This window comes from Schistocerca gregaria, chromosome 8 (assembly GCF_023897955.1).
Source record: "Schistocerca gregaria isolate iqSchGreg1 chromosome 8, iqSchGreg1.2, whole genome shotgun sequence".
NCBI classification, from domain to species: Eukaryota; Metazoa; Arthropoda; class Insecta; order Orthoptera; family Acrididae; genus Schistocerca; species Schistocerca gregaria.
In genome coordinates, this window is record NC_064927.1 from 287081966 (window position 1) to 287154054 (window position 72089).

A 72089-nucleotide genomic window follows, 5' to 3' on the forward strand; every position below is an offset into this window, starting at 1 on the left:
AAAACATTAGAGGAAACCAGAGTTACGGGTTATAAGCTAGTTGCCAGACATTGTAAAATAAGCCGAGAAGGAAGTGATATGTGGTGTTCTGCCGACAGCAACTAAAACGGAGCCCGTTACTATGGGAATCCGTGTCAAGTCACATCGCTCTATGACGTGGAAACGGCGAAGCTCTGGAATAACCTCACGGAAAACGACGAGCATAAATGTTTTGGGAACTTGATGGAATGAATGCAGAAGTCTGTCGACTGAAATGGTCCCTACTTAGCAGGTGACCGCTGTCATCGGCGTCCATTTGGTAACTATTCCGTTTAAGGTATTAACCTCTTTCTTTCCGTGTTGACCTATGTCATGGCATTATGCAGTGGAGTTAATCAACTGCCACTAATTTTCTCATACTCACTTCCAAATAGACATTCCCTTTACAAAGATCCGAATGGGAGACTAATCCCAAATCTTTTGCCGTGGATTCAGATTATGTCTTTAATGTAGTGGTTTCCATTGCCTTCGGCATCCTCAGGCATTTGATTATTGCTGAGTCATCCGCCTTTTAGGGGCTGTTTCCCACCCAAAGACAATAAAGAGTGCCATGAACCTCTGCCTACTTGTCCTCCCTCTTTGACAAGAATGAGGGTGACTACTTCCGCCGTAAGTCTTCGGCACCATCGTTGATGCTTTTATACAAAATTTGAGCAATGGATAAAGTTCGAACCCGAAACCTAGGACTTTTTGATTACTAGTCAAAGACATTGTAAGAGGCCCATGATTAAGGAATTTATTGCTAGTACAATCGAGCAAATGTAACATCGACTAATTGCTCAGGCCCTGTCTACGATATGTGAGCTACAATAAAATCGCAGACCAGAGAGCAGTGTCGGCTGCAATAGTAGTAGTAGCTCACAGTCAGGCGGATGGGTCAGGTCGCTCTTAGCAGTTGTATAGCTCACAGAGATCACTTGTGTCCTTGTGTAATTACTAAGGCCGGTCGTGGAGAACGGTGGCAGTGCCTGAACGATGTAGTATAAAGTAAAAGCAAAAATTATTATTATTTATTGCCGCGCATATGTAATTTACAAAAACTCATTTTCTACTACTGTTATATCAAAGTGACATGTAAATAATTTTCAATAATTCTTCAATAACAATCTTTTTCATAAAGATAGCTTTTGACAGTCATTCACCTGTATTTAAAGTTTTTCTCCTCTCCATAGTCATGCCAGTTGTTGTTTGTTATTGTTGTTGTTATGGTCTTCAGTCCTGAGACTGGTTTGATGCACCTCTCCATGCTACTCTACCTTGTGCAAGCTTCTTCACCTCCCAGTACTTACTGCAACGTACATCCTTCTGAATCTGCTTAGTGTATTCATCTCTTGGTCTCCCTCTACGATTTTTACCCTCCACGCTGCCCTCCAATGCTAATTTGTGATCCCCTGATGCCTCAGAACAGGTCCTACCAACCAGACCCTTCTTCTTGTCAAGGTGGTACTGAAACAGAGGCTGACAGACTAACGGCCGAAATACTAAATGTCTTATTCCAAAGCTGTTTCACACAGGAAGACTGCACTGTAGTTCCTTCTCTAGATTGCCGTACAGATGACAAAATGGTAGATATCGAAATAGACGGCAGAGGGATAGACATACAATTAAAATCGCTCAAAAGAGGAAGGGCAGCTGGACCTGATAGGATACCAGTTCGATTTTACACAGAGTGCGCGAAGGAACTTGCCCCCTTCTTGCAGCGGTGTACCGAAGATCTCTAGAAAAGTGTAGCGTTCCAAAGGATTGGAAAAGGGCACAGGTCATCCCCGTTTTCAAGAAGGGACGTCGAACAGATGTGCAGAACTATAGACCTACATCTCTAACGTCGATCAGTTGTGGAATTTTGGAACACGTGTTATGTTCGAATATAATGAGTTTTCTGGAGACTAGAAATCTACTCTGTAGGAATCAGCATGGGTTTCGAAAAAGAAAGTCGCGTGAAACCCAGCTCGCGCTCTTCGTCCACGAGACTCAGAGGCCCATGGACACGTGTTCACAGGTAGATGCCGTGTTTCTTGACTTCCGCAAGGCGTTCGATACAGTTCCCCACAGTCGTTTAATGAACAAAGTAAGAGCATATGGACTATAAGACCAATTATGTGATTGGATTGAAGAGTTCCTAGATAACAGAACGCAGCATGTCGTTCTCAATTCAGAGAAGTTATCCGAAATAAGAGTGATTTCAGGTGTGCCGCAGGGGAGTGTCGTAGGACCGTTGCTATTCACAATATACATAAATGACCTTGTGGATGACATCGGGAGTTCACTGAGGCTTTTTGCAGTTGATGCTGTGGTGTATCGTGAGGTTGTAACAATGGAAAATAGTACTGAAATACTGGAGGATCTGTAGCGAATTGACGCATGGTGCAGGGATTGGCAATTCAATCTCAATGTAGACAAGTGTAATGTTCTACGAATACATAGAAAGATAGATCCCATACCATTTAGCTACAAAATAGCATGTCAGCAAACTGGAAATAGTTAATTCCATAAATTATCTGGGAGTACGCATTAGGGGTGATTTAAAATGGAATTATCATATAAAGTTGATCGTCGGTAAAGCAGATGCCAGGCTGAGATTCATTGGAAGAATCCTAAGGAAATGCAATCCCAAATCAAAGGAAGTAGGTTACAGTACGCCTGTTCGCCCACTGCTTGAATACTGCTCAGCAGTGTGGGATCAGTACCAGATAGAGTTGATAGAAGAGATAGAGAAGATCCAACGGAGAGCAGCGCCCTTCGTTACAGGATCATTTAGTAATCGCGAAAGCGTTATGGAGATGATAGATAAACTTCAGTGGAAGACTCTGCAGGAGAGACGCTCAATAGCTTCGATTAAGTTCTACGTCTCGAGGCGTGAAATGTTAGTTCGAACGTATTAGGGAAGCTAGAAAATCTGAAAAGAGAAATGATAAAGTTCTATCTAGATATAGTGGATGGCAGTGAAGTGAAATGGAAATGCCGGCCTCTGTGGCCGAGTGGTTCTAGGCGCTTCAGTCCGGAACCGCGGTGCTGCTACGGTCGTAGGTTCGAATCCTGCCTCTGGCATGGCTCTGTGTCATGTCCATAGGTTAGTTACGTTTAAGTAGTTCAAAGACTAGGGGACTGATGACCTCAGATGTTAAGTCCCATAGTGCTTAGAGCCATTTGAGCAATTTTTGAACAGAGCGAGTTTCTGCGAAAGTTTCAGTGATACTGTTTTTCTCGTAAGAATCGAGAGAAGACGAAGATATAGAGAAAGTATATGAGCATAATGAATGTAGAATAAAGTACGTATAGGAAAATGATAATTTTATAGTTCTGGGGGATTGGAATGGTGTTGCAGGGAAAGCGGTAGGAGAAAGTCTTACGGGAGAATATAGGAATGGTAGTAGGAATGAGAGAGGAGAAAGACTAATTGCTTTCCGCAATAAATCTTAGCTAATAATGACGAATGATCAAGAATCGCAAGAGAAGGAGACATACTTTGAAAACGGTGTGAGATATGAGAAGCTTCCAATTAGACCACATTATTCTCAGACAGAGGTTACGAAATCAAATATTCGATTGTAAGGCCCATGCAGGAGCAGATATAGACTCAGATCATAGTTTAGTAATGATGAAGAGTAGGAGGAAATTTAAGAGACTAGTCAGAAAGAATCAATGGGCAAAGAAGTGGGATACGGCAATACTACGGAATTATAACATACGCTTGAAGTTCTTTGAGGCTACAGATACTACAATAATGTACATCTAGTAGGCCATTCGGTTGAAAACGAATGCACATCTCTGAAAAGAGCAATCACTGCCATCTCTTTTTTGTCCTTGTTGTTTGTTTCTGTATGGCTGCTAGCTGATTTGATATTAAAGTTGTTTTGCCCTTAAGGCGTAAGATTGTTTGGGCCTTCAGCCTGGTTTAAAGAAATATTTTAAGATAAGGCTTTCTGCCGTTTAAATTCAAATTCCTGTTTTGAGCCTTAAGTTATTGGCTTTCAGCATAATTTTAGTTAAAGTTGTTTTGCCCCTAGGGCGTGGGATTGTTTATGCTTTCAGCCTAATTTAGAGAAATGTTTTATGATAAGGCTTTCTGATTTTTAAATTCAAATTCTTGTTTTTGAATCTTAAGTTATTGGTCTTAAGCCGATTTTATATTAGAGTTGTTTTGTCTTTGAGGTGTGAGATAGCCGGGAATTAAATTCAAAAATTAATCTTTGGCTTTCTCTGTTTTTAATGTTTTCTTTACTCTTGTAATGTTTGTTAAATGAATAAAGTAGTATGTTCGACTGTAACTTATAACCACACATTTTGGCCGCTTTCCACAAATTGAACTATCTGTCCTGTCCTGCGGGTATAGCAGGGGATTTCACCGATGAAGTACTGCAGCCACATTCGTTGTTGCACTCGAATATGCGAATCTGCAAGCCACCCTTCATGCGAGAGGAGAAAATCCATATTATAAAAGCAGAAAACACTGTTTCACTGACAGCTTAGGTCACACGACGGCCACCTACGCCACCTCATGACATTAGCTTCCTGCACCTATAGCTTCACTACTTCACATTCTCAGCCTCCATTCCCGCTAAAGGCCATGACTCGAGGGGTGAACATTATAATTGGAGTCAGATGGGGCTGATCACCGACACAACTAGTGGTCAGAAGTGGACCTGACGTCACTGCTACCACTGATGGTGCTGCTGCCGGTGTCAGCTTCTGATGTCACCGTTATCACTACGTTATATTTATTCATTTACAGTGAGCACGTCGCACAATGCAGAGTGGTGAGTGAGAATCATTTTGTTTACCTTGTAAGAAGCCATTTTCAGTGTTTATTCATTGGTGATGGTGGTTCGTGGGGACGTTCATTTTCATATAAAGGTAGCTTTGGTACAACTGTGTGAGTTCCCAGCCTTGAATGGTTTAAAGTGTAACTGTCAGGTGGGCAGTCGAATTACGAGTTGATGTACACGAATGTTGCGCAAGCCATATGTTTCACTTGTCTACGTTGGGGTCATTTGACACGGGATGGTAATGAATGTGGATGGACTACTAGATACCGCAAGAACTAGAGTAACTTCTTATGTATTGTGTGCTTTGCAGTGTGAACGTGGCAACATCACCTTTTGTATAATCTTTTCTTGTTTGTGCAGTATTAGAATACCCAAAGCGGTGGCGGAAACATATACACTAATAATTCTGTGGCCGCTATGAAGGTGCAGATCGTTACATTATGATGCAGCGCTTGAATAGAAAGTTGCGAAATTTGAACATTACTAGAACGAGGCTGAGGTTTGCAAGAAGCAGCAAGTACTGGGACAACTCAGGGTAGTTAAGACTGCGCCAAGTGTGTATACCCCTTTCTTCGCCGGCCGCAGTGGCCGAGCGCTTATAGGCGCTTCAGTCTGGAACCGCGCGATCGCTACGGCCGCGCAGGTTCGAATCCTGCCTCGGGCATGGATGTGTGTGTTGTCCTTAGGCTAGTTAAATTTAAGTAGTTCTCTAAGTTCTAGGGGACTGCCGACCTCAGATGTTAAGTCCCATAGTGCTTAGAGTTATTTTTGAACCCCCTTCTTCTGTTGCTCGTGCAGCAGCAAGTTTGATTCGCCTTTTTCTGGCAAGTCAGCAGAGGACATAATCGAATTCTTATTGACTTCTTGGCTACAGCCAAGTTGGGCAGACGGTCTGACGAAATATATCTTCTTATGACCAGTTGCGGTTGATTGGAGAGACTAAAGCTTACAATACTTAGCATGAGTCCTTGTGGGATGCGCAGACATTAAAACATTTAGCAGAGTGATTACAACACGGGGTATCATAAGCAGGACAGCACTCGCTTTAGGAAGACATTAATACATTAACACAGAAGCATAACGAGTTCGTTGAATCATACTCGGATAGTGCGGTGTCTACAAGATCAACTGCCAAAACTGTGGACAGTTTTCTATTGGTCAGATGGGGACACATTTTCAGGTTCGTTCTAAAGTACATACTTATGGCCAAAAGAGGAGCGCATTCCGTACACATTTGAGTAAGGGGAAACATGTAGGAAGAAATATGCACGATAATATTGAAAATTATTGAATCTACTACAGGACACGGAAGTTTACGTACATAGACAACGGCAGCCGGTTTACCGCTGAACAAACAGAGTGACTTTAACCTGAATGCTCATTTTGATGAATTCAGGAACCTACCACGCTGACGGAAAGAAGCACAACACCAGGTAGGAGTTGTGCGACGTAAACGAAAGTTTGTATGCATTTATGTGCGTCTGAAATACGACGTCTATTCAGACTGCTCGCAGCTCGTATAAAAGTGGTGCTAGTAGCACCACTACAACGATGCAGATCATGTTTTCTTTGAATACACGCATTAACGGTCATGAGTGTTACTTACCTCTGAGATTGGGACATGGTGAGTTTATATTAGTAAATAATGCATTTAAGGTGATAAAGACGCCATTATCGACACATGACTACATTTAACTAGGTCTTGTAGTAGGGGTTTGAGAAAGTTGGTGTTCCTTCTGCGATAATACAGAAAGTCTTCGCAGGAATGTAAGCACTACACAAGGTTGCAGACAGCATTGATCACGAGAACGTATGGCTGCAAGAAGACCGGCCTCCTGACGGCCAAGTGGTTCTACTGAGAGGAACGACAATTGTGTTCAGCGTATGGCTCTGGTGCATCGTGTTGCATCTGCAGCAGCAATCTGAGCAGAATTAGGCAGCACAGTGATACAACGAACTGTTACAAATCGATTACTTCAAGGACGGCTCCAAACCAGAGATTCTGTAGCGTGGATTTCACTAACCCCGAACAACCGCCAATTGCGACTTCAGTGGTGTCAAACTAGAGCTCATTGGAGGACATGGAGGAGACGTGTTATGTCGTATGGCGAAAGATGGTTCAGCCTTGGTACTCGTCATGTCCATGTGTTCATTAGGAAGATGACTGTTGAGGGGCTGCAACCAGTCAGTTTACGTGCTAGACAAAATTGACCTGCACGTGAAACTATGGTTATGGGTGCGTTTTCACATGACAGCACTCTTGTTGTTTATCCCGCAGTAGTCGTCATGTCCATGTGTTCATTAGGAAGAGGACTGTTGAGGGGCTGCAACCAGTCTGCCTACGTGCTAGACAAAATTGACCTGCACGTGAAACTATGGTTATGGGTGCGTTTTCACATGACAGCACTCTTGTTGTTTATCCCACGGTAGTCGTCATGTCCATGTGTTCATTAGGAAGAGGACTGTTGAGGGGCTGCAACCAGTCTGCCTACGTGCTAGACAAAATTGACCTGCACGTGAAACTATGGTTATGGGTGCGTTTTCACATGACAGCGCTCTTGTTGTTTATCCCACGGTAGTCGTCATGTCCATGTGTTCTTTAGGAAGATGACTGTTGAGGGCCTGCAACCAGTCTGCCTACGTGCTAGACAAAATTGACCTGCACGTGAAACTATGGTTATGGGTGCGTTTTCACATGACAGCACTCTTGTTGTTTATCCCGCAGTAGTCGTCATGTCCATGTGTTCATTAGGAAGAGGACTGTTGAGGGGCTGCAACCAGTCTGCCTACGTGCTAGACAAAATTGACCTGCACGTGAAACTATGGTTATGGGTGCGTTTTCACATGACAGCACTCTTGTTGTTTATCCCACGGTAGTCGTCATGTCCATGTGTTCATTAGGAAGAGGACTGTTGAGGGGCTGCAACCAGTCTGCCTACGTGCTAGACAAAATTGACCTGCACGTGAAACTATGGTTATGGGTGCGTTTTCACATGACAGCACTCTTGTTGTTTATCCCACGGTAGTCGTCATGTCCATGTGTTCTTTAGGAAGATGACTGTTGAGGGCCTGCAACCAGTCTGCCTACGTGCTAGACAAAATTGACCTGCACGTGAAACTATGGTTATGGGTGCGTTTTCACATGACAGCACTCTTGTTGTTTATCCCGCAGTAGTCGTCATGTCCATGTGTTCATTAGGAAGAGGACTGTTGAGGGGCTGCAACCAGTCTGCCTACGTGCTAGACAAAATTGACCTGCACGTGAAACTATGGTTATGGGTGCGTTTTCACATGACAGCACTCTTGTTGTTTATCCCACGGTAGTCGTCATGTCCATGTGTTCATTAGGAAGAGGACTGTTGAGGGGCTGCTACCAGTCTGCCTACGTGCTAGACAAAATTGACCTGCACGTGAAACTATGGTTATGGGTGCGTTTTCACATGACAGCACTCTTGTTGTTTATCCCACGGTAGTCGTCATGTCCATGTGTTCTTTAGGAAGATAACTGTTGAGGGCCTGCAACCAGTCTGCCTACGTGCTAGACAAAATTGACCTGCACGTGAAACTATGGTTATGGGTGCGTTTTCACATGACAGCACTCTTGTTGTTTATCCCACGGTAGTCGTCATGTCCATGTGTTCTTTAGGAAGATGACTGTTGAGGGCCTGCAACCAGTCTGCCTACGTGCTAGACAAAATTGACCTGCACGTGAAACTATGGTTATGGGTGCGTTTTCACATGACAGCACTCTTGTTGTTTATCCCGCAGTAGTCGTCATGTCCATGTGTTCATTAGGAAGAGGACTGTTGAGCGGCTGCAACCAGTCTGCCTACGTGCTAGACAAAATTGACCTGCACGTGAAACTATGGTTATGGGTGCGTTTTCACATGACAGCACTCTTGTTGTTTATCCCACGGTAGTCGTCATATCCATGTGTTCATTAGGAAGAGGACTGTTGAGGGGCTGCTACCAGTCTGCCTACGTGCTAGACAAAATTGACATGCACGTGAAACTATGGTTATGGGTGCGTTTTCACATGACAGCACTCTTGTTGTTTATCCCACGGTAGTCGTCATGTCCATGTGTTCTTTAGGAAGATGACTGTTGAGGGCCTGCAACCAGTCTGCCTACGTGCTAGACAAAATTGACCTGCACGTGAAACTATGGTTATGGGTGCGTTTTCACATGACAGCACTCTTGTTGTTTATCCCACGGTAGTCGTCATGTCCATGTGTTCTTTAGGAAGATGACTGTTGAGGGCCTGCAACCAGTCTGCCTACGTGCTAGACAAAATTGAGCTGCACGTGAAACTATGGTTATGGGTGCGTTTTCACATGACAGCACTCTTGTTGTTTATCCCGCAGTAGTCGTCATGTCCATGTGTTCATTAGGAAGATGACTGTTGAGGGGCTGCAACCAGTCTGCCTACGTGCTAGACAAAATTGACCTGCACGTGAAACTATGGTTATGGGTGCGTTTTCACATGACAGCACTCTTGTTGTTTATCCCACGGTAGTCGTCATGTCCATGTGTTCATTAGGAAGAGGACTGTTGAGGGGCTGCAACCAGTCTGCCTACGTGCTAGACAAAATTGACCTGCACGTGAAACTATGGTTATGGGTGCGTTTTCACATGACAGCACTCTTGTTGTTTATCCCGCAGTAGTCGTCATGTCCATGTGTTCATTAGGAAGAGGACTGTTGAGGGGCTGCAACCAGTCTGCCTACGTGCTAGACAAAATTGACCTGCACGTGAAACTATGGTTATGGGTGCGTTTTCACATGACAGCACTCTTGTTGTTTATCCCACGGTAGTCGTCATGTCCTTGTGTTCATTAGGAAGAGGACTGTTGAGGGGCTGCAACCAGTCTGCCTACGTGCTAGACAAAATTGACCTGCACGTAAAACTATGGTTATGGGTGCGTTTTCACATGACAGCACTCTTGTTGTTTATCCCGCAGTAGTCGTCATGTCCATGTGTTCTTTAGGAAGATGACTGTTGAGGGCCTGCAACCAGTCTGCCTACGTGCTAGACAAAATTGACCTGCACGTGAAACTATGGTTATGGGTGCGTTTTCACATGACAGCACTCTTGTTGTTTATCCCACGGTAGTCGTCATGTCCATGTGTTCATTAGGAAGAGGACTGTTGAGGGGCTGCAACCAGTCTGCCTACGTGCTAGACAAAATTGACCTGCACGTGAAACTATGGTTATGGGTGCGTTTTCACATGACAGCACTCTTGTTGTTTATCCCACGGTAGTCGTCATGTCCATGTGTTCTTTAGGAAGATGACTGTTGAGGGCCTGCAACCAGTCTGCCTACGTGCTAGACAAAATTGACCTGCACGTGAAACTATGGTTATGGGTGCGTTTTCACATGACAGCACTCTTGTTGTTTATCCCACGGTAGTCGTCATGTCCATGTGTTCATTAGGAAGAGGACTGTTGAGGGGCTGCAACCAGTCTGCCTACGTGCTAGACAAAATTGACCTGCACGTGAAACTATGGTTATGGGTGCGTTTTCACATGACAGCACACTTGTTGTTTATCCCACGGTAGTCGTCATGTCCATGTGTTCTTTAGGAAGATGACTGTTGAGGGCCTGCAACCAGTCTGCCTACGTGCTAGACAAAATTGACCTGCACGTGAAACTATGGTTATGGGTGCGTTTTCACATGACAGCACTCTTGTTGTTTATCCCGCAGTAGTCGTCATGTCCATGTGTTCATTAGGAAGAGGACTGTTGAGGGGCTGCAACCAGTCTGCCTACGTGCTAGACAAAATTGACCTGCACGTGAAACTATGGTTATGGGTGCGTTTTCACATGACAGCACTCTTGTTGTTTATCCCACGGTAGTCGTCATGTCCATGTGTTCATTAGGAAGAGGACTGTTGAGGGGCTGCTACCAGTCTGCCTACGTGCTAGACAAAATTGACCTGCACGTGAAACTATGGTTATGGGTGCGTTTTCACATGACAGCACTCTTGTTGTTTATCCCACGGTAGTCGTCATGTCCATGTGTTCTTTAGGAAGATAACTGTTGAGGGCCTGCAACCAGTCTGCCTACGTGCTAGACAAAATTGACCTGCACGTGAAACTATGGTTATGGGTGCGTTTTCACATGACAGCACTCTTGTTGTTTATCCCACGGTAGTCGTCATGTCCATGTGTTCTTTAGGAAGATGACTGTTGAGGGCCTGCAACCAGTCTGCCTACGTGCTAGACAAAATTGACCTGCACGTGAAACTATGGTTATGGGTGCGTTTTCACATGACAGCACTCTTGTTGTTTATCCCGCAGTAGTCGTCATGTCCATGTGTTCATTAGGAAGAGGACTGTTGAGGGGCTGCAACCAGTCTGCCTACGTGCTAGACAAAATTGACCTGCACGTGAAACTATGGTTATGGGTGCGTTTTCACATGACAGCACTCTTGTTGTTTATCCCACGGTAGTCGTCATGTCCATGTGTTCATTAGGAAGAGGACTGTTGAGGGGCTGCTACCAGTCTGCCTACGTGCTAGACAAAATTGACCTGCACGTGAAACTATGGTTATGGGTGCGTTTTCACATGACAGCACTCTTGTTGTTTATCCCACGGTAGTCGTCATGTCCATGTGTTCTTTAAGAAGATGACTGTTGAGGGCCTGCAACCAGTCTGCCTACGTGCTAGACAAAATTGACCTGCACGTGAAACTATGGTTATGGGTGCGTTTTCACATGACAGCACTCTTGTTGTTTATCCCACGGTAGTCGTCATGTCCATGTGTTCTTTAGGAAGATGACTGTTGAGGGCCTGCAACCAGTCTGCCTACGTGTAGACAAAATTGACCTGCACGTGAAACTATGGTTATGGGTGCGTTTTCACATGACAGCACTCTTGTTGTTTATCCCGCAGTAGTCGTCATGTCCATGTGTTCATTAGGAAGATGACTGTTGAGGGGCTGCAACCAGTCTGCCTACGTGCTAGACAAAATTGACCTGCACGTGAAACTATGGTTATGGGTGCGTTTTCACATGACAGCACTCTTGTTGTTTATCCCACGGTAGTCGTCATGTCCATGTGTTCATTAGGAAGAGGACTGTTGAGGGGCTGCAACCAGTCTGCCTACGTGCTAGACAAAATTGACCTGCACGTGAAACTATGGTTATGGGTGCGTTTTCACATGACAGCACTCTTGTTGTTTATCCCGCAGTAGTCGTCATGTCCATGTGTTCATTAGGAAGAGGACTGTTGAGGGGCTGCAACCAGTCTGCCTACGTGCTAGACAAAATTGACCTGCACGTGAAACTATGGTTATGGGTGCGTTTTCACATGACAGCACTCTTGTTGTTTATCCCACGGTAGTCGTCATGTCCATGTGTTCATTAGGAAGAGGACTGTTGAGGGGCTGCAACCAGTCTGCCTACGTGCTAGACAAAATTGACCTGCACGTAAAACTATGGTTATGGGTGCGTTTTCACATGACAGCACTCTTGTTGTTTATCCCGCAGTAGTCGTCATGTCCATGTGTTCTTTAGGAAGATGACTGTTGAGGGCCTGCAACCAGTCTGCCTACGTGCTAGACAAAATTGACCTGCACGTGAAACTATGGTTATGGGTGCGTTTTCACATGACAGCACTCTTGTTGTTTATCCCACGGTAGTCGTCATGTCCATGTGTTCATTAGGAAGAGGACTGTTGAGGGGCTGCAACCAGTCTGCCTACGTGCTAGACAAAATTGACCTGCACGTGAAACTATGGTTATGGGTGCGTTTTCACATGACAGCACTCTTGTTGTTTATCCCACGGTAGTCGTCATGTCCATGTGTTCTTTAGGAAGATGACTGTTGAGGGCCTGCAACCAGTCTGCCTACGTGCTAGACAAAATTGACCTGCACGTGAAACTATGGTTATGGGTGCGTTTTCACATGACAGCACTCTTGTTGTTTATCCCACGGTAGTCGTCATGTCCATGTGTTCATTAGGAAGAGGACTGTTGAGGGGCTGCAACCAGTCTGCCTACGTGCTAGACAAAATTGACCTGCACGTGAAACTATGGTTATAGGTGCGTTTTCACATGACAGCACTCTTGTTGTTTATCCCACGGTAGTCGTCATGTCCATGTGTTCATTAGGAAGAGGACTGTTGAGGGGCTGCAACCAGTCTGCCTACGTGCTAGACAAAATTGACCTGCACGTAAAACTATGGTTATGGGTGCGTTTTCACATGACAGCACTCTTGTTGTTTATCCCACGGTAGTCGTCATGTCCATGTGTTCTTTAGGAAGATGACTGTTGAGGGCCTGCAACCAGTCTGCCTACGTGCTAGACAAAATTGACCTGCACGTGAAACTATGGTTATGGGTGCGTTTTCACATGACAGCACTCTTGTTGTTTATCCCGCAGTAGTCGTCATGTCCATGTGTTCATTAGGAAGAGGACTGTTGAGGGGGTGCAACCAGTCTGCCTACGTGCTAGACAAAATTGACCTGCACGTGAAACTATGGTTATGGGTGCGTTTTCACATGACAGCACTCTTGTTGTTTATCCCACGGTAGTCGTCATGTCCATGTGTTCATTAGGAAGAGGACTGTTGAGGGGCTGCAACCAGTCTGCCTACGTGCTAGACAAAATTGACCTGCACGTAAAACTATGGTTATGGGTGCGTTTTCACATGACAGCACTCTTGTTGTTTATCCCACGGTAGTCGTCATGTCCATGTGTTCTTTAGGAAGATGACTGTTGAGGGCCTGCAACCAGTCTGCCTACGTGCTAGACAAAATTGACCTGCACGTGAAACTATGGTTATGGGTGCGTTTTCACATGACAGCACTCTTGTTGTTTATCCCACGGTAGTCGTCATGTCCATGTGTTCATTAGGAAGAGGACTGTTGAGGGGCTGCAACCAGTCTGCCTACGTGCTAGACAAAATTGACCTGCACGTGAAACTATGGTTATGGGTGCGTTTTCACATGACAGCACTCTTGTTGTTTATCCCACGGTAGTCGTCATGTCCATGTGTTCATTAGGAAGAGGACTGTTGAGGGGCTGCAACCAGTCTGCCTACGTGCTAGACAAAATTGACCTGCACGTAAAACTATGGTTATGGGTGCGTTTTCACATGACAGCACTCTTGTTGTTTATCCCACGGTAGTCGTCATGTCCATGTGTTCTTTAGGAAGATGACTGTTGAGGGCCTGCAACCAGTCTGCCTACGTGCTAGACAAAATTGACCTGCACGTGAAACTATGGTTATGGGTGCGTTTTCACATGACAGCACTCTTGTTGTTTATCCCACGGTAGTCGTCATGTCCATGTGTTCATTAGGAAGAGGACTGTTGAGGGGCTGCAACCAGTCTGCCTACGTGCTAGACAAAATTGACCTGCACGTGAAACTATGGTTATGGGTGCGTTTTCACATGACAGCACTCTTGTTGTTTATCCCACGGTAGTCGTCATGTCCATGTGTTCATTAGGAAGAGGACTGTTGAGGGGGTGCAACCAGTCTGCCTACGTGCTAGACAAAATTGACCTGCACGTGAAACTATGGTTATAGGTGCGTTTTCACATGACAGCACTCTTGTTGTTTATCCCACGGTAGTCGTCATGTCCATGTGTTCTTTAGGAAGATGACTGTTGAGAGCCAGCAACCAGTCTGCCTACGTGCTAGACAAAATTGACCTGCACGTGAAACTATGGTTATGGGTGCGTTTTCACTTGACAGCACTCTTGTGGTTTATCCCACACACTGTGACTGCAAATTTTTACGTCAGTCTACCTGCTGAACTGCCATTCATGAACCGCGTTTCAGGGGATGCTGTTGTATCCCAACATGCTCTACATAGTGTCGACATGTTGCCTTGGCCAGCACGTCCACCAGATCTGTCTGCAGTAAAGCACATGTAGAACATCATGGAACGACAATTCCTATGTCATCCACAAACAGCATTAACCGTCCCTCCATCGCCGGACCAATGGCAAGAGAAGTGATTCTACATCCCGCAAACTGGCATCTAGGGAAAAAAAAGGGGTTCAAATGGCTCTGAGCACTATGGGACTTAACATCTGTGGTCATCACTCCCCTAAACTACTTAAACCTAACTAACCTAAGGACGTTACACAACACCCAGTCATCAAGAGGCAGAGAAAATCCCTGACCCCACCAGGAACCGAAAGGGAACACGGGCGCGGGAAGCGAGAACGCTACCGCACGATCACGATCTGCGGGCTACAAAATAAAACTACACGTTCTTTAGTTTTTTGGATCATTATTGTAGCGTATAAGACACAAACGATTAAACATGTGAATTTTATAATAGTGGACATAAACATACATATCTAGTATCTTAAGACTTAACTACACATACCCGAATTCTCAACATAGATAAGAAGTACCTTACGGGGAGACGAGGTTCGAGGTCACTCTTCCTTGGCTCCTCTCCCGCTTATGGCGCGGGCAAATAGAGGAAATAGTTGTAGCAGCACATAGTACTTTTAAACCTCATAGACATACCATGCAGAGTTAGTCTCACGAACAACTTACAGTAGTAACATAGTATAACAGAATATGAAGGTCAGAAATGTTTACTGCAGCCGCCCCACCTGAAATAGCCACTTAAAGCGACCTCTTCTATTATGTAAACCTTTCCTTTCTTCTATTATTTCGTCTTAAGCATACTGAAAAAAATACTTTATGTACCACATGTTTCTTTTTAAATTAACAGGGTAATTATATAGAAGAATAAAAAGAAACAGCACTGAGAGAAAATGTAGGAAAAGACGAGGAGTCTGTATCTGCAACTTGTTAGTAATTTTTGGTGTCAAACGATCCGCCACAGTTACAAAGGCGGTCTGTCATTCGGTAATGTTAATAAATAGATAAGTAAATATTATGGAGACCCTTCAGAAACTCAAGTGTATGTATTGCTGGCTCTGTTTGCACAACAAAATGCATGCACGTTCTCCATGACTGTATTCAACCGTCTGGCGGTTACACCGGCTATTAATGTACCAGAATTTCACATTTGCAATGTCCTACGTCGCGCTAACATTAAAATGTGGCGTTGCCACGTTAATTATTCAAATATACTTCCTAGACAAATGTATTTCCGAAATTACATTAATCTATTTTTATTATTTTGTTGTTGTTGTGGTTTTTGTTCTGTCGTTGTAGTTCGAGCACCGTCACGCATCACTCAACAGCTTGGTGTGAGCTCCTCTGCGTCGACTAACAGCGGTGAGGAGAATGGGCCTTAATCGGCAAGCTCCGCTACAAGGAAAAATATCTTGCAAAGAAACAACTAGGCCGCACCACGTAGATTCCGCTCGGTTTGTGTCATCGCCAATCGAGATCTTAATTAAATATTCATTGTCTCGTTAACGATCTTCCACTTAAAGTCTGTTAAATGCTTTGCTATTTTTACAACCTTTCCTCTGACTTTTACACAGTGATTTGTTTCTTACTTCGCTACACTGGGAGTTTTCCATTGTTCTACGAACAACTTTTATGTTGATTTTTAATCATGAATATTATTTCCATAAGTTATGTGCCTATTTACGTTTCATTGTAAGACACTTATTTTGCCTCACTGCATTTTAACTACTGATTACACATTTATCCCAGCTGATGTGCCTTGTGCTGCCTGCAGTTATTTGTATGAGTTCAGGACGCCCTCAGGCCATCACAAGCGCTAACTGTGTAGCTAGGTGTACATATACCGACGTTGAGACATCAGAAAATATTAATGGTATTAGTAGCTGTTTGGTATGGCTGTCAGTTTGTTATTTCTCATGTGTTCTTAAGTCTTTTGTAAATATAGCCTCAGCTAATCGAATTTAGTACCACCACTGCCTCACTATTCGTAACAGATTTGAAGATACAGTATCCGAAACAGGTAACTGCCAATTGTCCAACTCATCTCAACAAGCCGCTCCTTTAAGTCTCAACTTGTGTGAGACAATCCTGGCCCTCATTGTTATACCCGGCTTTTAATAACTATCTTTCTGCTTAGAGGAAAAAGACATAAAAACACACACACACACAAACAGATGAGGTGGCTCCACATTTGGGGAGCTACTATTGGTAATAGTAGTCGTATGCCATATTAATTCTTTTGAAACTCGCCTCATTTCAAATATTCTTTGACGGCTAATTACACAGGACTGCGACTAAAAAACTGCAAAGGATTTTTTTACATTTTCTTACACACTTTGACCTCCCAAAAACAGGAAAAATATTCTATAAATTCTATCACATAGGTTTTTATATATAATGTACATAAATAATATACAATATTATTGTAGTATTTATGTTCATTAGTATTGAACCTGTGTGTTTTCTTCATTTAATAAATATTAAATATTATATAAATTATAACAGATAAAATAAACTTGAATTTCAAAAAATTTACAATGTTGACTATTCTTTGTTATTACTTGCAGGTTTATCGTGGACTTCTGGGCGCCAGAAACAAATGCAAACAATCTTATTGTTCAATTTTAGCGTGTTACTACAAGTCAAATGACGATTTGTATCTCGCATGAAATGAAGAGAAACTCTCAGTAGACACATTGCTATTCAAGTGAACAGCACTGTTGTTTCTGTCTAGTCGTGGCTACAAGAGGTTGTGTTATTTCTCCAAATAGTTTTTGCTATATCTGTGGTGAATATACTATTAAAATCAATAGAGAAACATAAGTAATTTAGTGAGGAAAGTTTATTTTGCTTATTTTAAATTAAAACTTGGTGATCAAGATAAACCATGGGCTCTCAATAAGGTGTGTAGAAGATCTGAAGAAGATCTTGTGGTTTAAGGGTAAGAAAAATGCATTTCCATTTGGAATTCCTATGATATGGCTTGAGCAGAGAAACCATACCACTGATTGCTATTTCTGTTCAGTTGACGTAAAGAGATTCAATTCAAAAAACAAAAGAAGCATAAGTTATTCAAACCTTGAGTCAGCTGTATGACCAGTGCGCCATAGCTCAGAAATATCTACCCCACAGCCAACTTCCAGTTTGGATAAATACCCGAATGAACTGCAGGACGAAGTTACATGACCTCCTCAGGGTGAATCAAGCTCAGATTTTTTTCAGACGAAGACGAAAGGCCTCAACTCTTTTCTCAAAGTGAGCTCAATGATCTAGTAAGATGTTTAGATTATTCAAAAGATCAGCCAAACTGTTAGGTTCCAAATTAAAGAATAAAAACCTTTTATAATCTGGCACCTCATTTTCAAAGTATAGGCACCGAGAAAAAGAATTTACCCGGTTTTTACCAAAAGAAGGAAATTTAGTCTTTTGCAGTGATGCGGAAGGACTCATGCATTGCTTTGATATTCTAGTATGACTCATGTGAATGGCGTCTATTAAGTGATTCATCCAAAACTAGTCTTAAAGTAGTATTATAGCCCAATGGAAATAAATTTTCATCTCTTCCGATGGGACATTCTGTGCATATGGAGGAAAACTATAACGATTTAACCATTACCCTGGAAAAAATCAACTATCAGGACCATCAACGGAGTGTTTGTGGGGACTTCACAATACTCACGATGGTTTTGGATCAGCAGGCAAGCTATACTAAATACCCATGCTTCTTATGCTTGTGGGATAGTAGAGCCAGAGAATAGCACTGGGCTAAATGTGATTGGGCGCCCCGAGATACTTTAAAACCTGGATAGGAAAATGTTATCCATACTGCTCTGAATCCACCAGAAAAGCTTTTGTTGCCCCCTCTCCATATCAAATTAGGGTTGATGAAACAATTTGTAAAATCGCTGAAAAAGGATGGGGACTGTTTTAAATATCTATGTACAAAATTCTCGAAGCTGCCAGAAGCAAAGTTCAAAGAAGGAGTATTCACTGGCCCCGAGATAAGAAAACTTTTAACCGACACCCTCTTTGTGGGAAATACGAATGAGAAGGAAAAAAAAGCTTGGGTATAATTCAAGGGTATAGTGGGAAAGTTTTTCGGAAATACTAAGGATCCTGACTACAAAACCATTGTTCAACGGATGCTAGCAGCATACGGAGCTCAAGGCTGCAAGATGAGCTTGAACGTACCTTTTTTACACTGCCACATATAATGTTTTCCTGAAAACCTGGGGACTTATAGTGAAGAACAGGAGGAGAGGTTTCACCCGGATGTCACGTGATATCGAGAGACGGTACCAAGGAAGATCGGATGTCACTATGCTTGCTGACTACTGTTGGATGCTTAACTGGCACTCGGCGAAGTATCAAGGAAAACATGTTTCATAAAAAACATGAATAAGTATAATACTGTTACTATGTGTCTCAAAGTAATGTTTCATTGGTTTTTAAAAAAAATAGAATGTTCGGTAATTTTGAATAAACGAGTGCTCTTAGCAATTTTTTGTGTTTGAATTTGCAAAATAAAAAAAAAAAACATTACGTGGTAGAAAAAATGGACATCACTTCTGAAATCAGCACTCTAAGAGATATAATTCAGTAAAAATATTTCATGCAGCTGACAAAACATTTTTTTTTTTTTTGCAGACCTGTGTTCTCTAACGGTTATGCACACTAAACATAATTTATCGTCAACTACTTTAAAACGCAATTTGGAATTAAAAACTTTTCAAACCTATTATTCATGATTCGCTCGACGTGTAACGACATCGACTTAAGATTCGTGTCACTGCACTTTATATCCTAAGTGAAAGTCCAATGCAAGGGTGAATCTCTTTAGGTGGCAGTCGTGACAGTGTAACGACGTCGGCATAAAAACCCGCATTATTCCGGTGATGACACTGGTTTTCTCTGAGTGCCCTGCTGTGCCGTTACGCTGCCCAAGTGCTCATACTGGTTCATACTGTGTGTCGCAACCGCAGATGAAGTTTCTATTTCAAATTTGTAACGCTCCCTCTCTCTGAGAATTTCAAAAGCGGGCCATCTTCTAGTTAGAGGGACCTGCTTTTTCAGTGATTATACTTACAGGACCAAAGTGGATTTAAATACCTGCTGTTACTCCAGACAGTCTGACGTGTAAGACTCGTCTGAGAGGCTTGGACAAAGTACTCTCTTATGTTCTGGTCATGTCTGTCTCAAATCAACGAAAAACAATAGAAACAAATTTTTTCCTTTTCACAAAGAAAATGCAAGTGCCAGGTTGTCCAAATTCAGTATTTGTTGTGCCCTTTCTTCTCTTGGTCTTATGTTGTCCTGATCACTGTCAAAGATTTATTAGCAACCGTGTGAAGTACAGCTCTTACATAAGTCAATCATATGGAAATCATTTTGCTAAAGAAGATACCTCCTTCCCCATTGTGAACGCCTGTCATGCTTACTTCATGAACTGAAAGGCGTCTTAGGCTGTTTTCTCAAGTATCCTCGTAATGCTTAAAAATAATTTATAAGATAAAACAGTTGTACGTTGATAACGTGAAGACAGTACTCAGTTGTATCGAGTACTGTTGTACGGAGTACGATTTGCACTATTGTCAGCAGTCATGGACTGTGCGGCTGGTCCCGGCGGAGGTTCGAGTCCTCCCTCGGGCATGGGTGTGTGTGTTTGTCCTTGGGATAATTTAGGTTAAGTAGTTAAGTCCCATAAGATTTCACACACATTTGAACATATTGTCAGCATTTACGGCACAAAAACATCGCCTTTCGAATACCTGTAAAGAATCATGTCTTGAAGAAAAAGAAACGCGGTTTCCTTCCTTTTAGAACTGTTTTTTATTATTTGTTTCTGAACGTTCTATAAAATATTTTACAAATATCTGGCTTTTGGGGTGCTGTTAATATTTAAGTAGGTTTTTCGCTATATAACGAGTTGATATGCTATCATTCGATTTCTGGTATTCCTGGTCAATAAATCCCAAGATCATTTCCCGCAAGACTAGTATAACTGAGTTACTCTTTTTCTTTGCTTCAAAATCCTTTTTTTACATGTGGCATTGTCAGCTGTCCATTCCTAACAATATAACAAAGCCCGCCTCCATAGCTGATTGGTACGGTAGCTCAGTGTGTTCGGTTCGAGGACGGGCTGTCCAATGTAATTAAAAAATTAGTGAAAGGATCAACGACGAACATCAACGGAAATGCAACGAACAAAAAAGAGAAATATGGAAAAAAATGCTTAGCGTGGTAGGATATCATAAGAGCCGCCTGGGTTCGATTCCCGTCTGGGTTGGAGATTTTCCTTCGTTCGGGAACTGGGTGTCGTGTATTTTCTTCATAATTTCATCCTCATCGACACATTCATGCAGTTTGATATGCAGACATAGTTGTAGTATGACCAGAATCGTCACATACAAAACTGTAGTGGTATCAAGTGAAAAATAGTTGTCAAGAGCAAAGTATTTCACATTCGCTAACGTGAGTAGCACAGTTCTAAAACATAGTTGTTGTATACATTCAGAGAAGTGTGCAATCATAGTTTCTTAACGAAAGACACTTTCCATATGATTGCAAGAACATCTATGTGTTAATATAAAAAAAAAATAATACTATTATCTATACTACGTACCTCCGCAGAGTAAACACACACAAGGGAGCAATAGGAGCTCCAGTAACTACGGAAACAAATAGGACATGAGGAGAAAAAGGAAGGTTTGTATAGTGCACTAGGCCTATTGTACCTGTGGAAAGAAGTTATTTAAAGTCATTCATCTTGCATCAGTCAACACAGCAACAAGAAGAATATGGCCAAAAGTATCAATATATGACATCTTGACAAGATAAATATTATCACATAGCAGAAAAAGAGTAATCCCCAGGCAACAAGAATTTAAATAACTAATCACAAATCACCATAGAGGAAAGGAAATCAAGTCTAGAAAAGCAGTCTATACCAGGAAAAAATGTCAGTATGAAATCACAAGAAAACATCATCGTCATCTACACAGAGTCTCTCCGTAATATAATACCTTCAAAAGAAATACATCATAAAGATACCAGAAATACTAGAAATACGTACAGAATATCATAAACATCATAACATTTGCCGACAAAGGCAAATCATAACCTATTCTTAATCCAGTAAGACCTGTTAAAAAAATGGATTAGTACAAACGTTGAAAACTCATCAGGTGCAAAACCACGATACTTGGTCTGCCTAGGCGCCTGTCACACGACCATTATCTGAACGCTTACCATTTACTTCAGTATCTATCAAGCTGTCTGTTCTAAGCTGCTAAACTATATAGACCTGTCACTCCTTAACAAGTGGCATCAGCTAAAACGACTTGCACCACGCGATCGGTCTGCCCAACCGGAGACCCTCGACACACAACGTTTCATCTTCATTATAATAACGATAGAAATACTACAAAATTATATATTTTCAGAAGTATCGTTTCCATGTCGCTTTTTCATCTTAAGTACTGAATTTATCTTGGATTTTTCACATGGATCCTGTGACTGTATTAATGGCCGTCTGGATATGAGTGTGTCCCTCTCTAAGAAACATCCATTTTAACTGACAAGAATAACTTCAATTTTAGCCAGGACATTTAAAAGAAGTACTATGGTCTTTACAGCTCTGAAAAAGGAATATCTCTCAGGATTAAACGTATTGGTTAGATCCCTAATGAGTCACGGAGTTTCTATCTATATTTCAAATGAGAATGGCGAAATAGGAAATCTAGGATGTGTTACAAGTTTAATCTACCACTAGCGCAGTGTGTTTCAAAAAGATTACATCCTCTACATGAATTACAGTTGAAACTAAAATTTCATGTTCCCGTCAGTTGTAGGTTGACGGTTATACGATTGTCGGTAAGGTTTAGCTGTTGCGGCTCGGTCGTCCGCTTTATCATTACCCAGTGTGTATGGAGTCCAGATGTCTATAACACAGCAACAAAAGGGGTTCTGTGTTTTCCACTGAACAGATAAAGCTTAGTTACAACTCATATTTCCTTCCAGAACACAGCACTGTGCCTAAGTCTGAAAGAGGCTCACATACCTAGTGTTGGATCACTGGTTGCAAGATCGCCTCTTCTTTTGGCTTGTGATGTTCTGTAAGGTTTGTGAAAGGCCCAGTATACCTGCCTCCCTTCCCAGGAATCGCGGGTGGGCTGAGATGCCACATAGCAGCGTCTGCGCGTCCAGTAACTCTAGACATGCTCACGAAGTTACGTGAAGGACTTTACTGTCGAGTGGCGAGCAAGCTAAAGATTTTCTAAAGGTAAGTGAAAACTATGATCGTAAACATGATTGTAGAAAGAACCCCTTATTTGTGCGCGCATGCATGTGATAGGTATGCTCTTGCAAAATGGAGTAGTTCCTTTGTTTGTTGTTGTAGTCTTCAGTGCAAAGACTGGTTAGATGCAACTCTTCATGCTACTCCATCTTGTGCAAGCCTCTTCATCTCCGAGTAAACAACTACAACCTATAACCTTCCGAATCTGTTTAGTATATTCATCTCTTAGACTCTATCTACGATTTTTACCCTCCCCACTTCCCTCCAATACTAAATTGGTGATCCCATGATGCCTCAGAATGTGTCCTACCAAATGATCTCTTTTTCTAGTCAAGCTGTGCCAAAGATTCCTCTCCTCCACAGTTCTGTTCAGCATTCTCTCATTAGTTCCGTGATCTAACATTGTAACCTTGGGCATTCTTCTGTAGCACCAAATTTAAAAAGCCTCTTTTCGCATCTTGTCTAAACTGTTAACCGTCTATGTTTCACTTCCATAAATGGCTTCATTCCATGCAAATACTTTCAGAAACGACTTCTTGACACTTAAATCTAGACTGGATGTTAAGAAATTTGTCTTATTCAGAAACAGTCCTTGCCATCGCGTGTCTACATTTTATATCCTCTCTAGTTCGCCTATCATCGGTTATTTTGCTGCCTAAATTTCAAAACTCATCTCTTTAAGTGTCTCATTTCCTACTTCCCTCAGCACCATCTGATTCAATTAGACTACATTTCATCATCGCCGTTTTGCTTTTGTTGATGTTCTTCTTATATCCTTCTTATATCCCACCTGTCCATTCCGTTCAGCTGCTCTTCAAAGTCCTCTGCTACCTGTGACCAAATTACAATGTCATCTGAAAACCTAAAGGCTTTACTTTTTCTCCTTGGATTTTAATTTCTACTCCAAATTTTTATTTTGTTTCCTTGACTGCTCGCTCAACATACAAATTGAATGACATCGTTGTAGGCTACAACCTTGTCTCACTCCCTTCTTATCAACTGTTTGGCTTTCGAGCACCTTGACTCTTTAGCTGCCATGGGCTTCTGTAGAAATTGTAAATAGCCTTTCTCTCCTTGTATTTTACCCCTGATACCCTCAGAATTTGAAAAAGACTATTCGAGTCAACATTGTGTAATATTTCTCTAAGCCTACTAATGCTATGAGTGTTAGCCTTCCTTATCCTATTTTCTAAGGTAAGTTAGTATTGCTCGCACGATCCTACACTTCTACGAAATTCAATCTGCTCTTTCCAAAGGTAAGCTTCTACCAGTTTTCCGATTCATCTCTAAAGAATGTAAAGAAATCATGTTAGTAATTTGCCACTATAGCTTATTAAATTGATAGTTCGGTAATTTTCACACCTGTCAGGACCTGCTTTCTCTGCAATTGGAATTATAATATTCCTCTTGAAGTCTGTCTCATACATCTTGTTGACCACATGGAAATGTTTTGTCATGGCAGGCTCTCCCAAGCCTATCAGTAGTTCTAATGAAATGTTGTCTACTCGCGGGGCCTTGTTTCGAATTTAGGACTTTCAGTGCTCAGTCAAATTCTTCACGCAGCATCATATCTCTCATTTCATTTGCATCTACGTCCTCTTCCATTTCCATAATACTGCCTTCAAGTACTTCGCCCTAGCTGTCCCTTCTTTGCTTAGGACTGGTTTCCCATTTGAGCTCTTGATATTGATACAGGTGGGTTGTCTTTTCTCCAAAGGTCTCTTTAATTTTCATGTAGGCTGCATCTCTCTTACCTCTAATGATATAGGCTTATACATCCTTACATTTTTCCTCCAACCATTCCTGCTTTTGGCTGCTTCATTTACTGCATTTTTATATTTTCTACTTCCATCACTTAAATTCAATATCTCTTGTGTTACCTCAGGATTTCTACTACCACTCGTCTTTTTACCTACTTAATTCTCTCAAAGCTACCCATTCTTCTTCTGTTGTGTTTCTTTCCCCCAATTTGTTCAGTCGTTCCATAATGCTCTCTCTGAAACTTTCTACAACCTCTGGTTCTTTCAGTTTATCCAGGTCTCATCTCAAACTCAAACCTTTTTGCAGATTATATTATCTATCTGAGACCTGCCAATGCCTGCAGACCTCTTCCACGTATACAGCCTCCTTTCATGATTCTTGAACCAAGTGTTAGCTATTAATGTTATACTATGTGTAAAATTCGAATAGGCGGCTTCCTCTTTTATGCCTTACCCCCATTCCATATTCACCTATTACTTTTCCTGGTCTTTATTTTCCTATTATCGAATTTCCGTTCCCCATGACTGTTGAATTTTCGTCTTCCTTCACTATCTAAACAATCTCTTTTCTCTCATCGTACATTTCTTCAATTTTTTCGTCATCTGCAGAGCCAGTTGGCATGTAAACCGGTAATAGTTAGGTAGGCGTGGGCTTCGTCTACATCTTGGCAACAATAAAGCGTTCACTGTGCTGTTCGTAGTAGCTTACCCGCTCTCCTATTTACATTCATTATTAAACCTACTCCTGTATTACCCCCATTTGATTTTCTATTTATAATCCTGTACTCACCTGATCAGAAGTATTGTTCCTCCTGCCACCGAACTTCACTAATTCTGGCTATATCAAGTTTAACCTACCCATATCGCTTTTTAAATTTTCTAACCTACCTGTCCAATTATGGGAACTGACACTCCACCCTCCGATCCGTAGAACGCCAGTTTTGTTTCTCCTGTTTACGTTCCTTATAACAAAAACTTGGTTGTTCTGCCTGTAAGATAAAATTCATCTCAAGTCTTGCACAGATTAAAATAGTCTTGTGTAATGTGTTTCAAATATCCCGTAATTTACCGGCTAACCGCATCAGTCACTACTCGTTACGATAAACAGATGATAGGCTATTTATCGAGTGTTGAAACACTACCTAGTTTTTTTTTGTTTTTCAAATGTTTTAGAGTTTTCAATCAGTTGAGGTGAACTTTGTCTAACGTTCTCTCAGGAACTGCATGTTCTTTTTCCTTTCTCCCCACCGCTAGTGGGTCAGGTTTTGTCACAAGTGATGCCGCGAGAGTATAATGTTTTTTAGTATTTATTCTAAGTTCAGTTGCGCTAACTGCAGTTGACACTGCTACAATAAAAATTTAACAAGTATTTTTTAATTAATTCGTTAGACATGACTAACGTAATGCATCCGATTTGTACCTCATTCCAGAACATAGCATTTAAGTTTTCAGATTAAAATCAATGGGGATCGCTGCGGAATATTCGAGATCGTTCTTCAATGTTGCACTTCCAAGTAAGAACATTCGAGGAAATTAAATGTTTCACAGATTGTCTACAAAGCTTAAGAACATTCAAGAATATTTAAATTTCTAGAACGTACCAGAAAATTCCTCGCACGGTTTCCCAAGAAAAGAAGGTTATTTAAACGTATACGTTCTGTGTTATAAAATACACATCGTTCCATTTAAATGCCATCGGTTAACAAGTCCACAGTTACGAGTGGGTTGTGGTGACTGCGGTTGAACGATATGTTGTCAGAACCTCTTATATTTACTTACACAAACCGCGGATGGATAAACAGTCCTCGGAATCGATATAATATTCTGCTGCATGTACGGCAATAGTAGGTCGGCCAGTTCTTGCGGCGAAATGTTCACCTCATTTCTGTGGAGGTTACCGAGCAAAGAAGAGCAGCGTTTCACCGAACAGTATCGGTTTGCTGAAAAATAATATGCCCAACATTTTTCTCCTCATTTAATTCAATGCCGGTCATTAAAATGGAGCCCAAACGTAAAAATGGCAAATTAACAAATTTTAGACATAGTATAATGAATGTGCTGTTGGAATAACACGTGATTAAATACACTCCTCGAAATGGAAAAAAGAACACATTGACACCGGTGTGTGAGACCCACCATACTTGCTCCGGACACTGCGAGAGGGCTGTACAAGCAATGATCACACGCACGGCACAGCGGACACACCAGGAACCCCGGTGTTGGCCGTCGAAAGGCGCTAGCTGCGCAGCATTTGTGCACCGCCGCCGTCAGTGTCAGCAACTTTGCCGTGGCATACGGAGCTCCATCGCAGTCTTTAACACTGGTAGCATGCCGCGACAGCGTGGACGTGAACCGTGTGTGCAGTTGACGGACTTCGAGCGAGGGCGTATAGTTGGCATGCGGGAGGCCGGGTAGACGTACCGCCGAATTGCTCAACACGTGGGGCGTGAGGTCTCCACAGTACATCGATGTTGTTGCCAGTGGTCGGCGGAAGGTGCACGTGCCCGTCGACCTGGGACTGGACCGCAGCGACGCACGGATGCACGCCAAGACCGTAGGATCCTACGCAGTGCCGTAGGGGACCGCACCGCCACTTGCCTGCAAATTAGGGACACTGTTGCTCCTGGGGTATCAACGAGGACCATTCGCAACCGTCTCCATGAAGCTGGGCTACGGTCCCGCACACCGTTAGGCCGTCTTCCGCTCACGCCCCAACATCGTGCAGCCCGCCTCCAGTGGTGTCGCGACAGGCGTGAATGGAGGGGCGAATGGAGACGTGTCGTCTTCAGCGATGAGAGTCGCTTCTTCCTTGCTGCCAATGATGGTCGTATGCGTGTTTGGCGCCGTGCAGGTGAGCGCCACAATCAGGACAGCATACGACCGAGGCACACAGGGCCAACACCCGGCATCATGGTGTGGGGAGCGATCTCCTACACTGGCCGTACCCCTCTGGTGATCGTCGAGGGGACACTGGATAGTGCACGGTACATCCAAACCGTCATCGAACCCATCGTTCTAGCATTCCTAGACCGGCAAGGGAACTTGCTGTTCCAACAGGACAATGCACGTCTGCATGTATCCCGTGCCTCCCAACGTGCTCTAGAAGGTGTAAGTCAACTATCCTGGCCAGCAAGATCTCCGGATCTGTCCCCCATTGAACGTGTTTGGGACTGGATGAAGCGTCGTCTCACGCGGTCTGCACGTCCAGCACGAACGCTGGTCCAACTGAGTCGCTAGGTGGAAATGGCATGGCAAGCCGTTCCACAGGACTACATCCAGCATCTCCATGGGAGAATAGCAGCCTGCATTGCTGCGAAAGGTGGATGTACACTGTACTAGTGCCGACATTGTGCATGCTCTGTTGCCTTTGTCTATGTGCCTGTTGCTCTGTCAGTGTGATCATATGACGTATCTGACACCAGGAATGTATCAATAAAGTTTCCTCTTCCTGGGACAATGAATTCACGGTGTTCTTAAATGGTTCAAATGGCTCTGAGCACTATACGACTTAACATCTGTGGTCATCAGTCGCCTAGAACTTAGAACTAATTAATTTCAATTTCCAGGAGTGTATGTAGATCTGGAGGTGTAACTGTTGCGATATACGTTATGCAAAGCAGCTGTCTCTCACAGAAAAATTGGCTTTAACCCAGCTGGTCTTAGGTGATGAAGTGAGCTGTGGTGACAAATATCGTGAAGTGTTAAACAACATTCTCGATAGGCGCCATCGTGCCACCTTAGATTTTCGATATGTACTCTGAGACGCTCCTCCTTGTTAGACACGATCGAAGACGATCCTCTCAACTGGAATCAATATTGAATGTTCAATTTATGAATAACAAAAGGCTGTGTAATGTCTCTTCATAGACAGAATGTAGACGGAATTATTCTTACGGTTCAATGAAATTTTAAGTCATAGCATCATGTGTGTGCGTGGGGAACGGCAGCCAGGTGGCTGTGAGATTTAGAGAATGACACGCACTGAACGTGGCACCTACCGACCACAATAGTGGTCGTAACAGTATTCTGACAGGTTTCCTGGCGGTTGCTACAGTCACTTAGTGTTGTTCTGCTCGTGTAGCGCCTCTGCCGTGGTACTCCATTGGTCTCCGTTTAAGGGCAGTGAGGTTCTGCACGTTGTATCGCGCCTACTTAGATCGGACAATAGCAAGCAGACAGCTTCATACATGCGCTTGGCTCTATCATACTCTGATTCAGGAGCAGTTCTGATATGGGATACTCTCCACCGTAGCCCCTTCAGATTGAGTGGAAAAATAACTCAGTGTATAGCCTGTGAAAAAGATCAAGCATGAAAACAGGAAGAAGGTGTACTGTACTATGAAAAAAATAAGCAAAACTGAAAAGCAGTCCAAGCTCAAGAAATGCAGTATCGAGCAAATGTTAAGAATGGTTCAAATGGCTCTGAGCACTATGCGACTTTGTCTGAAGTCATCAGTCCCCTAAAACATTGAACTACTGAAACCTAAGGACATCACACGCATCCATGCCCAAGGCAGGATTCGAATCTGCTACCGTAGCAGCAGCGCGGTTCCGGACTAAAGCCCCTAGAACCGCTCGGCCAACACGGCCGGCCACTGTTAAGGACCACAGCGTCGTTGCTGAGTGGTCACGGTGTTTAACTGCGAAACGGGAGATCCCATTTTAAATCTCCCTTCTTCTCCATGTTTTTTCCACAAAATAAGAACGTTAGGTGTGTTCTCCTTCTGCAGTCATACTAGACATTGGTTATAGAATATGAGTCATGTGATAAGAATATATTACCGTAGCAAGTAAAGAATGGTGAGAGCAAGCGAAATGCTGCATAAACCTCTGACGGAAATGGAAGCAACAAATAAACGGGTGGGAGCTTCATTGCAACAAATAAATTCAAGAGTTAAAACTTCCGAAACGGAACGCAGGAGTCATAACATGTGGTACTTGTGTAGAGAAAACAGGAGATCCGTGCAGGTTCCTTCCTTTCTCCTTGCCGTTGCAAACGGACGTTCCACCACCGCAATGATTCGGTTTTGAATACAGCGAACGGACGAGTCAGTGAACGGACGGACAGTTCATAATTTTGTGAAAATAAATGGGGAACGAGTGAGAATTGAACAACGATATGACAACATGACCACGATGCCACCGCTATACAACTGTGCTCAGTGTTGAACATCTTGAACTTGAGACGCTCACTGTTTCCATTTTCCTTCTTTTTTCTCAGTTCAGCACTCAGTCTCTCTTGACATGCTTAATCTGTGTTCAGCTCATGACCTTCTAACGACTGGGCCATCTTACTACTAAGTCTGAGGTGGTTTCGATTGGGAGTTTCCCTTATAAGTAGTTACAGCTGTCGTCGAAATGTGTCAGCATCCTAAGACTGTGAAATCGTATGTAGTTAAAAAAATATGTTTTGGAAACAAAACTGTATCTCCCGTGAATATTACATCATCTATTCATTGTTTCTATGTATGTGTAGTTATTATTGTGAATGAAGGTCCAAATGCGAAGTAACACATTAAATGAACACGGTTTTCTGCATTAACTGAGTATAGGTTAGCATGAGAACGGTGGCTGCAATGGAAAGTGAATCATACAGGTACTCAGGGGAAACTGCAAAGTGCAACTAACCTTTTTATGGGGCAAGGGAAACAGGAATCATTTTTCGACAATTCATCTATTTCAAAAGGGAGGTATTTTGATGTTTGTGGACTCTAAACATTTGTTCTTTTAATAAATTGCACATAGATACTATTAGGTTGCGACTGACTGTAAAAGACGTCGGAATGGACCGCTGTATAGTAGTATCGTATTGACTACGATGCATATCTGCTAATCAGAGTTCGCACGTATTTTGTGGACTAGGAGAATTTTTTCTATATTTTGGAGCTCCATCATCTATATGCTCGAGCGGGGCGAGTAAAAGAGATGTAAATTCTGGACTTTTTAGCTTAAATTTTGACTTTTGAGCTAACTAAAACCCGCGCTGCCTGCACAAATCGCGATCGAGAACTGAATGTTCAAAGGGATAGAGTTGTGTAATATATCAGCGAGCATTCTGTCACACATTTGGTTCTTTTTTTTTTTTCAACTGGTTCGGTTAGATACCGTACGCTGTCAACTATGAATCACTCTAACTGCGTGTGTGTGTGTCTAAACTGTAACTTGATATTAGCACAGGCTTGGTGGTGTCTTTGTGTCAAACACGTAACAATACACTGAAGATTTCACTTACAAATCATATAACCGTTAATAATTCACTTACCCTGATATAAGAAACCATTTGATGCCACCTGTGCAGATGTGTGGTGCGGATAGATTTCACTACAGACTTTTGTAGCCGGTGAACATTAAGCATTTTTCTGACAGAAGAGGCGGGTGTTACAGCTGCGGAAAACAAGAAGAACCCCCGAAAATTAGTGGATAAACGTCTCTAAGGCGAACAACAATAACCTCGCCCTTGTAGTCAGTCAAGTGCATTTCATCATTATGTGGACACCGTTGCATAATTTGACAGCTGTGTGGTCTAGTGAAGATTGGATGATTCTGTAGGGATGTTAATTTCCATAATCAAACGTATCAGTTTGGAATTATACATCTTTAGAACAAAATTTAATTGGTTTGTTATCACATTTGTGCTACTAGAGCATCGTTTGCTTGCTGTGTGCACATTTACAAATATGCTGTGATTATGCAGCACATTCAAAGACCCTTCCCGCACGGCTGTTGCTGCTGAGACAGCTGGTGTCCATACGTCGCCGCAAACGGATCACGGCGCGCGTAACTTCAAAGCAGCTACCACGACGCCACGTAGTTGAAGAGCGGGCGAACGTGACAGCTTGTGTCGGGCGGTGGACGGATCGGAGGTTGAAGCAAGCGCTTGGGAAGAGAAAGGGGAGGCGATGGCGAACGACACAGTGATAGCGGCATCGTATGCCCCAGGGGTGCGCCAGCTAGTGCTGTTTTGACTCTCCGGTAGACTGTTGCTGTACCAGCGGGAAGGCCAGAGCATGGAGCTCGTGCTATGGGCCGCTGCTGACTAACAGAATACAGGCAGTGGTGCTGAGTGCACAGGAAAGAGCTGTTTGGTGTTTTTTGGTACTTATTGTGGAGCAGCGATGTCGCAGAGTGTGGAAACATGTCGGCGGAACTGAGCGGTAGTTGGCGGTTGTCGCAACGAGAGAACGGCGCCAAACACGCTAGGAGAGGCCCAGACGGTTTTTGTTTGCTTGCTCGGAAGATTGTGCCTGCAGTGCTAGGACAGTGCTGTGTGCCCTGTACACAAGAATGCTCATCACTAAGGCCTTGGAGTGTGCAATTAAGAGCTCCAGAAACTGTTATGGATAATCTGTCGTGCCACTGTGACATTGTTTAGCTGTGTGCTAGTTGCATTTTGAAAGTGTGCGCCTTACTGCTTATAAGTTTATTGAATGGTAATTGCCAGTACACAACTGTTAGACACAGTGATATCGCCCACTTTGTTCAGTCTCATAGACCTGTTTGGATACGGTTCTAGGCGCTTTAGTCCGGAACCGCGCTGTTGCTACGGCCGCAGCTTCGAAACCTGCCTCGGACGTAGATGTGTAATGTCCTTAGGTTAGTTAGGTTTAAGTAGTTCTAATTCTAGGGGACTGATGACCTCAGATGTTAAGTCCCATAGTGCTTGGAACCATTTGAATTTTGTCTGTGGATAAATATTAGGGCAGATTCATTCTGACGCTGAGATAAATCTGTTTCTTAAACTGCGAAGTTTGTTTGTGGTCTCACGCTACCTTTCCAGATTGGCTACCTATGTTGAATGCTTGGTACATAAACTTACTTTTGATGTTGCTCGTAATTTTAGATGATTTATGGGTTTGTCCGAGGAAGAACTTCTTAGGGTAACGGTTTGCGACGTGCCAGCATTATTACTGTATATTGCATTTATTCTGTGAAATTTAAGTTGCGATATTATATTGTGCCACATAGAGTAGGATTTCAGTGCTGACTCTTTAATCATCATCTGATTGAGCGTGATAGTGTGTCTAAATCAGAACATTATCATGAAATCTGTAAGATATTAGAATGAATTTTCACTCTGTAGTGCAGTGCGCACAGGTATGAAACCTCCTGGAAGATACAAGCTGCGTGCCAGACCGAGACACGAACTCAGGACCGATGCCTTTCGCGAGCAAGTGCTCTACTGACCAGTAGACGACTACCAGTAAACGACTCAGGACCCCGCCAGTACCTCATCTCCTACCTTCGAAACTTCACAGAAGCTCTCCTGTGAATACTGCAAGACATGGCTTAGTCACAGCCTAGGGGAAGTTACTAGAATGAAATTTGATTGTGCAGTGGAGTGTGCTCCGATGTAAAGCTTCACACGGTTTTAATCTGGCACGAAATTTCTCTAAGATACGTTGAAGAGTGATTTAGTTCCACTGTTTACAAGTGTCGGTAAGGCTATTTCTCTCACTTAAGTATCGATAATGCTATTTCTCTCACTTAACATTTTTGGTGCTATCGTTTTGGATGTTATCATTGTTATATTATTATTAATCCCGAACCAGTCACATTTTTATATTTATTTTATTCTCTTAAAATGTTCTGGAAGAATTTTACTGAATATTTCATTGACAGCACTCGATACTACAGTTGTCAGTAAATGTCACTGCTACGCTACAATTATACCTTCATAACCCGGGGATCACCTTGACTCCTCAGTGTAAGTTGCTGTTATACACTCCTGAAAATTGAAATAAGAACACCGTGAATTCATTGTCCCAGGAAGGGGAAACTTTATTGACACATTCCTGGGGTCAGATACATCACATGATCACACTGACAGAACCACAGGCACATAGACACAGGCAACAGAGCATGCACAATGTCGGCACTAGTACAGTGTATATCCACCTTTCGCAGCAATGCAGGCTGCTATTCTCCCATGGAGACGATCGTAGAGATGCTGGATGTAGTCCTGTGGAACGGCTTGCCATGCCATTTCCAGCTGGCGCCTCAGTTGGACCAGCGTTCGTGCTGGACGTGCAGACCGCGTGAGACGACGCTTCATCCAGTCCCAAACATGCTCAATGGGGGACAGATCCGGAGATCTTGCTGGCCAGGGTAGTCGATTTACACCTTCTAGAGCACGTTGGGTGGCACGGGATACATGCGGACGTGCATTGTCCTGTTGGAACAGCAAGTTCCCTTGCCGGTCTAGGAATGGTAGAACGATGGGTTCGATGACGCTTTTGGATGTACCGTGCACTATTCAGTGTCCCCTCGACGATCACCAGAGGTGTACGGCCAGTGTAGGAGATCGCTCCCCACACCATGATGCCGGGTGTTGGCCCTGTGTGCCTCGGTCGTATGCAGTCCTGATTGTGGCGCTCACCAGCACGGCGCCAAACACGCATACGACCATCATTGGCACCAAGGCAGAAGCGACTCTCATCGCTGAAGACGACACGTCTCCATTCGTCCCTCCATTCACGCCTGTCGCGACACCACTGGAGGCGGGCTGCACGATGTTGGGGCGTGAGCGGAAGACGGCCTAACGGTGGGCGGGACCGTAGCCCAGCTTCATGGAGACGGTTGCGAATGGTCCTCGCCGATACCCCAGGAGCAACAGTGTACATAATTTGCTGGGAAGTGGCGGTGCGGTCCCCTATGGCACTGCGTAGGATCCTACGGTCTTGGCGTGCATCTGTGCGTCACTGCGGTCCGGTACCAGGTCGACGGGCACGTGCACCTTCCGCCGACCACTGGCGGCAACATCGATGTACTGTGGAGACCTCACGCCCCACGTGTTGAGCAATTCGGCGGTACGTCCACCCGGCCTCCCGCATGCCCACTACACGCCCTCGCTCAAAGTCCGTGAACTGCACATACGGTTCATTTCCACGCTGTCGCGGCATGCTACCAGTGTTAAAGACTGCGATGGAGCTCCGTATGCCACGGCAAACTGGCTGACACTGACGGCGGCGGTGCACAAATGCTGCGCAGCTAGGGCCATTCGACGGCCAACACCGCGTTTCCTGGTGTGTCCGCTGTGGCGTGAGTGATCATTGCTTGTACAGCCCTCTTGCAGTGTATGGAGCAAGTGTCGTGGGTCTGACACACCGGTGTCAATGTGTTCTTTTTTCCATTTCCAGGAGTGCAATTCAATTCCATCACACTATAAGTTTGTAGGACTTCGGTAGCAAATCGTTAAAATTATTTTAACTGATTATTACTATAATTAAATAATTAAAATAGTAAAAGAAATGTTACTAACACAATAGATTTCATCTCGATCACTGTCATTTACTATTCTCGTGTAAATATGTGTCAGGTGCTAAAATAACGGTTCCTTAACTCCCAGCCCTACCATTCCACAGTTTGGCCCCGCTACAATGTTGTGGAATATTTTGACTGCGTTGTATTCTCAGCATCTCAGTACTGATGCAAAGAACTACGCAGGATAGGCATTTTACCACACAATTTTCTTTGCCATACGCGCAGAAGAACGAATATGTTTCCTGTTTATAACACGAAATTGTTAATATTCGACAAACAGATATTGAGATATATGTTTTCGTCATGCATACAGATTATCATTAGAGTATATTGTATTTGAGGTAATAACATGATTTCTGGTTGGTTATTAGGCGAGTGTGGGAAGACAGAAATTTGTTTCAGCTGTGGATTGTGTTTATTCTGTGGTTAAGTATTCAATAATCTTCAAGGTTCGGATAACTTCAGATAATTTCATCATATGAATCATTTTCGACTGACACACGAAACGTGGAAGGATGTCATAACACACACTAGGTTTGTTACTTGAAAATTATTTTAAAATGCTCAAGCTGAGTTACCTTGAAACGAAGAAGTGAAACGCATGTGTCTAATTAATTGTCGTCGTGTCAAAATACTTCAATAATAGAACGTAACATCCACTCCAAATTGCTTACAACTTTTATTGTTACGTCTAAGGTGCCTCACTCATTCAAATGTGATAGATGAGGCGGTGGTAAAACTGAAAAAAATGAAACGAACGAGTAAATGGCTTGATAAAGATAAGAGCCTATTACACGTTATTCGTCTGCGGTCACACCATCGAAAAAAATAAATTTGTCTCTGAAGACGAGAAATGCAATTAAGAAATATATCATGTAGTATAGAAAGTATGGAGCTATAACCAGAAACTCTTCCTGTTCGTGATGCTGCGCTGATATGCCTTTAAACTGAATAACCATAAGTGAGAACAAAGTGTGACAGATCACAATTAGCCATGCCGGCAAATGTCGTAACTACAATTGTCTGTGCTGGTAGTATCTATTTTCCTGTATGGGTACTTCTCTGGATGACATGGAATCGTTCCATGTTTGTTTGTTGTTTATATGACACTACAGTCGGAAACACTTGGTCACACTACGCGACACCACAAAGACCTTAACGCCTCAGCTTCTCGGAGTGTACTCTAACGCCGTATATTGCGACTGGTGGGCGACATGTCGAACAGCTGAACGAGATGGGACAGTGGATAATGTCAGACAGTGGACAACACACTGAACTAGCAGCCTGGGTGGACCAAAACAAAATCTCTGTTCGTCCATCCATATGTTTCTAAGTCATTTAAGGAGTATTAAAAGGTGGGTGTTGCTGAAAGAACGATGCTAATTCCTGCCCCATCGTTTCAATCGTTAATTGCCTTTTCTTAGACAGATCTTTGCTAACATTTCTGTAGTATTTAGAGTTCTAACTACTTTCGTAAACAACATAGTGTGCCATCTTACCCACGTCCACTGTCGCATCATTGGTTGGTGTTTTCTTGTTTATTTCTACAATGCAAGGCGTACTGACTGGATAAAATACATGTGATGCGAAAGAACTTGTCTTAGTAGTAGTGGTTTAATGCAGGACGCTGAAACAACGAAAGCAATTGCTGAAAGGTAAAAAACATTCCAATATTCAGGTAAGGTCGTAATTGATGCACAGAATTATACGCCTATTTCTCTGTCTAATTGTGAAACATGTTGTATTCTCACACATTATGACGTCCCGGGACTCGAAAAAGTCTTCGTCTAGAATATGATTTTATTTTTAAGAATGTGTATTCGTATAATGGAAAATTATCAGAATAAAGTACAGCAGGGATATGCAATTGTTTATTAATTAGTGAAAAGGATAATACAATACAGAAACACAGATTTCTATTAACATAAGAGTAAACAAACTTTCGAAAGTAAAGATACAAAATTTAGGGTGCAAAAGAAGTATTCGCCATACTTAAAATGACGCACTGCACATAATCTCTTGCATTCTCCTCGGCATGGATTTCGGCTAGGTTCACTCTGTACCCTAATTTTACGCCATTCCTCTAGTAGACCGCTCTTCATATCATTTGTGTTGACCACAGCTTTGCATCTAGAGCTGTATGTTTTGGGTAATTATCTTGTATGAAAATATAATCCACTGAAAGGCCGTACTATTCATATTATAGGGCAGTTATGCTTTTAGGATATTGTGGTCCATACTTCCGTCAATAAAACCCAAATCCACAACCCCATTGGCACTATGCTTTCCTCTAGACTGGTAGTGAACCTCCTCCATGTTTAACTGGGACTATTCTGTTTCTCCCTTCAAGTACACAATTCATTTTTGTCGAAGCCGTTAGCCGGCCGTTGTGGGCGAGCGGTTATGGGCACTTCAGTCCGGAACTGCGCTGCTGCTACGGTCTCAGGTTCGAATCCTGCCTCGGGCACGGATGTGTGAGATGTCCTTAGGTTAGTAAGGTTTAAGTAGTTCTAAGTCTATGGGACTGATGAACTCAGATGTTAAGTCCCTTAGTGCTCAGCGCCATTTGAACAATTTTAATCTCCAAGCCGTTAGACGCCCCTTTGTCTTACACAACTCAAATCGATTCTCTCAGACAGATTTGTGTTCTCTTGCAAATACAACTCCCATGCTTGTATTTATTTTACTCATGTATGGTTTTCTAGTAGCTATTCGACCTTCATACGCAGCTTTATAAAGCAAATCTCTTAGAGTCTGTGCTGAGACATACTGTCCTGCGTGTATCTGGACTGAAGTAGGAAGTTTTTGAGTGCTTAATTTTTTATTTTTGTTGACTCCTCTAAGTAGCTGTAGTGTCTTCGTGGGGGACAGATATGCAAGACGACTAATTCATGATTGGTTTCTATACATTTTGATCTCAGGAAACCTGCATGTAATGGTCTCCAAAGCAGTTGCGCATCTGCCAGTGGTTTCTCAGATTTCTTGAAAAGATTTTCCTCTTCAAAATAAAGTGATGCAGATTTCTCCCTTTTCTTTTATAGTTTTGGAACTTCTTCAACCATATTACTTAAACAGTACTCAACCTCTTCGAAAATAGAGAGGGAAATTTCCACTACAGTGGATGAAGCGCAGATACACACATAAAATTAGAATTGTGTGTGTGTGTGTGTGTGTGTGTGTGTGTGTGTGTGCGTGTGTTTATCTGTGCTGAACCATATTTTGGTTCCTTATTACTGCACCAGTACGTCATTCACTTCTAACGACGTATTTTTTTTTTTAATTTCTGTGAAAGGTTATTGTAAACGAAACCTGCTATTTAAATACTAGCCGTTAAGAATACAAGTGCAACTAGTTCTATCGTTTAGTTTCCATGGAATAATTGTTGCATGTGCTGATGAGTGGGTCAGTATTATCAACAATGAATTCCATGATGGAATATATGTACAGCAATGGCAGAGTTATTAAACCGTGATACCCGTATAAGAGCCTCCCTTGTCGCAGACCTTCTTAACCGCCCTTTTCAGTGCTTTGGCCGCGCATAGAGTCACTCCAAAATATGATACCCATACGAGACGGTAGGATGAAAGTGAGCGATGTAAAACAAACCTTCCTGTTTCAGTGTCAGAGTCAATGGAGATTGTACTGATAGTGAAGGTAGCAGCAGTCAGTTTCTCCTAAAGATCTCCATTCCTAGAAATTTACCGTGGTGCACTTTACTGAGTCCATCTTCGGGTAGCAAAATGTCGCATATACAAGAGTTCCATCTCAGAAACGGTATGCACCGTGTTTTGTTGCTGTTAAACATTCCTCTCTTCTCTGAAATCCAAGTGTCGATGTTGTCAACTGCCCTATTAGCTAAATCAATTTACGTTTCGGTCCACGTCCACTTGGCGCGTTAGATCGTCAAAACCCGTGGTGGTTGGATGGCGCCTGCACACAATGTTCCAAACGTTCTCATTTTGGAAGAGATACGACGACGTTCTGGCCCTGGTGGGGTTTGGCAATGCGAAGACCAGCAGTAGAAAATCTCGCTGTGCGCGGACGGTCGTTATGTTGCTGAAATGTAAGCTTGCCATGAAAGGCAACAAAATGCGGGATAGAATGTTGACGATGTACCGCCCTACTCTAAACGTGCCGCGGACAAACATATGGACCATGGTATGAAACGAAATAGCACACAAGACCACCACTACTGGTTGTTGGGTAGTATGGAGGGCGACAGCCAGGTTGATATCCCACCGCTGTCCAGGGCGTCTCGACACACGTCTTTGGCCTGAAATATCGTTGAATGGAGTAGAATGGTCTTCAGTGATAAGTCCGGTTTCAAACTGATATACAGGACATAGAATCCTGGCTGAGGCCTGCGATCAGTTTTGGGTTTATAATTGGCAACCAGTGCTGTATAATCGCAATAAAGTCATGAGATGTTCAATTGATACTTTTATTAGAACACGTTAGGCATTTCGGGATTACACCCATCTTCAGACATCACATACTTCTTCCTGACGCCTGGTTGGTCAGGAAGGACTTGAAGTTTGTGATGTCTGAAGATAGGCGTCATCCCAAATCGAATAACATGTTCTAATAAAAGAGTCAATTGAACATCTCATGACTTTATTGCGATTGTACAGCATTGGTTGCCAATTATTATCTTCATACTGAGTCCAGATGAGCCTAGATGACTAGCGAAGACGTGTTTGGCGACGCCCCAAACAGAGGTGGGACTTAACTTGACTGTCACCCGCTATACGGCCAGTCAATTGTCTGACGTGACATTTCTTTTCATAGCAGGATATCCTTGCTTGTCGTCCATGGCACCGTTACAGCAGAGCGGTACTTGACGATATATTACTTCCCGTTTTGTTGCACTTCATGACAAGCCATCCTGGTCTTACATTTCAGCAAGATATTGCCCGCCCGCCCACGGCGAGAGTTTCTACTGCTTGTCTTCGTGTTTTCCAAACTGTGCCTTGGGTAGCAAGGTCTTTCGATCTCTCCCCAGCTGAGAATGTGTGCAGCAGTATGGGCAGGGCCCTCCAATCATCTACGGATTTTAACGATCTAATGCACTTATTGAATTTGGTTCCCTATCCCTCAGAGCGCAATTTAAAAAAAAATCTTTGAGTCAATACTAAGGCGCATAACCGTTTGAAGAAGTGAAGGAGGTGGACCGACGCCTTATTTATTTACTCAGTTTTTGAAACTCTATATCTTCAATAAATCATCCAATTTTTCTGAGACTGCACAGAATTTATTTGTCCGAACATGATGTGACGTGACCCACTTTGCAGTAAAATCTTCTTTGCCGGAACATAGAGAGAGAAAAAGAGAGAAAGAGAGAACAACCTCTTCGAGACTTCCGCTCACACTGTGGTATTATGCGGCAAAGAAGCCTGTGAAAGCCTTACACTCCGTGAAATCTTTCATAGACACAATGTTAAGTTTTTCTGGTTTACCCCGTGATTTGTTAACTTATGGTAATGTACGCATAAATAAAGAAATACAAGAATGAAAATTATATCTTCTTTTATTTGTGAAACCTCTTCAGTGGCCTGCAATACAGGTTTCTTTTTACACATATAATGAACGTATCATGTAGTAGTTACCATATGTTGCTATGTTACACTTTGGCGTGTTTTGCACCTGTTTCGTAGGTTAGAATCATCTTCTGTACCAGAAATTTCGAGATGTGAAATAATCGTTCAGTGTTATTTACGATTTTCAGCGCTGTTAACTCATGCATGTGGCCCTGGAGATGTATTCGTTAGTTTCCACGCTTCAGGTTGGCTGATTTCCGGCTTTCTGTCACCCACATTCCATTCAAGATATCGCATATATCACTTGCAGTTTGCATTTTTTATATATGTGTGTTTGAGGTGTGTATTGTTTACAATTTTCGTTGTTTGGTTATCCGTCGTCTTTTGTTTGCTTCGAGCGTGTGTGGTTTTATATTTATCACTTGTTGTGTTTGTATGTGTGTGTGTGTGTGTGTGTGTGTGTGTGTGTGCGACTGTGTGTATTTGCTCTGTGTCTAATGTGTCAATCTTTCTTGAGAGCACGAGTTTATCTTATTTATTATTTTTATTTATTTATTTTTTAAATCGATATTTGTGTGTGTGTGTGCTATTTTTGGTTTTGTTCTATGGCAGTTACATAGTTAAATCAGCGCACATACAGCAGTAACAGTGCTATATTTCGAAAACAGTGACCACAAAGAATTCTGCAAACTTTCAACAAATTTGGCTCTTGACAGGGAGTGGTTTGGCTAACAAATAAACTGGACGTTCATGTATAATAATTTTTCCTTTTTATTATAAAACTTCGAAGAACTGTTTTAAATTTACAAGCTGTATGTCCGAACGCAACAAAATCATGTAATATTTGAGGACACCCGCGGAAGATGATTGGCAACAAGGGCGAAAAATGTCTGGGTGCAAGAGTTCGTTAAAAAAATTCATGTGAACTAAACTACTGGCCATTAAAGTCGCTACACCAAGAAGAAATGCATATGATACACGGGTATTCATTGGACAAATATATTATACTATAACTGACATGTGATTACATTTTCACACAATTTGAGTGCATAGATCCTGAGAAATCAGTACCCAGAACAACCACCTCTGGCCGTAGTACCAGCCTAGATACGCCTGGGCATTGAGTCAAACAGAGCTTGGATGGCGTGTACAGACACAGCTGCCCATGCAGCTTCAACACGATACCATAATTTATCAAGAGTAGTGACTGGCGTACTGTGACGAGCCAGTTGCTCGGCCCCCATTGACCAGACGTTTCCAATTGGTGAGAGATCTGGAGAATGTACTGGCCAGGGCAGGAGTCGAACATTTTCTGTATCCAGAAAGGCCCGTACTGGACCTGCAACAAGCTATCGTGCATTATCCTGCTGAAATGTAGGGTTTCGCAGGGATCTAATGACGGGTACAGCCACAAGTAGTAACACATCTGAAACGTAACGTCTACTGTTCAAAGTGCTGTAGGAACGGACAAGAGGTGACAGAGACGTGTAACCAATGGCACCCCATACCATCACGCCGGGTGATACGCTAGTATGGCGATGACGAATACACGCTTCCAATATGCGTTCACCGCGATGTCGCCAAACACGGATGCGACCATCATGATTCTGTACACAGTGCCTGGATTCATCCGAAAAAATGACGTTTCGCCATTCGTGCACCCACGTTCGTCGTTGAGTACACTATCGCAGGCGCTTCTATCAGTGATGCAGCGTCAAGGGTAACCGCAGCCATGGTCTCCGAGCTGATAGTCCATGCTGCTGTAAACGTCGTCGAACTGTTCGTGCAAATGATTGTTGTCTTGCAAACGCCCCCATCTGTTGACTCAGGGATCGAGACGTGGCTGTACGATCCGTTACAGCCATGCGGATAAGATGCCTGTTTTCTCGATTTTTAGTGATATGAAGATGTTGGGATGCAGCACGGCGTTCCGTATTACCCTCCTGAACCCAACGATTCCATATTTTGGTAACAGTCTTTGGATCTCGACCAACTGGAGCACCAATGCCGCGATACGATAAATCACAATCGTGTTAGGCTACAATCCAACCTTTATCAAAGCCGGAAAACGTAATGGTAGGCATTTCTCCTCCTTACACGAGGAATCACAACAACGTTTCACCAGGGAATGCCGGTCAATTTCTGTTTGTGTATGAGAAATCGGTTGGAAACTTTTCTCATGTCTGCACGTTGTAGGTGTAGCAAATTTAATGGCCAGTAGTGTATTTAATAAGCACTTGTCCTCAGGACGACTGTAATTTATTTAGAGATACATTTAACCTTCGTAAAAAAATCCGAGAAGTATTATCAAGTCGGACAGTAGCTACTGACTTCGACTAATGTTGGATTAAAGTAGTGGAAGAAGAAAGTGCCGTTCCCACCACATCTAGAGCGGCACACCCTGCTAAGGTAGTAAAAACCCATGTCATCACCAGGAGACCAAACACTTTGGGCGTCCAGTGGACAGGAATGTGCAGGCGTCACAGCCTCTCGCATCGGGCAGCGGCGGCTTTCGCAATGGGCGCCGCACCGGCGTCTAGCAGTTGCACCACTGACGCGGCCGCAGACGACGCTCCGACGAGTCCGCGCTTCGACCCAGATCTGCGGTTGCGCAACGGCGCTAGTCTGATGGACCGGGCAGCCAGCAGCGGCCTCCTCTCCCAGCCACGCGGAAGAGCGGCCGGCAGGCGCCAACCATTCTATTGTGTACGTGGGCCGTCTGAAAGCGACGCTACCCTTCCCTCTTTCTCCTGCAGACACCCTCTACTTTGCTATGCTAATCGCGGCATCAGCCTCTAGATATGCCCACGTTTATCCCCAGACTTCTCTGGGATTTCTCCCGACGCCTAGACAATTAGCACCTAGTACGTGTCACATCACTTGTGAAAAGTAATAACCATGTGGAAGTCGTCATTAGCGCCGCTAACAACAGTAACATTGCTCCCGAGATGGAAGTCCATTCAGTGGTAACTTGTGCATCTCTTGATTCGCTTACAAAGCAAAAATAGCAACAATTCCACTGTGGTGCCTTTATTGTAACATAGGGCAGAGAGTAAGGTTTAATTTTTGTGCAAGTTGTCATGTTGGTAGTCTTGTGTTTAACCTTTCCACAGTTACGTTTGTTATCATTTTTACCTACGTACTTTGGAAATGATTAAAGTTCATCTTCGATATGTAGAGCAAAAAAAAAATAGTGTAGAGCTATGTGAAGTAAATTTTTATCATAGTCTAATATTCCCTGTCTCATTCATATTCACGGAACGTTTCTTTCGTTTTCAGTATTACGGCCATAGTCGTACATTAGTGTATCAGACTGCATTATGAAAAATTAATAATGTTTTGAACTTTGAAATCCCAAACTTATATATAGCAGCCATATGGGGCACATTATAACAGTGTAATGTGGGGCGTAGTGTCACAGTGTGGAGAACTGTGCAACCCCTGGTCTAGGAGCCACTGACGATGATGAGGGTCCAAGTGAGTCATATGAAGGCACTTCCAGGTAATAATACAGCAACTGGAGACAATGAACCATGAAAAGGTTTGATTGATGCTGATATTTTTCGATGGTTCGCTAAAGCTGGTGAAAGAACGAACCACCAAAAAGTAAAAAGAGGGAAATAAGTAGCATTACAACAGGCAACCAAGCTAAAAAACGTTTTGGAAGTTCATTCAAGACAGTCGGTGAAGATACAGGAAAGGAAAACTAAAATCAATAAGAGAAATCTGTTTACTAATCAACCTGACTTGCCTGGAACAATACAAAGAAGTAAAAATTTGTGCTCCTTTAGATTTGCCAGATCATGGAGATTCTAAAGGCTAAGTTTAGGTTAAAGAGGAAAACATTATACCAACTGCTGGCGACGTTTGTGTTTTAACTCAGTTACTGGCAACATCTCAAACTACTGTAAGGGTAAAATGGTAAGGAATAACGATGATGTTAGCAACTCTGAAATGACACTTCTCTGTTGCGAAACCAAAAATCCAAACGTGTTTATACATCGATACACAGCTGACACAACATATGTATCCCAACAAAGTGTAACAGTGGTTTCCATTAAAACACTCTGAGCTACTATGCCGTGGCGGGATGAATTTCTTGTTGTTAGTTTTAAACGAGATATTCATCTGGCTACAGCACAATAACCGTGAATATTTTAATAAGTGTGGCGTTTCCAGACATATAAGTTTATGTTTCAGTAATGGTGCTACCAAAATCTGTTTTATGTCAGTCTAATATTTACATGTTCAGCGAATATTTTAAGAAATGAAATTGTTTAAGTATTTTAAATATTACTTTTATATAGCATTTATTTGTAGCTTGTATTCTAAAGTTGTTTACTAATACGAGTCACGCCAATATGAATGTAGTTTTTCATACTTGTTATGCAATATCTCAGTGCGCGTTCACTCTGCACTGAGGCACACTCATTCTTAACAGTTTCAACAACTACACCAGTTCCAAAGTTCTAAAATGATTGTTGATAGATTTTTAAGGAAAAGTGCATAAAAAGAGCAATGTCTTCCCAAACATATTTTTTAAAGTAGAGGAAAATAACTTTCCTGTTACAGTGTGCCCCACCTTCCTCTAAATACTAGAGTACCCACTAAATCCAGTAATGTTTTTTTAAAGTAGTGGAAGAAGGAGTAAATGTCTTCAGCACACTTCAAGTGGCACATTCTGCAATGATCTTAAAAACAATAGTAATATTACTATGGAGCAGTAAGCATAGCTCTTTATATTTGATGATTACAATGCCAGATAGTCACGACAGCCAGACAGTGATCAAATTCGCAATGCGCATTAACGAGCACTATATTTGTTCACCAGTTACACAAACCATGTGTTTAGCAGCGTTTCAGTACCTTTTCTTGCGATTCCCCATTTCGTTCCACCTATTGGAGACGTAGATGGTTTAAGTACCGTAACAAAAAGGACGTCTTTAAGCTGCTTGCAGATAGATAGCATTCACGATCACCCATAAAATCTCACAAATGGTGCACTGAAACTCAGTCATTAGGGCAGCGAGATGAGTGAATGAATGGACTGAACATACAGACCCAACATGGCATTAAAGTTGTTCCTAATGGGAATAATTTTTCAGTTCACATATTTGGCCTCCTGCGGCCATTCAAATATATTTGAATAAACAAGAAAATACAAGGCCATCATTCTATGTAGGTTAAAGTTCACTAAAGCATTTGTATGTTTACAAACATGTTGCAATTACTAATCGAAATTTTACTCTGTGCCTTTTGTTAAGAGCTGGGTTATCTATACATTCTGACTACAATACTGTAAGGCAATATCCATATTCATTCTGTATTCAGTAGTGGTGCTCTGTAGAACCTACGTACATTACGGTTGGTTTGGGTTGTGCGGGTTAAAGGGACCAGACTGCTACGGTCATCGGTCCCTACGTACATTACGATTGATGCATGTTGGTTAACGAAGCTCCATGTGTCTGTATACCGGTTACAATAGGCAACACACCTTCGGCAACTGACAGAATACATACATATAATAGTAAGTGCTGCTGCTGGATGCTGCCTTCCAACACAGGGCGAGACATAAAGCAACGTAGAGAGCACAATTAGCAACTAGTTTTACCTGTTTTTTTTTTTATTTAAATGCTGTTGTTACTTTCATTCCCAGAAGCTGTTAGCGCGAGCCACGACGGAGATTTCGTCAAATTCTGTCCGGTGACAATTTTTGAAAAGGATGCTCAGCTAAATCAGATTTCTAGGATGGCGACAAAGAAGGCGGCCGATAACACCCTAAATAGAGATGATGGCTTGCAGTTCGGCATGGCGTGGGTTGAAGCGGGCACGTCGAACGACATTAAGTACGCCCATATATGACGATCCCGCGAGCACCAGTGACGTCATACCCAGCAGCTAGTGTGTGTAAGGGGTGTACAGCTGCAAACTGGTAGCCGTACAACTTGACAGTGGCCAAGAAGTGATTAACCGAAATTTCGTGTAGTTTTAATCATTTGACATGCCTAAGCTGCGAAAATGTATTTGAGTGTCACTCCTGGCGTCTCTGTATTTCTACAGTCTTCTGATAGGTTTGCTGCGGTCCGCCACAGGCTCCTCTCCTGTAAGAACCTCATCATCTGAGAGTATCGCGTGTACTGCACATCCTCAGTTATTTGCTGGGTGTATTCCAGTCTCTGCCTAAGTACACTTTTTACCCTCTGCAGCTCCCTCTCAGTCCACCTAATTTTTAACATTGGTGTGTAGCACAACATTTTAAACACCCCGATTCTCTTCTGTTAAGGATTTTATACAGCCCATGATTCACGGCCATACAAGGCGGCGTTCCATACATACTTTCTCAGGAATCTCTGCTTCAAGATCTATATTTGATGTTAGTGGACTTCTTTGGGTTCAGAATGCTCTCTCCGCCTGTGCTTGACTGCGTGTCACGCCTGTCACGGATTACTGTGATTTCAAGGAAGCAGAATTCCTTAACGTTGTGTACGTTGTGATCACCAGTTTTGATATTTTCTCAATACCTTTTTCGGTTTATTCTGGACCCTTCTGTAATAATTACACAGTTCATAACCTTCATTGAGGATAGCACTTTCATCAGAGAATCCTATTACTGGTGTACATCTACATCTGCGTCAATACCACGTGCAAGCGTGTGGTAAAGGGAACTTGTGGCAAGAGATACATCATATTGCACTCGTTATTAAGTGTTCTTACCGTTACATTCACGTACGGAGTGAGGTGAGACTGACTGAATGCCTCTGTGAGCACTGTAAATCTAGTCTTATCTCACACTTCCTACGGGATAAACTCGATGGAAGTCGTAGTGAATTCCCAGATTTATCACTCAAAGCTGATTCTTGAAAGTTTCTAAGTAGGCTTCCTGTCGTACCGTAGATGCAACCACAACGGAGGAATGTCTGTTGAGAGGTCAGACATATTTGTGTTTTATGAGGGCAGAAACTTTTACAATATTACAGGGGCAACAAACTGACGTGGCCTTGTAAAACCAACCAAAACTGCCCTCCTGTGCTGGTTCTGCAAACGGCTGAAAGCAAGGGGAAACTACAGCCGCAATTTATCCCAATGGTGATGCAGCTTTAGTGTTGGCTAAATGATGATGGCAAATTTTTGGGTAAAAGATTGTGGCTCTAATATAGTCCCCCTTTCGGATTTATAAACGGAAACTACTTAGGATACCGTCATCATCAGGAGAAACAACATTGATGTTCTACAAATCGGAACGTGGAAAGTTAATTCCCTTAGTAAGACAGGTAACATACAAAATTTAACAACGGAAATGGCTAGGCTAATATTAGACATGGTGGAAATTAGTGAAGTTGGGTGGCAAGAGGAACTGGACTTCCGGTCAGGTGAATACAGTGCAATGAATACGAAATCAACTAGCGATAACGCAAGAGTAGTTTTAATGATGTATAATAAACGGAAGGCGGATAAGCTGCTACGAATAGTATACTGAACGCATTATCGTAGCCAACACAGACCCGAAGTCCGAACCTACAACTGTAATACAAGTATATATGCCAACTAGCTACACAAATGACGGAGATATTGAAGAAATGTGTGGTGAGACAAAAGAAATTACTCATATAGTTAAAAAAGACGATAATTGTTATGGGGTCTGGAATTCGATACTGGGAAAAGAAAGAGAAGGAAAAACTGTAGGTGACTACAGACTGTGAGGGGAGGGGGGGACACAAATGAAAGAGGAAGCCACCTGGTAGAAGATTTTAGTCATCGCTGACACTTGGTTTAAGAAGCGTGAATGAAGCTTGTATACATGGAAGATAGCTGGAGACAATGGAAGATTTCAGGTAGATTACATAATTTCAGAACTACATTTTAAACTGTAAGACATTTCCAGGGGTACACGTGGAGTCAGACGAAAATTTATTGGTTATGAACTGTAGATCGTAAGTGATTGCAAGAATACGGGTAAGAAGATGGGACCTCGATAACTTGAAAGCATCAGACTTTTTTGAGAGTTTCAGTAGAAGCATTAGGCAACGATCGACAATAACAAGGAAAAGGAGCAGAGTAAACAGTGAAAGCAGCAGATGATCAAATAGGTAAAAAGACAGGTCCTAGTGCAAATCCTTGGATAACACAAGAGACGTTGAATTTAACTGATAAAAGGAGAAAATTTAAAAATGCAGTGTATAAACCAGTCGAAAGGGAACACAAACGTAAAAATAAAAAACGCAAAGAATGAAAGAGATTGACAGGAAGTTCGAAACGGCTAACTAGGAATAGCTAGAGAACAAATGTAAAAATTTGGAACCGTATATCACTAGGGGAAAGATAGGTACCACCTACAGGGAAATTAAAGAGGCTTTTGGAGACAAAGAGAAACAGCGGCACGAATATGAGAAGCTCTAATGGAAAACCTGTCCTAAGCAAAGAAGGGAGAACTCGAAGGTAGAAGGAGTATAGAGCTGTAGAGTGTCTATACAAGGGAGTGTCTATACAAGAGAGATTTACTTGAAGGTGACCGAGAAGTTGGTTCCTCCAGTAACAGTATTTTTTCATTATGGCGTGCTACCATACTCAGAAGACATGTGTGTCAATAGATTACGTTAAATTCTGACCTGTCATGGATGAAGTGTCACAAAAGACTGATGTCTCTATTCCCTTATGATAACAAATTTTCTGTCTGATCTGTCATCAATGCAACAGTTAACAAAACATTTTAGTTACAACTGTGCAGAAAGAGTTCATGCAGTCAAGTTCTCTCTAGTTGGAACTGGTCTTTAGTAACTAAATTTTTCTATTTCAATCACTGTAACTTCTTTCAGCAAAAGTGAAAACCTGCCTGTACCTTTTTCTGGACGGAATGTGCTGGAAGCAGTGGCTGTACAAACCAAACAGCTGTTGTGTAGTCCTGTCAGCTACAGAGGACATGAACTTCAGACCACACCTTCTTTCATGACTAGGAAAATAAGCTGCGAAAATGAGACCGTTTGGAACTTCGTAGTACATTAAAGTATAAGAATCTATGCCTTGGGCACAAGCTGGTTTAGAAAAACTCACGACTGGTATCGTTAATGGACTTTCATGAACCAATATGCGACAAAGATTACGTTTTAAAATTACTGGTACCAGAACTACTTGTTTCTTAAATTTACTTGGTTGCAATGTACTGTTTTTTTGTACGTTACCAAGATTCAAATCAAAATTCTGGTAATAATAATATCATTCTTATATGACTACATTCTATAGCTGAGGATGGCATTTGTACTTTTTCCTTATTCCCCCAGTAAGGGATACAACGGTGTTGTACTGTAAAAATGCTAAATACACTTAAAAAATACTGGCATATCTGTAATGATGTTTTTTTCTTCTTGATTTTTAAATATACACTCCTGGAAATGGAAAAAAGAACACATTGACACCGGTGTGTCAGACCCACCATACTTGCTCCGGACACTGCGAGAGGGCTGTACAAGCAATGATCACACGCACGGCACAGCGGACACACCAGGAACCGCGGTGTTGGCCGTCGAATGGCGCTAGCTGCGCAGCATTTGTGCAGTGTCAGCCAGTTTGCCGTGGCATACGGAGCTCCATCGCAGTCTTTAACACTGGTAGCATGCCGCGACAGCGTGGACGTGAACCGTATGTGCAGTTGACGGACTTTGAGCGAGGGCGTATAGTGGGCATGCGGGAGGCCGGGTGGACGTACCGCCGAATTGCTCAACACGTGGGGCGTCAGGTCTCCACAGTACATCGATGTTGTCGCCAGTGGTCGGCGGAAGGTGCACGTGCCCGTCGACCTGGGACCGGACCGCAGCGCCGCACGGATGCACGCCAAGACCGTAGGATCCTACGCAGTGCCGTAGGGGACCGCACCGCCACTTCCCAGCAAATTAGGGACACTGTTGCTCCTGGGGTATCGGCGAGGACCATTCGCAACCGTCTCCATGAAGCTGGGCTACAGTCCCACACACCGTTAGGCCGTCTTCCGCTCACGCCCCAACATCGTGCAGCCCGCCTCCAGTGGTGTTGCGACAGGCGTGAATGGAGGGACAAATGGAGACGTGTCGTCTTAAGCGATGAGAGTCGCTTCTGCCTTGGTGCCAATGATGGTCGTATGCGTGTTTGGCGCCGTGCAGGTGAGCGCCACAATCAGGACTGCATACGACAGAGGCACACAGGGCCAACACCCGGCATCATGGTGTGGGGAGCGATCTCCTACACTGGCCGTACACCTCTGGTGATCGTCGAGGGGACACTGAATAGTGCACGGTACATCCAAACCGTCATCGAACCCATCGTTCTACCATTCCTAGACCGGCAAGGGAACTTGCTGTTCCAACAGGACAATGCACGTCCGCATGTATCCCGTGCCACCCAACGTGCTCTAGAAGGTGTATGTCAACTACCCTGGCCAGCAAGATCTCCGGATCTGTCCCCCATTGAGTATGTTTGGGACTGGATGAAGCGTCGTCTCACGCCGTCTGCACGTCCAGCACGAACGCTGGTCCAACTGAGGCGCCAGGTGGAAATGGCATGGCAAGCCGTTCCACAGGACTACATCCAGCATCTCTACGATCGTCTCCATGGGAGAATAGCAGCCTGCATTGCTGCGAAAGGTGGATATACACTGTACTAGTGCCGACATTGTGCATGCTCTGTTGCCTGTGTATATGTGCCTGTGGTTCTGTCAGTGTGATCATGTGATGTATCTGACCCCAGGAATGTGTCAATAAAGTTTCCCCTTCCTGGGACAATGAATTCACGGTGTTCTTATTTCAATTTCCAGGAGTGTAGTTACCGATGACAGAAATTATCCAAGGTGTAATTGTAAACGATTTCCCACTACATCTAATGTCACTTACCGTATGCATAGTAGTGCATCTTCATTGCATTTGATGATGTGCAAAAACAATGTCATACAAAATGTTTCCAGTTACACAACATGCAGCAAACCAGCGAAGTGATACGTCACTACCGGCTTCCATTTCGAACAGATGAGAGCCAAAATAAAAGCACAAGCATGTGAGGCAACACCTTTATCGAATGTAAGCGTAACAAGACCGATGGTTTGTGACATCTCATTAAACAACAGAACGTAGTCACGTCACCCACAGCTTCCTTTTCATGTTGTTGTGGTCTTCAGTGCAGAGAGTGGTTTGATGCAGCTCTCCATGCCACTCTATCCCGTGCAAGACTCTTCATCTCCAACCAACTACTGCAACATACATCCATCTGAATTTTCCGGCGGCGGTGGTCTCGCGGTTCTAGGCGCTCAGTCCGGAACTCCGGAACTGCTACGGTCGCAGGTTCAAATCCTGCCTCGGGGATGGATGTGTTTGATGTCCTTAGGTTAGTTAGGTTTAATTAGTTCTAAGTTCTAGGCGACTCATGACCACAGATGTTAAGTCGCATAATAGTCAGAGCCATTTGAACCATCCATCTGAATTTGCTTAGCGTATTCATCTGTTGGCCTCCCTCTACGATTTTTACCTTCCGCCCTGCATTCTGAGCTGTGTTGTTTGTAGCACCACATTTCGAAAGCTTCTATTCTCTTCTTATCTAGACTATCTATGGTCAATGTTTCACTACCATACAAATACTTTCAGAAAAGACTTCCTGGCACTTATGTCTATCCTCGATGTTAACAAATTTCTCTTCTTCAGAATTGCTTTCTTTGCCATTGACAGTCCACATTTTATATCCTCTCTACTTCGACCATGATCTGTTATTTATCTCCCCAAATAGCTAAACTCATCTACTACGTCAAGTGTCTCATTTCCTAATCTAATTGCCTCAGCAACATCTGATTTGCTTTTGTTGATGTTCATCTATTCCACGATTCAAGACACCGTCTGTTCAGTTCTACTGCTCTTCCAGGTGTTTGCTGTCTCAGAGAGAACTACAGTGTCATCGACGAATCTCAAAGTTTTTATTTCTTCTCCATGAATTTCAATTCCTACTCCAAATTTTTCTTTTGTTTCCTTTACTGTTACAACCCTGTTTCACTCGCTTCTCAAACTTTCATCTCCCTCGACCCTTATAACTGCTATCTGTTGTCTGTACAATTTGTGAAAAGATTTTCGCTCCCTGTATTTGTCCCCTGCCACCTCCAAAATTTGAAAAATGGTATTCCAGTCAACATTATCAAAAGCTTTCTCTAAGACTACAAATGCTAGAAACGTAGGTTTGCCTTTCCTTAATCTCTCTTCTAAAATAAGTCGTAGGGTCAGCATTGCCTCACGTTTCTGCGGAATCCAAACTGGTCTTTCCCGAGGTCGGCTTCTACCAGTTTTTCCATTCGTCTGTAAAGAATTCGTGTTAGTATGTTGCAGGCGTGACTTGTTAAACTGACATTTCGATAATTTTCACACCTGTCAAAACATGCTTTCTTTGGGTTTGGAATTATTGTATTCTTCTTGAAGTCTGAAGGTATTCCGCCTGCCGGCCGTTATGACAGAGCGGTTCTAGGCGCTTCACTCACGAACCACTCGACTGCTACGGTCGCAGGTTCGAATCCTGCCTCGGGCATAGTTCTGTGTGATGTCCTTAGGTTAGGTAGATTTACGTTGACTGATGACGTCTGTTATTAAGTATAATAGTGCTTAGAGCCATATGAACCATTTCATTCCGCCTGTCTCATACACCTTGCTCAACAGAATGTAAAGATTTGTCAGGGTTGGTTCTCCCAGGGCTATCAGTAGTTCTAATGGAATATTGTCTTCTCCCAGGGCCTTGTTTCGACTTAGGTCTTTCAGTGTTCTGTCAAACTCTTCACGCAGTATAACTCCAAGCCCTGGTTCCCGGGTTCGATTCCCGGCGGGGTCAAGGAGTTTCTCTGCCTCGTGATGGATGGGTATTGTGTGATGTCCTTAGGTTAGTTAGGTTTAAGTAGTTCTAAGTTCTAGGGGACTGATGACTATAGATGTTAAGTACCACAGTGCTCAGAGCCAATTGAACCATTTTATAAATCCCATTTCATCTTTATCTACGTCCTCTTCCATTGCCATAATACACTCCTGCAAATGGAAAAAAAGAACACATTGACACTGGTGTGTCAGACCCACCACACTTGCTCCTGACACTGCGAGAGGGCTGTACAAGCAATGATCACACGCACGGCACAGCGGACACACCAGGAACCGCGGTGTTGGCCGTCGAATGGCCCTAGCTGCGCAGCATTTGTGCACCGCCGCCGTCAGTGTCAGCCAGTTTGCCGTGGCATACGGAGCTCCATCGCAGTCTGTAACACTGGTAGCATGCCGCGACATCGTGGACGTGAACCGTATGTGCAGTTGACGGACTTTGAGCGAGGGCGTATAGTGGGCATGCGGGAGGCCAGGTGGACGTACCGCCGAATTGCTCAACACGTGGGGCGTGAGGTCTCCATGGTTCATCGATGTTGTCGCCAGTGGTCGGCGGAAGGTGCACGTGCCCGTTGACCTGGGACCGGACCGCAGCGACGCCAAGACCGTAGGATCCTACGCAGTGCCGTAGGGGACCGCACCGCCACTTCCCAGCAAATTAGGGACACTGTTGCTCCTGGGGTATCGGCGAGGACCATTCGCAACCGTCTCCATGAAGCTGGGCAACGGTCCCGCACACCGTTAGGACGTCTTCCGCTCACGCCCCAACATCGTGCAGCCCGCCTCCAGTGGTGTCGCGACAGGCGTGAATGGAGGGATGAATGGAGACTTATCGTCTTCAGCGATGAGAGTCGCTTCTGCCTTGGTGCCAATGATGGTCGTATGCAAGTTTGGCGCTGTGCAGGTGAGCGCCACAATCAGGACTGCATACGACCGAGGCACACAGTGCCAACACCCGGCATCATGGTGTGGGGAGCGATCTCCTACACTGGCCGTACACCTCTGGTGATCGTCGAGGGGACACTGAATAGTGCACGGTACATCCAAACCGTCATCGAACCCATCGTTCTACCATTCCTAGACCGGCAAGTTAACTTGCTGTTTCAACAGGACAATGCACGTCCGCATGTATCCCGTGCCACCCAACGTGCTGTAGAAGGTGTAAGTCAACTACCATGGCCAGCAAGATCTCCGGATCTGTCCCCCATTGAGCATGTTTGGGACTGGATGAAGCGTCGTCTCACGCGGTCTGCACATCCAGCACGAACGCTGGTCCAACTGAGGCGCCAGGTGGAAATGGCATGGCAAGCCGTTCCACAGGACTACATCCAGCATCTCTACGATCATCTCCATGGGAGAATAGCAGCCTGCATTGCTGCGAAAGGTGGATATACACTGTACTAGTGCCGACATTGTGCATGCTCTGTTGCCTGTGTCTATGTGCCTGTGGTTCTGTCAGTGTGATCATGTGATGTATCTGATCCCAGGAATGTGTCAATAAAGTTTCCTCTTCCTGGGAAAATGAATTCACGGTGTTCTTATTTCAATTTCCAGTAGTGTATTTCCCTCAAGTATATCGCCGTTGTATTGCCCTCTGTATACTCCTTCCACCTTTCTGCTATCCCTTCTTTACTTAGAACTGGTTTTCCAGCTGATCTCTTGATGTTTATACCAGTGGTTCTTTTTTCTCGAAAAGTTTCTTTAATTTCTTGTAGGCATTATCTATCCTACCCCTAGTGATATGTGCCTCGATATCCCTACATTTGTCTTCTATCCATCCCTGCTTAGCAAGTTTGCACTTCCTGTTGATCTCATTTTTAAGACATTTGTATTCCTTTCTGCCTGATTCATTTACTGCATTTTTGTATTTTCTCCAGTCATCAATTAAATTCAATATATCTTCTGTTACCCAAGGATTTCTACAAGTCCTCGTCTTTTTACCTACGTGATCCTCTGCTGCCTTCACGATTTCGTCTCTCAAAGCTATCCATTCTTCTTGTGCTGTATTTCTTTCCCTCTTCCTTGTCAATCGTCCCCTATTGCTCTGTCTCAAACTCTCGACGACCTCTGGTTCTTTCAGCTTATCCAGGTCCCATCTTCTTAAATTCAATCCTTTTTGCAGTTTTTTCTGTTTTAATCTACAGTTCATAACCAATAGATTGTGGTCTACCCCTGTAAATGTCTTACAATTTAAATCATGGTTCCAAAATCTCTGCCTTACGAGTATGTAATCTATCTGTAACCTTCCGGTGCCTCCAGGACTCTTCCTGGTGTACAATCTAATTTCATGATTTTTATATCAAGTGTTAGCTACGATTAAGTTATGCTCTGTGCAAAATTCTATCAGGCGGCTTCCTCTTTCATTCTTTACCCCCATTCCATATTCACCTACAACTTTTCATTCTCTTCTTTTTCCTACTATCGAATTCCAGTCCCCCATGACTATTAAAGTTTTGGCTCCCATCCCTATCAGATTAATTTCTTTTACCTCATCATACATTTCTTCAATCTCTTCGTCATTTGCAGAGCTAGTTGGCATATAAACTTGTACTACTTACGTAGGCGTGGCCTTTGTTCCATCTTGGCTAAAATGAAACGTTCACTATGCTGTTCGTAGTAGCTTATCCGCGCTCCTATGTTTTATTCATTATTAAACCTACTCCTCCGTTACCACTACTTGATTTTGTAGTTATAACCCTGTATTCACCTGATCAGACTCCTGCCACCGAACTTCACTAATTCCCAATATGTGTATCTTTAACCTATACATTTCCCTTTTTAAGCTTTCTAACCTACCTAGCCGATTAAGTGATCATTCCACGTTCCGATCCGTAGAAGGCTAATTTTGTTGCTCCTGATATCGACGCCCTCCTGAGTAGTCCGTGCCCAAAGATACGAATGGGGGACTATTTTACCTGCGGAATATTTTACCCAAAAGAAAGCCATCATCATTTAACCTTACAGGAGAGCTGCATGTCCTCAGGAAAAATACGGCTGTAGTTTTAGCTTTCAGCCGTTCGCATACCAGCACAGCAAGGCCGTTTTGGTTAACGTTACATCGCCAGATCAGTCAATCATCCAGAGTGACTGTAAAGGCTGCTGTTCTGCCCTCTCAGCAGTTAACCCTCCGTTGTGGTTTCCGTAAGGTACGGCTATCTGTATCGCTGAGGCACTCAAACATCCCCACCATCGGCAAATTCCATGGTTCATGGGGGGTAAGGAGCGGCCTTTCCTTTGTAAGAGTAAATACAGGGCCCGCAACTCTACAGCGCAGGTTAAAATTTCGGATGATCCACTGCGTACACTGAGATGGTGGAGGAATAAGCAGAATTAATTACAAATAAACTACTTTGTTACCACATTTCAATTTAGCCCAAAGTGCTCTTTTTACAGTACTCGCTATCCGTTTAATTCTTCTTCTTTTGCAGACTTTCAGTTTAACAGTGAATAACTAATATTTTAGGTGTATATGGAATATAACTATGGAATGACTAGTAGCTTGCACAGTCTGCTTGTGTGTTCACATTTTTCTAATTCATTGGATTGCTCCCTGGACTGGATCTCCATCACATACAAGTTTGCTTTCTCCTACTGTCTCTGTTGTGCGACTAGCGCTTTCATTTTCTTGAGTGAGCTGCTCTTGACGTATATTAAGTTACCTTCATGGAGCTACGTTACAAAAATTATTGGCATGATTTTCGGCTTCAGTTTACATTTGCCATCGACACTCAAATTCTCTCAAAGGCAAGTACTATAATCAGTCTTTTCTTCTCTTCTTATTCGCCGTTTCTTCATATGACACAGCCGTTTTCGGCTTCCATAGATCTCTTTCATTACAGTAACTGGGACCTCAAATTATGTTTTCCATTGCTTCATGAGGATAGTTTTTCGTTTTTGAGCTAGCCTTCTTCTCATTCTACTTCCCGGTGGCCCCCAGAGTAAAACCTCCCTTGGCCACCTAGAGTTTGGTATTCTCTGTACATGCCTGTACCAGCGAAGCCCTTTTTTCTCCAATATTTTGCTTTGGATCACGTTACCTCCATTCGCCTCTATACATCCTCATTTATTTCCAATGTTTTCTTTTTAACTTTCTTGTTTGAGGTCACTTGATAACTCCATATAGAGCTATCCGCTCCACCACACAGTGAAATACTAATTTCGCAGTGTTCTAACAAATATTATTATTCCATGCATCACTTTAGCAGCTCTGTAAAGAAAAGGAAGAAAGGAAGGAAGAAAGACAGAACGAATCTAAGGAATTACTATGATGTCTTAAAAGAGAGAGACTTATCTTCAACATGTTTATACGGGTAAACAATAAACACATAAAAAACGATGCACATAGCTAGTGCTTGTGGAATTACTACAACCATGTCACCCAAGAAGCATTTGTGGAAACACCTAGGTGTTGTCAACAACAAATGATTATGCAGACAGACGTTATTACTATGTAGTGGCTCTTCAGAGGAACCTCTGCAGATTTGACCATAACCACATCGTAATTCTGGAATCAATACTGTAAGAAACTATTAAAATTCGCACACACTTAACTGACGTATCAGAAATGTTACGAAGGTCACTTTTCTCTATAATATGGATTTAGCAGCTCGTGCTTGTCATGTAGGGGAAGAACAAAATTCACTTACCTCTTATATATAGCAGTCGTTCCTGTGTGACACGTACCACTTCCGTTAATAGCAACCGTCTAATGTTATCCTGTGTTGCGCTTTTCGTGTACATATGAGCATGCAGTAGCCATCTAAGGCTTTACCCAGACAGAGCCCCGCTTGCCTGAGTAAGCCTTATGCAACCGTGGGGAAGCAGATTCCCCTGAGGTTATCCGCTAAGGACAGTGACGTCTCATTAGCCATCCATCTCAGTGGCACGCAACACGTCCCCTATGGAGGTATCAACCATTCTCGATATCCGGGAGCTCAAACCAAGGCACTTGGTCTCCGCGACACACAACGGTCCACACCTATGTCGCTACATGACCACTGAAGCATACGCAGATCATTATTTACGGAGGACAGTCGGCGATCACCAGTCCCCTTCTCAAGAACCCCAAATTCGCCAACACCGTTTCGGTCAATGAAGGTTACTGTCCATCGCTTATCGCCATTTGGCTCAACTCAAGGGGCCGTATGAAGTATTAAACGCAATCAGACATTAACAATGACTGTTACATGCCCTCTGCCATATTACGTCAAATGCGTGTGAATCGATATCCATTTATGTGTTTCATAAAACTGTTTGTTATACATGATAAACAGGTCGTAACGTCCATGATCCCGATTAGTGGTCTCATGTCTATTAGTGCTGCATCTAAATGGCCAGGTGTGTCAGATGACATGAAAAGACTAGCTAAAACTTGTAAGAAAATTATATTGCTATGTGTTGTTATCAAAATCTGAGACATTTAGTTGACGCAGTGGAGTATACTTAACGAAATATGCTGCACAGTTTACTTGAAACGGCCCTACTAATCGTTTATTGTGTACAGAGGTATCTGATGTTGGCGATAGACCGGTTGATACCGACTTTGACCAATTGAGAGATGTTAAAGATGCTATTGAAAGACAAGCTAAATACTTTGAGAACCTTTAGCATAAATTGGTAGCTACATATACAAACTACGTTTTTCTTAAGGTTGCTGAACAACAAAGACATAATCCACCAATTCAAAATTTATTTCAGTTCTTAACCTACAGATACAGGTTATGTTCAGTGAAAGCAATGAGGCTGAGTGAATGTGAGAAACTACCAAAAATGAAATTACCCCTAGTAAATCTCAGAAATACATTTTTCGTACTAGGGCCCATGAGTATCGGTTTCCAGACAAATTTGTTAACTGCACCTCTCTTCATCAAGTCTATCTGCAACATTATATACCTTTGTTCGGAATAAATGATTACCAGTGCCGTTTCGAGTAAACTGAGTAGTAGATCTCTTACGTATACTTCACTGTCTCAATTGCATGTCCCAGACTTTGATAACAGCACGTGACAATACAGTTTTCTCATAAGTTTTATCTAGCATTTTAATTTCATCTGACACACCAGGCCAATTAGATGCTAAATGACCATAAGTGATACCTCATTCATCAGGATCCTGAACGTTACAACCAGCTTACCTTTTATGTATGCAAACCTGTACTAGGAATTACAGATGTCACCTGAGGGTCATGGCTCACGTAAGATCGCTGCATTATAAGCACCTTGAGTCTACGTCCAGCCGCAATGTTTTTGGCGTCGTTATCTTTAGAATTTTGTGCTGTATGCACTTGTACCTGACATTCGTAATTACAAATGGCCCATGTCCTTATATATTGCTTGCTGACAGAAATGGGAAATTACGAAACTGTCTCGTAATTCGGAACCTTAATTAATTTTTGGTTTTGAAAAAGTCAAGAAGGTTACAGGGCGAATTGCAGCGTCTATACATATTCAACTTAGTATTCTACAAAAAGGAATGTGAAGTACGGAGCATCGGAAGAATGGCTGCTTAAACGTCTCTGTCAGAAGAGTGATTACTCTAAACTTTTAGATCCCTACTGTAAGATACGTAAGGGTTTGTAGTGTGTTACTAGATTCCCCATTTAATGCTAGTTTTTGATACAATGGAAGTATGTTTCAGGGATTGTTTACGCCTTTCTTCAAGCTTCATATGCGTTGCGCTCTCTCATGGGTTAGACCTGTGACCAATCATGCTGATCTGCTTTGTATACATTTAATATTCCTCGCTAATTCTACTTGGTGTGGGTGACACATACTTGAGCAATATTCTAGGATGGTACACACGAGGCTTTCCTTAGTTTTTGAACGCAATCCCGTTTTTAGAAGGTTTCATTTTCCTAGTAGACTACACGCAAGACTTTGATTTTCTCTTCCTTTACCTACGACAGTACGTAAATGATCATTCCATTTTGTTTCCTTAAAAATTTCACACCCATATATCTGTAAGAGTTGGTAAATTCTGGTTATGACTCACTGTTATTGTAACCAAGCGACGCCAAATTGTTTTTCGCTTTGCGAAGTGCACTGTTAAACATTTCTGAAAATGTTTGTGCACCATTTGTGGCAGTACGGTATTGATAAACGCATAACCTGTGAAAAGTCTGATTTTGCTTTTAATTGATCTTCGTTGTCTTTAATATAGAACATGAACAGAAAGGTTCCCAATACACTTCGATGGAGCCCATTGGGGTTACTTCTACATCTATCGATGATTCTCCTTGCAAATTAATATATTTTGTACTCTCTATCAAGTGCCTCACTTCAGTTGTAGATTTCCCTTGTTACCTCACGCGGTTGTACTTTTAATGATAAGACAATGCTTTTGGGAAAACAAGGAATGCAGTTTATAGCAGACGAGGTTGATTCATAGTTTTCTGGATGATATATAAGAAAAGCGCGAGCAGTGTTTCGGATGATCGATGTTTTCGGAATCCATTCTGGTTAGTACGGGCGAGATCATTCTGTTAAGATACATAATTATGTCTGAGTTCGGAATATATTCTAAGATACCACAACAGATACGTGTTAAGGATGCTGGATGGTAGTTTTATCAAATCTTCTGTACTTTTTGTACTTGGGCGTGACCTGTAGCGTTTCCAACCATCGAGCTTAGTTTTTTGTTCGAGGTATCTGCGGTACATTATGGGTATAACTTAGCGCTGAAATTCTGTACAGAATCTGACTGGAACTCCGTTACACGCAGAGTTTTATTCAGTTTCAACGATTATCCCCTGTTTGCTATTATATCTCTTATCTTTGTAGCTGTGCGAAGATTAACTTGAGCTAATAGTCTTGAATTTTTCCTTATAACGACTTATTTGAAAATGCCTTTCTACTTTTCTGGGTCTGCTTCACAACTCTCATTACCAGTTATTGTATGATTCACGAGTGTCTGGACACTTCAGTTGTCTTTACGTGGCGTTATTTGGCATTTTTAAATTATTTTTAGGGAGAGAGAGAGAGAGAGAGAGAGAGAGAGAGAGAGAGAGAGAGAGAGACCATTCGATATGGTAGTCGTTTTCTCTGTGAAAAATGTGTTATTCACCAAATCTACAAATACCGGCCTATGTTTTTATCCTATAATTCAGTTATCTCTACATCTTTACATGTTTCTTTACAGTTACTGCATACCGTGTAGGGTCCCTCCTACAGATGTGTCCAATGCATGGACGACTAGTCTTTTAAAACTGAGCTTCAGATCTAAGTTTTTCTGGGACTCAAGGTTCTAAATTCCCTTGCTAGCGCTTACTTGCTGCAGTTATGCCCTGACAATGGCAGGGTGTGATGCTGTCGAAATATTGGCGGTTGTCGACGACGTAACCCGGTTACATTCCCCTAAGTCACCTGAACATTGGCCTGTAGTGCTCCTGCGATGCATTCCTCTTCAAAATAACGCTCTCTACTGTCTGTTCAGGAATGACCACGTGAAGTCAACTGCACTTAAAGCAGAAAACCGTAGGCTGAGTACACATAAGCGGTTCTCGATGTCCATCCACCTCGACTTTCGAAGCAGTAGACATCACTGCATCTCATCCTCCCTCTTTAAGACGAGGGCAATATAGCATATGTGATATAGTTCTAGCTTCATTACTGAAGTTTGCATCTTATTCAATAGCAACTTTTATTCATTTGGGCGACATTCTGGTAGGGTGGTGGTTTTCCTATCGGAGGTGTTCTGCAGATGTTGAATGGTTGGTCCATATTTCCTTGCTGTTTTGTTACCAGTAACTGCCAACAAAACGTTGTTATGACAGGCTTAACGCAAAAGTAATGCTTCCGAGCACTTTCAGAGGGTGATCTGAGGCCAGGATTTGGATGTTTACACTCTTCCTTTACATTCATTTATCTTCAGTGATATTCCACCACCTCTCTAACTAATGACTCGTTTTTTACATCACATTTTGCAACAAATTATGCAAAGGACACATACAGTTTCATCATTATTTGTTAAAATAGGTAATGTGTACCACTAACTTTATTACCTGCCGTCGGACGAGCGTTCCGCCCAACATTTTCTTTGAGCTTGTTCCACTTAATAATTAGCTACAGTTAATACTGATTCATCCACTAAAATTGCCAACAAAAATTTCACATTAAAAGAAATATCCTCTACTTTTGAAATGATTTACCACAGCAATCAGTCGTCCCTTCCTTTCAGGTTTTATTAGACAAATCTAGTTTTCGGCTAGTGCCTTGCCAATATCAATGCACTATTTCATATTATTAAGGCATGTGCTAGTACATAAGTCACCTGTTAGGGATTTTGCCAAAGTTCGTTCAAATCAAGTGTCTTGAATGAACTGTGACCGAAGCGCCAACTACAGGAGCTGACATACTAGGACATGCTTGGATACTATGAAATAGTGCATTGATAATGGCGAGACACTAGCCAAACTCTAGATTTGCCAATTAAAACTGAAAGGAAACGACGACTGATTGCTGTGGTCTATTATCTGAAAGTCGTATCACAGCCGTTCAGTGCACTCACATTATTGTTGGAAGGTAACATGATCTTTACATTTTTTTCGATTCAGTCTTCTGACTCATTTGACGCGCCCCACCACGAATTCCTTTAGTGTGCTACATTTTCCTCTCAGAGGAGCAATTGCAACCTAGTTCGTGAATTATTTGCTGTATGTATTCCAATCTGTGTCTTCTTCTACAATTTTTATCCTCTACAGATCCCTCTAGTACCGTGGGAGCTACACCCTGACTTCTTAACAAATGTCGTGTCATCGTTTCCCTTCTTCCTTTCAGTATTTTCTATGTACTCCATTCCTCGCCGATTCCGTGGAGAGCCTCCTCTTTCCTTACTTTATCAGTCCACCTAATTGTCAACTTGCGGCTGTAGCGCCACATCTCAACGGCTTCGTTTCCCGTCTATTCTGGTTTTCGCAACGTCCATATTTTAGTACCATACTGTGCTGTGCTCCAAACGTACATCCTCAGAAATTCCTTTCTCGTGTTAAAGGCTATGTTTGATAGTAGCATAACTTCTCGGTCAGGAATGTTTTCTTTTGCCAGTGCTAGTCTGTTCTTTAATGTCCTTATTGTTCCGCAACTCATGTGTTATTTTTCTGTCTAGGTAACAGAATTCTTTAACATGGTCTATTTCGGTATCACCAGTTCCGATGTTAAGTTTCTCGCTTTTCTTCCTTCTATTTATCATTACTTTCTTATTTCTCGTTTACTGGATTGTCATTTTGTGTCATTGCATCGAGCAGTTCCTCTCCTCCATAACACCTCACGTCCTTTTGCTCAGGATATCTATTAGACGGTCCGCACACTCTCATTCGGCTATATATAAAGAAACGAATTTACATGATTCAGAAGGCAAACTGCAGCTCATTACGCAGAGCCTAGTAGAGAAAAAAAATGGCTCTGAGCCCTATGGGACTTAACTTATGAGGTCATCTGTCGCCTATAAATTACAACTATTTAAACCTAACTAACCTAAGGACATCCATGCCCGAGGCAGGATTGGAACCTGCGACCGTAGTGGCCTAGTAGACACAAATGCGCTGAAAAAATGATTTAGACAGGACATCTTGATCTGTACGTCCGTCTTCATTAAGATGGTTGCCGGATCTCGGCTGTGCAATATGACAAGCCGTATCAAAGCTTCTTTAGCAGCCTAACATCCACTTTTCATTTTATTTTAGCTAACAGTTTGAGTGCTGAATTACACCATCTTCACGCTTCAAAAGTGGTTCAAATGGCTCATGCGCTATGGGACTTAACATCTATGGTCATCAGTCCCCTAGAACTTAGAACTACTTAAACCTAACTAACCTAAGAACATCACACAACACCCAGTCATCACGAGGCAGAGAAAATCCTTGACCCCGCCGGGAATCGAACCCGGGAGCCCGGGCGCGGGAAGCGAGAACGCTACCACACGACCACGAGCTGCGGACCATCTTCATGCTTCCTGACCGATGTGTAAGAAGAATCCAGACTCTGGTTTAATGAAATGATGATCGAAGGAATCGAGGTGTCAAAAACCCACGGACACCAGTCGCTGACCCCCTTTTGACTGGGAGAGGTGAGATTCCTCCTACACTTCGGTAAGGAAGCCTGAAGATGGCGTAATATATTGCTGAAATAGGTTGCCTAAATAAAAAAGCTATTGTATTTTAGACGGGTGAAAATGTTTTGGTTCGATTCTTTACATATCATTATGGTGCTAAATGTGGCAATTCATAGTAATAATCAAAAGAGTTAGCTGAACAACATGAGTACTAAAAGGAACCCATTAAATCTTGATTACACGATAAATCACACATATCTATAGGTTCTCAATTCACTTAATTACTAGGTACTACGAACAACTTAAAATCGGACGATCGCATGTAAATTATCGTCGCGAAGGGGGACATAAGACTCCGTATTATTGCCAAAACCCTACAGGATGAAAAAGTCGACTAAAGAGACAGCTTACACTACGCTCGTCCGTCCTTTTTGAAAATATTTGTGTGTTTTATGAGATCCGTACCAGATATAATTCTCGGAGAACGTCGATAAGGTTCATTAGAAGAGGAGCAGCTCCTTTGGTATTATCGCGAAATAGAGTGGTGAGTGTCACAAGCGAAAAAACCGAGCTGGAATGGCAATCTTTGAAACAAACGCTCTTCTTTCGTTGCGGTGAGGTCTTTTCACGAAATTTCACTCGCCAAGTACCTCCTCATAAATAATACGAAGGCGTTCGATGAACACACTATAAGGCTCTTTAGTCTGAATTGCAGAGCAGACATGTAGAATTACGTGTAGATGTAGATGAAGCTTCTGCCTCTCTTCTACCAAACAGCATTTAAAATTTGGATGTTCCAGTCGTTATTGTTCCCGGTGTATCTTTTGTTTTGTTCAGTCTTCCGAGTTGTTTTTATGCGACCCGTCACGAATTCTGTTCCTGCGCCATCCATTTCATTTGCATACAACGTCCTCGAGTATTTATAGGAGGATATATTCTAGTCCGTGTCTCTCCATATAGTATTTGCAACTGTTTCAGATGCCGTCGAAGTTATTCCTTGGTTCCTTCGCACATGTGGCATCATGCTATCCTGGATCTCTCTCTCTCTCTTTTTTGGCATTGTTGTGGATTAGGTTTGATTCCATACCTGGGGAAATTTAAAATACCGATGTAACACAATCTATATTTATAGTCGGTATTGGTGTAAACGAGAAATCTCGACATTTCAAAATATCGACCGCCATTTTTAGTATTTACAAGAATTTAAAAAAGGATATCGAAGGCACAGAAATGATTAACAAACATTTAAAAATGGACAGATTCTTTATCATATCGACGATTACCTAATTAAATCATCGCAAAGGACTGTGAAATCACTTATTTAAAAATAAACTACTTAATGAAACCAATAATCAACACCGATTGATATTAACACAATTCATTGTTTAATATATTTCCCGTGTTAGCCTGCTTCCGCTATCTGGCGCAAATAAGTTTACTAAGGAAGCCACTCTCTCGGACGAAAGAGATGAGGCTTCGTATATTAAGTATGTTTGAGAAATTTGTAATGAAACTGATGTGAAATAACGACTAAACATTGCAGACAACAGAGTCCCTTTTTAATTGAATACATGTGAAGTAATATGTGTGAGTTTTGTTCCGAGTATTAGTTATTTTTATCTTGGCATGACTCAGGCAATCACGAAACAAGAGAACAAGAGAAGCGCACATTCTGTCTCATAGTTGGTAGCAGGGGGTAACAAGTTCCAGTATTTCGTACAGTGGGGCCACCAAATGCATGCATTTTTCTCCTCGTACCTATGACTTGCAATGGTAGAAGTCAAACACGAATGTAACAATTAATATGCAGTACAGATACATTCACGTTCAAATCATGTGCTCATTTGTAGTACTGAATATTAAACTAAAGTAAGTCCGTTATAAGACATTTGCTGTCGGTATGCAAGGACTGGTAGTAGTTGGAAAGGGTAAGAAATTTCCTGATGGAACTATAGTGCCTATGAAGAAAAGACAGATAATAAAAATTTCGGTTTCGATATTCAGTGTTGTATTAGAGTAATTGATATGTCGATGAGTTAATTTATTAAATATATCGATTTTAATTGGTAGAATTTCGATTTTTTGAAGTATGAATATCTTTCGCCAAGCCCTGTTTGCTTCTTATATCCTCCTTATTTCGTTCGTGTTTCATTATTTTGTTCCCAAGTGTCACAGATCTGTCACCTGTAACGGTCTGAATATAATCACCGTGCATTCGTATTTTTAATGGTGCTTCTAAAGTAATAAGTCAAAACTACCCTGAGGTGTTAAAAATGTCTCCTGAAAGGCAGGGTAAGGACTCAGGTCACGGAAAATCATTTTATTCTTTATAAAAAAATCTCTTTCTCGATTAGTTTACGAACCACAAAGCAGCATCAAACCTCCTTGGGGCTGAGTATTTGGACGGAGGATGAGTGGCCTTTGGAAGCGAGGGAACAATGAACGTGGCAGAACGGTTTCTACACATGCTGATGCCGTGACAAAAGGACAGTTCACTAAAACACTGTAAATTTCAGTCAGTATGACGTAATTCTTGTATTTACAGCAGACCGCATAGAGTGAGCATAGACACTGAATGGATTTTTATAAACGATGGCTAGGTAATGCGAGGCACAATTAAAACACAGTTTTCTAGAAGAATAAAGAACGCTATATTTGCGTTCTGAAATTATGTGTTTTCTTATACGTGATAAGGGAATCATAGGGTTATAGCGTGACGATTTATTTTTACCAAATTACAGTGCGGAGGAGTATTTCTTATTTAATTACTGCTGCTTGTAATACGTACAAATAATTATTCTTCAAACTTAACCGAACTACTCCTTGGAATTATTTAACGGTGAGAGCCGCAGAGCATAATTATCGTATGCTCGGCAATGTAGTAGTTGACGCTCAGTTTGGCTTTCGGAAACGTAAAGGCACGAGAGAAGCAGTTCTGATGTCGCGGTTGATAACGGAAGCAAAACTAAAGAAATATCAAGACACGTTCATAGGATATGTCGACTCGGGAAAAGAGTTCGACAGTGTAAAATGGTGCAAGATGATGAAAATTCTGACAAAAATAGGGGTAAGCAATAGGGTGAGACGGATAATTTACAATATGAACAAGAGCCAAGAGTGAATAATAAGAGTGGACGAGCGAAAACGAAATGCTCGGAATAAAAGGTTGTAAGGCAGGGATGTAGTTCTTGACCCCTACTGTTTAATTTATATATCGGAAAGGAAATTATGGAAATAAAAGTGAAGAAGAATTACGTGATCTGCTGAGTAGAATGAACAATGGATTGAGAATAAATCGAAGAAAAATGAAAGTAATGAGAAACAGCAGATATGAGAACAGCGAGAGACTTAACATCAGATTTGATGGCCACGAAGCAGAGGAAGTCAACCAATTCTACTACCTAGGAAGCAAAATGATGCACGAAGGGTGGAGCAAGGAGGACATTAAAAGCAGACTAGTACAGGCAAAAAGAGCATTCCTGGCCAAAAGAAGTCTACTAGTATCAAACACAGGCTTTAATTTGAGAAAGAAATTTCTGAGAATGTACGGGCGGAGGAGAGCAATGTATGGTAGTGAAACATGGACTGTGGGTAAACCGGAACAGGAGAGAGATGTGGCGATTCAGACGAATGTTGAAAGGTAGGTGGACTGATAAGATAACGAATGAGTAGGATCTGTGCAGATTCGGAATGGAAAGTAATATGTGGAAAACGCTGGCAAGGAGATAGGACACGATGACAGAACACTGTTATGACATTAAGGAATGACTTCCATTGTACTAGTGGAAGCTGAAGAGAGCAAAACTGTAGAGAAAAACACAGATTGCAATTCATGCAGCAAACCATTGACGACGTATATTGCAAGTGCTACTCTGGGATGAAGAGATGGGCGCAGGAGGGGAATTAGTGACGGACTCAAAAAAAAAGTTATCGACAGTATTGTAAGGTGTCAGGCAAATTCAACACCATACATGAAAACCCTGACATGATAAGCAAATCTACTAGTATGTCACATAGCTCCGAATAAATCGTGACATTAAATTAACCAAAGTAATACAAGTAACGAGTGAGCAAATGGAATGCCACAGACTAACACAAGAATGCCTAAATGCATGTCGTACCTTCCCACCGTGAGGCAGACGCAGTTCCGAAGGGAGAAACGAGGACAGAAGCCGAGAGCAGAACCGTGTTAAGCTAGAAGGCCCTACAATAAGGGACGGACGGGCCAGCCTACCTGTACGACTACCACCCGCACGTTTTAGCGTGAGACTTTTTCGCGTCCCTGTTACGTCAAGGACCACCCCCCAGCCCATGTTAAAAGCTAGAGCCCTCCATAAAAACAGTATATATATCTTACGATAACACAAAAAGGGCCACTACCACCCGCAAGTCTTAGCGTGAGACGTTTTCGCGTCTCAGGTACGTCAAGGACCACCCCCCAGCACATGTTAAAAGATAGAGCCCTCCAGAAAAAACAGTGTGGATCTTACGATAACGCTAAAAGGACCACACCACCCGCACGTTTTAGCGTGAGACTTTTTAGCGTCTCTGTTACGTTGCAAACTTTAAAAACATTGCCCCACCACGAAAAGTATAACGTTTCTCATTGGATAGACAGAATTTTTGTAGGCGGAGCTTAAGGTTAACATTGAGACCCTGATTGGTCAGATGAAAACACAGGCAGATAGTTTTTTTTTAACCAACTTCGGTAAATTGTAGTAAGGAGAAGTTAGGGGAGGGTTAGTTCCGAGACGGCGAGCTGGATGGCTGGTGCGGCGGCCGCTGTCGCCCTGACGCTGCCTAAACACCGACAAGGTAATGAACGCACGCGATGCCGCATTTTTGAGCGCATAAGGCTTCACTCAGAACTGCAGAAGTCTCATCTGTTACACCCCCTTTTTGCGTGTTGCTAGTGTCGATCGTTAATTAAAACTCATGGTGTTCACATTTGCTACTTGAAGAAAAGATCTGAAACGCGATGATTTTTCTTTTATATAGTTATTGAGAAGCCACATCAGCCACTGTAATTTACGACAAGTTAAATAAGTAATTAAAGATAATTGAGGGTCACTGTAGAACATTTTGATAGTTTTCTCTTTTGTGAAACTTAAATTAAACCTATAGATGTGATATGGCATAGGTCATCCTTCGATCGATTGTAGAACTTGGAAACCCACTCAGGGAATATTCGTTCACATTTCTGTTGAACGCACTTGGTTTTTACCATCCTGTATTAAAACATTTCCTTTTATCAATAGTGCAATTTATAAACATTGTTTTGTGAGTAGAATAAAATTTCCAAATGGTAAACTTAACTGCTTTTCGACGTTATTTTACCAGCTAACTAAAAATAGGAAAGCCTTGAACCCTTTCCACTAAATATAGTTAGTATTAAGATTCTTTTACAGGGAGTGCAGTGGAGCTGACGCTGAGATCATTTAGTATTTGGTTATATCATCGCTAGTCTCACTGAACTCTTCTGAATTCTACATGTCATGTGTGGTCTGGCGTCTGCTTACCAGCAGCAGGTCCCAGGTTCAAATTAGTTAATTCCCTAAAAAACACGCTCAGAGCGTCGTTGCGCGAAAGTGGTAGGGAGACACGATATAGAACAAACAGAAACCACCATGAATGTTTAGAGTATGTCTATTTCGTTGATGCAGTAAAGAGCCGTCATCTGGGGTGTTTCTGTTGGGCCCTTATCGTGAACGGTTCACCGTACCTGCATTATTAAAGGGTTTCAGCTCAGTTCTCTCAGTTAAATCTAATCATTCGACAAAAAAAGGAGAGCCACCGCAGTATTCGGCAACTGCACAGTCTTGATAATTTTATCACTGATCTCATTTCCGCTCGCCCTGATTACTTCCATCATTATTCGCTTTCCTGTATATGCAAGGTACGTGCTCGTTAGGCTGTTCATTCCACTTTACAATTCCGGCAATTCTTACTTTCACTGAGGATACCTACATCATTAGCAAATCGTATCACTGAAATCCTTCCCGCGAATTTTAATCACATTTTAGAACCTTTCTTTTATCTCAGTCATCGCTTATTCGTTAATGTGAAAGGGGGCGGGCTAAGGACTACACTTTCTGATCTGAGAATTTCTTTCGCAATCGCAGTTGGATTGGTATATATACATAAATCAGGGATGGAGCACGTCATGTCAGATAGTACACAAGCCCGGTGCTTCAATTAAAACTATACCTCTGGAGTCTGGTATTCCGAAATAAGCAATGTGACGGCTTCTAATAGCACATCTTCTGTCACAAATTCATAATACATTCTGCGGTGGACGTGCAGTTTACTTTCACGAGACCAGAGTACTTCATTTTATGGTGTCCGTCTTACTTTCATCCAGTGCACCTTAGTTCCCTCCGACTCACAAAATTGAAATTCAGAACCCCAAACACTATGGACCAGTTTGTTACATCCCCCCCCACCGTCGTCACTCTTAAACCAATAAACCAACCAACCAACCCAATCACTCCTTTGCAGGCCCGAGTTGGTGTAGCGCCGAATGCAAGCGAGCTGCGCAGGTGTGTCACAGACATCTACAATTCCCATAAAGATCGGCACACGAATTATAAAATTTGCTGTCCGCCGTCTTCTTCCTTGTGCCTGTCGAAAAATGTAAAATGTCATTTGTCATACTTAGACTCACTCTTGTCTTGCTGCTGTATGAGTACGAAGCTGACGAAATTCCTTTAAAGCATAATTAAATTTTGTGTTTGACTGTATTTAAATTTAACTTAAATTTTATTATTAGATTCAATCCTGCAACCGATACGAGCTTTGGCGTATTTATTTTCAGATGCTAAATTATTACTCATACTATTTCAAGAGTATTTGATTTGAGGAGTGAAGTCCGATAAACGCTATAAAGAAAGACACAATATTACCAAATTATTAGTATTATTGTTACTATTATTATTGTATTATAAACTTCGTGTCACAATCATTAGTTTAGGATACAGTATAACTATTATTATAATGATTAATTCAAAATAATGTATGCTTGACTACTGCGTTTATGGAACTTCGATCCTCATGTTACGTGTTCTTCAAATAATGTTATAGTGCAATACATGTATCCATAACAGTAAAACTGTGAAACTATCGTGTCTCTCTGAACTATTACTCTAACTCTCATAGGATATTCAAAGAGAACTTAAGCGCAGCTTGGGGCTACTTATAGGCTTGGCTTTATCAAAAGCAAATCTCGAGCAAAAATGTAGATATCGTAAGTTAAAGTTCTTTCTATGCTAATATTACAAATGCGAAAGTAAGCCTGTCTGCTACGTTTTCACCACTACCGATTTCTATAAAATTTGGTGTGGCAGTAGTTCAAGCGCTCAGGAAAAACGTGGAAAGTGTGTAGTACAAGAGATTGATTCACTTGAATGAATCTCCGAATCAACAGAAAATATTTAGCCATTGAAGGCTGTATATACTCTTTGACTTTCAAATGACTCACATACAGAAAAAATGCTTGTATTATTGATATAAGCTACGTAATACGATTCCATGTAACGAATGCAATGCTTATCTTTAGCGTATTTAATCCATATTCCTCTGCTTACGTTACTAAATGCGAAAGTAAATCGGTCTGTTCTGTATTTACAACTAACTTTCTGATCCGATTTCGATGGAATTTGGAACGGAGTTAGCTGG